The sequence below is a fragment of the Silene latifolia genome, chromosome 11 (genome assembly GCF_048544455.1).
Source record: "Silene latifolia isolate original U9 population chromosome 11, ASM4854445v1, whole genome shotgun sequence".
Lineage (NCBI taxonomy): Eukaryota > Viridiplantae > Streptophyta > Magnoliopsida > Caryophyllales > Caryophyllaceae > Silene > Silene latifolia.
In genome coordinates this window covers 147,035,175-147,107,263 of record NC_133536.1, presented here as the reverse complement: position 1 = coordinate 147,107,263, position 72,089 = coordinate 147,035,175, and the positions used below count along the sequence as shown (strand labels likewise).

Below are 72,089 nucleotides of genomic sequence, written 5' to 3'. Positions count from 1 at the left end.
TTCTAGTGCGGTCAACTGATAACACTAAACGAAACTAGAGAACATCAACTGGCATCCACAACTTGACCACACCAAAATTTTATCACAATTATGAAAATTCACAATCTACAATATAAATCTCCAGCAAAACTTATAAACAAAAAGATAAAAATGGAAGAACAATTATACTGTACCTACACCTTAATAGAATATTAGCAAATAAAATCTACCTGAAACAAATTAAAGATAACTGAGAGAGAGAGAGAGAGAGAGAGAGATTATACGATGATCCTTCATTGTAGATATCAATGGAAACGAGGAGATGTTCAACGGCAGATTTGAGATGCTTGAGAGTGACTGTTTTGTGTGCAGCGATGAATGGAGCTTCGGAAGAGGCGACATTCTTCAATAAAAAAAGTAGAACAAAATTAGGAATGCAACCCTAAACAACTAATTTGATCATAAAAATTGAGGAATAAGAAATATATTGGGGAAATTGAATTACCTAAATTGTAATCTGCCCAAAATAAGAAAAATTGATGATGAAATCAGGGAGAACGAAGAAGGAAGCAAAGTTGAAGTCTGATGTACATAATAATTTGTTCGAAATCACAGTAATGGCGGTGCTGGAAATGAAAGAGAATGAAGAAAGAAGCATGAAAGAGGGTGATGAAGAAGGAGGGAGAAAGTGTAAAACGTATAATGATGGAAAATTAGATTTAGATGGTGAGACGGGTTGGACAACTCTCAAAATAAGTTTAATCCCAGTCCGTTATTTGTCTAATATCTAAGGACTGTAAGAGATTCTCACAGTTCTCATTATATTAGTGGTTCTCATAGGATCCCGAATATATATATATATATATATATATATATATATATATATATATATATATATATATATATATATATATATATATATATATATATCGCAACCAACAATCCTACTTCACATGTTTCTAAAATGCCACATTATAAAACATTCATCATACAACTTCATTATCTAACCAACATGCATACATACACTATCATCATCATTCAGCTCAACACCTTTTATCCGCCACATGCAGTCATCCACCAATTCATACCATACATTACTATATAGATATACAGCACACAAGGTAAACACATAACGATCCCAACACGCACCCCATAGTGACCGGTTTAAAGTTGTAGGGCGAGATCGCGACTTTAGGACGTATCCCAAGTCTTTGCATTAGCTCCTAACAACTCCTACCCGGGTTCATTTTATTTTGACTCCCTAAGTTCATTAAGTTAATTTGTTACAGGTTCCAAAATCGTCGTTCTGATACCACTTTGTAACACCCCCATACTCCAAGTGCCTTACCAGGAACACTTAAGGCATGGAAGTGCTACCATCTCGGTTACCCGAGGCAATGATAATCAATTAGAAAACAACGAAACGTACTTTATTAAATAGTTTAACGTGATACAAGCCAACCAAAACTGGTAAAGTAAGAAGTACAACTGTTCTCAAAATGCTAAACCAACTAAACGAACGAAAGAGTGTTCGACACAGCGGAAGACTTCTAGAACAGCATCGTGATGACTCAACCCAGCTATCCCATGCGCATCAACTCATACCTGCTCAATAACTGCTCACCATCCCCGAATGGATCACCACGGTTTTTAAAACATTTAAACGGGGTTAGTACTGATTACACAAATACACAGCTGCAATGAAACAACAATACAAGCCAATCCAATCCACCAACTTCATCACATCACCACACACCTGACTACACACTAAAGTGTGTAGTGTGTAGTCTTGCCAGAATACTCATCGCAACAAGTATTCCACACCGCCAGTGGGGGACCGCAGCCGTTCCCGCCTAAGCCCCGCTCATCTCATCCGAGCGATAAACTCATGTTCCTTAATGTGCACATTCCTTCTGTGGCGGGTTCCACAGAAGACGAATCAAGGGCGTGAAGCCACTCCCGCAAGTGACTCCACTCAGCCAGGGACGCACCCCGAGAACCACAGACAGTTACGCAACAATCACCTATACAATCACAATCACCAAATGCCAATTCCTTTATGATAATCAATCAACAACAATAAAACAATCACCAACAATCAACAATGCCATGTAAACAATACTGAGTAGGGAAACCCTACCTGGAATAGCAATCACCACCGACCGTCTAGTAGCTAATCAGAACTTCTCCTCTACGAATCCTCTTTCTATAACATGTATACATACAATTACCATCTACTCATCATAATACCCCCAAAACCCCCAAAACTACCCAATTAGGGTTTAATCAAACTTATCAAAACATTATAAAAATTATACAATAAGCTTACCCTCGACACAACGATCACAACAGCGTAAAGAATAGAACAAACCGACAAACCAAGCCTTGGGATTTGCTAATAATGCGGCAAAAGCGAACAACGTAACTTCTAATCATCTCTCAAAAGGACTTTAGATGATAAAAGTGTTTAAGGAAAAGTGACGGAATCCTTTTATATTAATCCCGCATTATTAACAAAACCCGGCTAAAACACCCCGTAATACGCACTTACTCGATCGAGTAAGTCACTTACTCGATCGAGGGCGACTTACTCGATCGAGTGTCATACTTACTCGATCGAGTACCCTACAGGCAGCCTACTGTTTTGCGTAAAAAGCTACTTACTCGACCGAGTAAGTCCCACTTGATAGAGTACCCATAGAGATAGAAAACCGTAGTATTACAGAATACCTTCGCACCTTGTAAGGAAGGAAATTCTCAGAGAATACCATTAGGTTTGGGATACAAGCCCACGAAAGCAGTAGTCTTAGAAATGCTTACTTAGTTCCAAAGCCGTAAAGACAAAGGAATCCAGATGCGACCCTATCTCCCTACCCTAAATGGATACCTTGTCAGGAAGGGGGGTCATGAATACTTTCACGGGTTTCCCGAACCTTAGCACTATAGGGGAACACAACTAGTTGGAATCGAGGTCTTCCACGATTGCTACTTCATCCCTTCAGAAACGGTTCCTACCAACAAAACTCGTCAAACACCTTGTTTAGATGAACAGGCTATTAGCCTTCTGTTTGGAGAAGACCGATTCGTCAGAGCTGCGCAGGATGAGATCATTACCATGATACTTCAAGATGACCATTTTAACCCCATAACATTGATCACTGACACCAACTCAAATCAGCAGAAAGGATGGAGAAAGTAAATCAAATGGACCAACAACCAAGGAAAGCTCTTCAAAGTCACTACTGGAGAAGGACAGATGTTTAAAGGAGAACTTTAAGACGATGAATTCGAGTCAGAATCTTCCTCTGTCGTCACACCCCATCCCATTGTTTCTCCTAGCTTAGCATCACATAGTAACAGCAGCTTGGGAAATGTCCCGGCAGCTGTCCCTTTACCGCCACTGACTACTGAACAGATGGCTTCTTTGTTTCAGCTCTTTTCAAAATTTAATATGAATAAATCTGATTCTGCTTACTCCTTGTGTTTTTCTGAATGCAATTCTATTTACGATGATAATGAGGATGACCCCGACCCAGACTCAGTCAAATTACCTCCATATATAATCAAAGAGATACTGCAAGAGGGGGAAGGGGCACCAGTTATAGAAAACACCGAACCCATCAACATAGGGACCGAACTAGAACCCCAAGAACTTAGGATAGGGACGCCTTAGACCCAACTGAAAGGGCCAATTTCATCGACCTCCTACACGAGTTCAAAGACGTTTTCGCTTGGTCTTACAAGGACATGCCAGGAATCGATACGGATAGTGCAGAACATCGCATTCCAATCAAACCAGGTTTCAAACCAGTAAAACAGAAGCTCCGTCGGATGAGGACTGAGTGGGATTTTATGATCAAAGAAGAAGTCGATAAGCAATTCAAATCCGGGTTCATCAAAGTTTCCGAGTACTCAGACTGGGTGGCTAACATAGTCCCCGTACCCAAAAAGGATGGGCGAATTCGGGTTTGTGTTGATTTCAGAGACTTGAACAAAGCGAGTGCCAAGGACGACTTCCCTCTACCACACATCCACATACTGGTAGATAATACAGCAGATCATGCGTTGTTATCCTTCATGGACGGGTATGCAGGGTATAACCAGATCAAGATGGCCATACAAGATATGTATAAGACAGCCTTCGTCACTCAGTGGGGCACATATTGTTATACTGTTATGCCATTTGGGCTAATCAATGCTGGAGCTACATACCAACGCACTGCGACCACTCTACTATATGACATGATGCATAAAGAAGTGGAAGTATATGTAGATGATATGATTGTCAAATCCAAGGATAGAAAGGGGCACATCGATAACCTTCACAAGTTCTTCCTCAGATTGCACAAGTACAACGTGAGGCTCAATCCTCAAAAGTGTGCATTCGGAGTCACATCAGGGAAGCTTCTAGGATATGTAGTCAGCCAGAGAGGGATAGAAATTGATCCATCCAAGATCAAAGCTTTAATCGAAATGCCACAACCCCAAACAGAAAAGGAGGTTAGAGGATTTCTAGGCAAAGTACAGTATATAAGCCGATTCATATCAAAGCTTACTATGATCTGCGAACCTATTTTCAAAAAGCTAAAGAAAACAGATCATACCATATGGGACGACGACTGTCAAAAGGCGTTCGACAAGATTAAGGAGATATTGGTCAAACCACTAGTGCTAATGGCTCCCCAATGGGATCAACCTCTTGGTTTATATCTCACAGTCACCGAAACAGCCATGGGGGCTATGCTCACGCAGACCATTGGAAAAAAAAGAAAGAGCTATCTACTACCTTAGTAAGAAGTTCTTGGAGTACGAATGTAAGTATACATCTCTCGAAAAGACATGCCTCGCTCTTGTGTGGGCAACCAAGAAGCTACGCTACTACATGCTTAGCTACTCTGTCAAGGTGTATTCTAAAATGGATCCCGTCAAATACCTCTTCGAGAAACCCGTCCTCAACGGACGTTTGGCGAGATGGACCTTAATGCTCTCAGAATTTGACCTCAAGTACGTACCTTTGAAAGTCATCAAGGGGCGCGCTGTTGCTGAGTTATTCGCAGATAATCCTATCAAGGACACCCAAGAAATAGACACATGGTCATTTCTAGACGAGGACATCCTACAGACCAGTGTAGACTCTTGGGATCTTTATTTCGACGGGGCATCGAATTTAAGAGGATTTGGAATAGGATTGTTGCTCATTTTTCCTGAAGGCGACCATACACCACTGTCTGTCAAACTCGACTTCGAGGTGACTAATAATGAAGCAGAGTATGAAGCTTGATTCATTGGTCTACAAGCAGCAGTAGATTAGGCATCAAGAATCTTCGAGTTCACCGGGACTCATCCTTGATCATTAACCAAGTTACAGAATCTTGGAAAATCCGAAGTGAAAGTCTAGCACCTTATCAGGCTAGGATAGATCAAGTCGCCCAACTCTTCGATCAGGTCACTTATCTACATCTACCTCGTTAAGAGAATCAATTTGCAGATGCTCTTGCAAAACTTAGCTTGCATCTTTGATCAATATGCCAGACAACATGATTGAAATGCCTTTATGCATCGAACGACGGTCAGAACCGGCCTACGTACACCTCCTTACAGATGAAGAATAAAGCCTAGAGGAACCTTGGTTCCACGCCATTCTAAACTTCAAACTTAATGGTACATACCCACCAGATATGGACAAGAGGGGACAACGCGCCATACGTCTACTCGCCTCTCAATACCTCCTTATGCAAGGGGAATTATACCAAAGAACACCTCTTGGTGTTGTCTTACGTTGCCTTGATCATTCACAGGCACAAAAAGTAATGGAAAAAGTTCACGATGGAGAATGCAGCCCTCACATGAGTGGCCCCATGATGGCAAAGAAAATCACACGTCTAGAGTATTATTGGACAACAATGGAGTCGGATTGTATTAAATACGTCAGACATTGCCACAATTGCCAAATCTTCGGAAACGTGCAACATGTCCCTCCTTCAATGCTTTACACCATGACATCTCCTTGGCCATTTTCTGCTTAGGGAATAGACATCATTGGGAAAATCACTCCACGCTGGAACAGGAGGTCACTGTTTCATTTTGGTAGCTATCGACTATTTCACCAAATGGGTCGAAGCAGCATCTTACACTAGTCTTACAGCTAAGAACTTGGCAAAGTTCATACAAACCAATATCATCTGTCGATATGGTTGCCCACTTGAAATCATCAGTGACAATGGATCATATTTCCAGGCCGAGACTGAGCAATTACTAGCCAAATATAAGATCAAGCATCACCATTCCTCACTATATAGACCTCAAACTAATGGCACGGTAGAAGCAGCTAACAAGAATGTTGTCATGATCCTCAAGAAAATGATCGACAACTATCGAGATTGGCCCAGCAAAATACCCTTTGTGTTGTGGGGATATCACATATCAGTTAGGACGCCCACTGGGGCTACTCCTTTATATTTGACTTACGGCATGGAAGTTGTACAACCAATGGAGCTAGAGATCCCGTCTCTACGCATCCTATTAGAAAGTCAAATTCCAAAAGCTTATTAGAAGAGAGATAGGTATGATGAACTTGTCCTCTTGGATGAAAGAAGGTTGCGCGGATTACATAATGTGCAGACATATCAGGCGCGTATCAAGTGAACCTTTAATAAACGGGTTAAGCCCAGGAACATCAAAGTAGGAGATTTGGTGCTCAAATCAGTCAGAGCTCTCCTACCTGTCGATCCACGAGAGAAGTTTAAACCTAACTGGGCCGGACCTTTCTTAGTCAAGTCCATACTCTCAGGGGTGCGGTTAGGATTACAGACCTAGATGGGAATGAATTTGCTAACCCAACCAACCTAGACCAACTGAAGCGATACTACCCTTAGCATAGGACAAAAACACACCTCGTGCAACACTCATGTGCCGCTCTTGCGACACGAAATAAAAATGGCCCTTGGCCCGCTGAAATAAAGCTTATGTCATCTCGCTCTTGCATTTCGTCATCCTCATATCATCAAAATTAAATTGTACTTTCCTTAGGAGTAAGTAAAGCACATGCTTATTGTTTTCTAACGTTCATTACAAGCTCTTGCTTCGAATAATTATTCTTTTACATTTACTTGAACTACGCACAGAATTTGATTTCATTTTTTTAATGAATACGTAGGCAATCCTTCACGGGATACAACCCATTATTTTAAAAGGTAAATAGAAGGACATTTGCATTTGCATTTGAAATTCGACAAGGATAAGTAAAAGGAAAAATCATAACAGTTTCTTAACTGATAAATCTTTTATTCATTTTTTTTCCATAAATAGTAGTAATATGCCAAATGCATATAAAATAACAATGCTAAAAATAAATGATAGGCTAGGTTCTAAAAACCCGCCGTCTATTACACTTTAAATAATAATAATAAATAATACTATAAGAAATGACTAAGGCTATTCTTCCATCTTCCCTTTGCCTTTGTCACCCTTATCATACTTCTTGTCTCGACCACGAGCAGGACGCTCTTGCGTTATCTCCGACCTAATCACCAACGGTCGTTCCCGTGGTCTAGCCTTACCATTTCGATCTATCACCATCTTCTCGGCAGAGGCAGTTTTCGGTTTCTTCAAAGGACGCATGACTCGGAATCCGGCCTCTTCTTCCTCTTCAGTCAAGTACTTTTGGTTCTCCTTTGCTACTTCACGAATCTTATAGTCCACGGGCTCGTGCTTCCTCAGCTTCTCACGCTCTTCAGGAGTACCAGCCTTTCTCCATTGCAAATGTGAGTCAGACACCCATAAGGAGCCAACAGGAACTGGTATGAACCACATGTTCCTCTGGTTCCATCTATGTACCCACTCTCGGCAAGGCTCCAAAGTATGTGCAATGGCAGCTTGAGGAATAGTATCTAGCTTCGGAATTTTCTGCTTAAGGCCCACTTGCCTCATCAATCTTTCAGGAAAAATGCAAACCATGAATTCCAAGCCAGGGACACGAACTGACCGTGTCAGATCCAAAGATGAGACTCCAGTAACTGATATGATGTGCCACCATGGCACAATTCATCGGATTAAGGGGCCACCTTCACTCTTCAACTTATTTTCCGAGTAGTTGCATACCCGAGTGAAGTCCACCATGTAGAGCCTAGTTCTAAAAAACGAAAAAAAAAAACGAAAAAAAAAAACGAACGAAAAAAGAAGAAAAAGAGACGGTCGAATTCTTACCTGCAGAATGACGGGAGTACCCAGATATGGAAGCTCACGGTTGGCCTCTATATTATCCAAACCAAGGATGGTCTCCCCTAAGACTAGGCATGCTGGGCTCCTGCGCAGCTCCATTTGCTCTATTATGTTCAAAAAACGAGGATCACCCCTCATCTCCTTATCAACATGCCCTTGAAAGACATAGCAATGAAGTAGACAAAACCCGAAGGCCCTACGCCTCGCAGCATAGGAAATGGTAGGGTCCTCCCTATTTATAAATCGGTCAACAAAGTCAAACATACGGACACTTTTTGAAGTCACAAGGCGGTCCACCTCAGCCTTGGTCAGTCCAAGCAAATCCCTGAATTTATTTTTATACCGTTGAGAGCTAGAGGGTATAACCGGTACAATTTCAGGATCCCATCCTCCAATATCAGCTATTTTTTCAGGAAAAGGATAAATTTCGCCTCCCGGAAAATCGAATACGTAAAAATTTGGGTCCCAATACTCAAGACAAGCATCTAAAAATGGCTTCACTACTTTCACTAACTTGAGACTTATGATCGATCCTAAATTAAAAGCACCCATATCATGTTTCTCAACGTTTGTAAACTCATTCGTCCATTCCCTCAAATGGTTTTCAAAGGCATCCATAATTTTTGGAATTTTTTTTGAGAGGATATGTGAGTATTATGTAATAGACGGAAGAAAAGAAGCCGGAATTGTGTGAATAAAAGCTAAACCGAAGTCTCTATTTATACTATTCGCTATTTCCTAAATTCTGTCGAGGACTGACAATTTGGAGAAATGACGCAGCCTTTGTTGCGCCTCTTCGAAGAGTCGCAGCTCATGCTGCGCCTCTTCCCCAGGTCCTCTTTCCGTGTTTTCAGCCACGGATCTTTCCTATTTTGCTTTTAGCATGGTTTCCTATTCCTATAGTAACTCAATTTGGTAATTTCCACTAAATTACCAAGTTTTATGTTTCCTAATCCTTTTCGGGTTCGCTTTTCGAAGCAAAGTCGACGTTATCGCCAAAACGCGCACACTTACTCATTTTTTATTTATTTTTTTTTTGGGGGGGGGGGGGGGGGGGGGGAAGGAATAATTTCACTCCTCTTTACAATACATTTAACACTTATACATTTCTTTTAATTTTCTTTTTTAGGGGGTAGCCCTCCCTACCGTCCGGTCATTTTTGCTCATTTCTGGGCATTTTTGTCATTTTCGCTCATTTTCTTTTCTTTACTACGTTTCACACTTATACATTTCTTTTAATTTTCTTTTTTAGGGGGTAACCCTCCCTACCGTCCGGTCATTTTTGCTCATTTTCGGGCACCTTTTTTTACGTTTTTTCATTTTGCGCTAATTCAAGCCACCTATATGACTATGTGTTTTACTTTTAATTTCTATGTAAATTTCGGCAGCATGACGGCACAAACCGTCACTTGCCAAACCTGTTTTTAAGCTAACCTGCAGGAACAGCAAACACCCAGCAACAAAGTCACTCGGGCCATTATATACACAATCAAAATATGGTATGTACATCAAACCAGGGGCTCTCGCCCAAAATAAAGTCCGAAAGGTCCAAAATGTTTACAAAAGAACAAAATAAAACAACAACTATTTCTGGTGACCCCTCAGCTCAACTACGGTCACCTCAAGAGTAGCAACCTCGGCGTCCCTCGCCTCAAGCTCCCTCAACAAACGAGCCGTCTCCTCCCGGGATTGCGCCAGCTCGCTCTCCAGGTCACGCTCTCTCTGCATAAAATGGAGAAATGCCTCATTTCGATAAGATGAAGTAACATTTTGTTGCAACAAAATTCGAAATGTCAAAAAATAAATAAGAAAGGGAAAGAGAGGTTCATACCCGTCGTCCCCGGCCACCTAAGAGTGCTTCGATGGCCGTAGCTCGCAGACGGTTGGCCATCCTCCACAGCTCTATGTACCTAGATGGTGCCACCTGCATTCAAATGCGAAGAAGGTTCAGAAAAGAAGCAAATGCATTACTATGCAATAAAAATGATAAAAACAGCCAAAGCTGAGGGCTTACCCTCCTCATAAGATGCTGCCACTCCTCCAAGCCAGCGTCTGTCACCTGCTCGCTGAAGTCGCAGATCTCCGAGATCGTCGTCAAGCCCGCCGCGTCAGTGTACTCCAGTGTCTCTGGGTAAGCTGGGGGCTCGACGCCTGTCACATCGATCTCCTGCAAAGTTCGAATAGCACTTATTTGACGATCGTTCGTCATTTGTCAAAACCAATTCAAAAAAGAATAACAAGTTAAAAAATGCTTACCACAATTAGCCAGTACACCAACCTCTGATGGACGAACTCAGAGTACTCCTCGCCATAAAGAAGGAGGGTGTCACCACTCGCCTCGGCCGAGTCTACTCTCATGGCCGTCGACGGCCACACCAAGGTCTCCTCTCTACACGGCAGACCCGAGATCATGTCGTAGTCCTCCAAAGTGACCCTGACCTCTCCAAAAGGCATATGAAAAGTCGAGGTCGCGCGTGTCCCAGTACCGATCAAAGAAGGCTCGAATCAGGCAAAGGTTAGCCCAAATCTTCCTTTCCCTGATCGCCCTCCAAGCTCCTACCAAAGCCCCGAAGGCTCCCAGCTCGATGATGGCCTTCTCCTCCTCCGACAGCCTCCCGAAGGCATCCATCATCGTCGTTTAGCCGGAAAAGGACCTCAAGTTCCCGGCATCCTGCAATGATTCAAAGCAAAAGCTATCTTTAGCATAAGATAAATGAGAAATGAAACGGCAAATGAATAGGAGAAATAATAGGGAATAACAAGCTCAAAACTTACCAAACTCCTCGCCGTCCTGTAAGACAGGTGACTCTCTGCCGCCCAAATGAGATGTCTGCCATCCCTTTTCTCGGCCCACTCGGGTGCACCCACAAGCTGGCGACCACCTCGCCTCACGTTGGCCCTCTGCGGGACCTCCTCAACCTCCTCCTCCAACTCCTCCTCCTGTCTCTCTCTCTCCACAAGAGCACGAGAAGATTCAAAGTCTACGACCATGGGGTCTCTCCCCAACATAGAAGGCACATCACCTGCAAAGTCAAGACAAACAAGGCCATGTCAAGCCATGACAAGCTTTTTTTTGAGGCCGTTTCAATATTTTTCGAACGTTAAGAATGACTTTTCTCGCCATCTTTGGCCATTTCTTTCAAAAATCGACCACACATGTGGTAGGTTGAGGCAATTCAAGTCTATGTTCATGCCTAGTTGCGGGTTTGAGTCGGAATTTCGGCAGCATTTTGCTATAATAGTGATTATGCCCTAAACGTGTCCTGAAAGAGGAGTCGCAAATCAAAAATTCAACATAATAGCAAGTTTACCCATTACACAAGGGTTCCAAAACACCAAATTTCATCGAAAATGGACAATCCTAAGGTCATTTTCGAAGCAGTTTTCGAAACAGCAATAGACCGTCTCATTTTTTCGCCCAAATGCTCAATACTTGACGAAAATTCAAAAAGAATACATGGCTATGTTCCTAACATTGCCAATTACCCATTTCTAATGTCAATTTTGCAAGACAAATCGATTTGAGGCAAAAACCCCCAAATTTTCTACATATTGGGTATAAAAACCCTAATTTTTTCGATTAAATTCAAGCAAAAACACAAATTAAAGCAAGAATAAGACACATACCTCGATTAGTCATGGTTTATGGCACGAATTGATCAAGTTTTGATAGATTGTTGTTGAAATTTGAGAGAGTTTAACGAAGAAATGTGTTTTGTGTAAATGAAAACATAACACGGTTTAACGGGTTTTTACCCAGACAAGGACAAGCCCAAGAAAGGACGCAACACTAGCTGTGCCCCTTCCAAAAGCCACAGCTTTTGCTGCGCCTGTTCCCTAGCGAGTCCTCAGCTCAAAATTTGAAAGTTCGTTATAAGTTTGTTATTTGTGGGCCCAAGCCTTGTGCGCCTCTTCTCCGACATCTCATATCATATATTTAGCTCTCTTGGGCATTCTTTTTGTCCAGGCCTGCGTTTTTAACAGACTGCAAAACCGTCACAATATTTCTTATCTTCCCAGCAAGGATCCTTTGAACACAGTACACAAGCTCATTCCTTTTTATCATCTGGATTTTGCTTGCGACAACCGAGCAGATTTCCAGCAATGTTTAGAACACACCTTTATCAATACCTTTTATATGCCCAGCGAGATTTCATTATAGCGAATGTACTCCTCAAGAAGCGGAGTTTGTTTGGAAGCAGACACAAGCAGATTTCCCCCAGGAATGATTCAACCCAGACAGAGTCATCCATATATTTCCCTAGCAATATTTTGCAGTGTTGCTTATGACCATCAAGATGTTCCTAGTCGTCAATATATACCTCTCCAGTGATATTTTGCAGTGTTGTTGTTTACAATCAAGACTTTATATGTTCCCCAAGCGAGATTTCATTGCCATTCACAGCCCACGAATTTCTCAGAAGCAGAGTTCGCTTGAGACCGATGCAAGCAGATTCTCCAGCAGTTTCTCCCAGCGTCCTGCTGTCTTCAGACTTAGTCTTCAGAAATGTCAAGAAATTTTTTCAGACCTCAAGTTATCTTCAGACCAAAAGTTTCGCCGAAACGCTTTCAGTCCCGTTTCACCCAGGAGTCTCTCAGGTATGGTTTCTCCTTATGGCTGGCGAGCTTCCTTACGTAGTCTAATGAACTTTAAACGACCCTCCCCGATAGTCGACAAACTCTAAAATATTCCCGACGACAGGTCCTTGGTTCAGACCCCTTGAGCCGCCTTGCATCGTCGTAGTCGTCAGGTTGTAATCTTCAATTGATCTGATGGCTATACTTTGACTTTCGCCTTGTCCAAGCCTCAGTCAAAGTGGGGGCTCTTTAGATACCTCATTTACACCTTCCGCTAACCACCCAGTGATGATTGGGCCGCATGTTTGGTACGCGGAACGATTTATGACAGTCCATAAGTTTATCGTCAAGTGATAGCTCAAACACTCGAGTCTATCCCTTGGTCGTCATCTACGCACCGATACGGTCGTTTTGACAGTAATTAGAGTTCATTTGGAGTCCGGGTCAAAAACCGCTTCATTTTCTAAGAAACTGTTTAAAATGCCGAGTCGGAATGTTCTAGAATATTCCAGATATTTATTCCCAAATCAAATTTTATATCTTTTGGTAAAATATCTTCCGTATATCATATTTTACGGAATAAGGAAGTATAGATCTACCGCAATTCCATAACAGAAACGCAGAAATCTTTCTTCCGGAGGAAGAAACCTCTGGGGAAATGACGCAGCAGATGCTGCGCCTCTTGGAAAGACCGCAGTAGCTGATGTGCCTCTTCCCCGGCCCTGTTTGGCTGTTTATGGAATTCCGTGATTTATTTCCAAAGTTTGTGTCATTCCGAAACTCTTCACATTTTTCGGTATAAATAGAGACCTCCGGTCTCCATATTTTTCACGCGAGTGTCCGCCCTTCTCTTCTCCCTTTGCATTCTAGACCTTACTCTAAGCTTTCGACGCCTACGTGCTTGATCAATCGACCACTAAGCTCAGATCATTCTGAGTACCAGTCACGTTGCATGACCGACCAATTTGACCACTACACATCAATCAATTAATCTAAAATCCTCCAGCGAGGGCACTTTCTACATACATTCGAGTCGAGCAATCACTAATGTTTTTAACTTAGTAAATCTCGTTCTGTCAAACATCAATCAATTCTGACTACCATATTACGACTTATAATGATAATAACAATTGTTGCGTTGAACATAATATCTCAAAAATTTAACCGAGAAATTTAAATGCATGAAATTTTCAATTACTTCTTTTTTTTTAGACTAATTAGAAGCTAAATGTTACTCCACTCTTTTTTTTAATTCTTTCCCATTTTCTTATGAGGGTCAAAGAGTCAAAGTTGACAAACTTTAACTATAAATAACTCAAAAAATAAAATTTTGTTGCTAAATAAAAAGAACATATATATAAATAAAACAGATATATCCCTCTTAAGATCAAGATAGATAAGATATCATCCCATTTGGAATATATAGACAAATATTTTGCGTTTACCTCTGTGTGCTACGTTTATCTTATTAACTTAAAACGGATACTTATATTGCGCATATTCGATTGATGTTTGGAAGTATATATGAATAACATACATATGTTATCTTCTTTATTTCAATGTGAATTTTAATCTATATTTTTATTTTTTGCAATTCTAACTTATATATATATATATATATATATATATATATATATATATATATTTAGTAGTATAAATGATTATGTAGGGAACAATCAATCTAATCTAACGTAGACTCTAGTCTCTTTGTATTGATGTCATCTCGTGAATCATATATCCAATGTGCTTGTTAGCTTGTAATTCAAGCTTGCACCATTGATTTTAAACAAAACCTCTTAGATACATACCTTCTTAAATTTAATTCATTCACAAAGCGAAAGTCGAAGTGTGCAATGTTAACCAAAATACTCATCTCATCCTCTTATATCATTTTCATCATATTCAATACGTTGAACCTTGTGATAAATCTATACTCTTCCAACTAAGAATAAGATCTTTCTATTTCTATTTCACTTTTTTCTCTATTTTTAAATTTCTATAACTACGTTAGGCCGCTCCAATATAAGTACTCCATAAAACTAAAAGGGGGCGTTTGGTTCAATAGTATGGAATGGAATGGATTAGAATATGAATCCATAATGGTATGGGGTTCTAAATCCATTCCCTCATAAACTTGTTTGGTTCATCTTAAAATTGTAGAAGGGAGGAATGGAGTTTGATACCAAGGGGGAAGTTGGGTATGAGATTCTAGGGGGTTGGAATGGAGTTAGAATCCATTGGGTATCTAACTCCATTCCAAAAGACTCCAACCAAACATTGGAATGGAGCAAATCCATTCCAATCCATTCCAAGAGAACCAACCAAACACCTCCTTAGTTTGGACAGGTTTGAATGGGTATGCGAGGACCTGATAACATTGAACCTACCCGTATAATCGTTCCGTATCTAACTCGACATCTGAATTGAGTACCCAAACTTGGAGAGATATGATTATATGAACCAAGTACAGGTGCTGGATATTTAAAATTTAGAATTATGCTATTTTGTTAACACAATAATGACTTTGTGTGTCTATATCCTTGACTAACTATCGCATGGGTGTTCAATGATACCCACATAAAAAATATAATGGAAGCAAGTTTTCAACTAATAAAAAACCCATATTCTAGGGAAAAAAAACTAACAAAACCCTAATTAATGGAGAATGGTGGGTGCTTTATATGTAAAAACTCCACCTAGCTAAGAAATATTCCGTATAAATTTCATATATCATTATCATATATATAGATGGAGGGAGATGTTAGATGGTAGAATACAATATAGGTAGCTGAGGTATTCTAGTTCAATTAGACTACAAAGGTGTGCAAAAACATATTTAATGTATTTTATTTTTGGTTAAAGTCATTAAAATATACTAACAATAATTAAATATTTAAAAGTTCTTTTTTATGTAACCAATAAAATGGCCTGAAAAGTTTATTTTATAACTTCAATAATCCACAAAATTTGAACCAATCATATCATTAACTTAAATAATTAATTATCTTTTAATTTATACACAATTTATTCAACAAAAGTAATAACCAATGAAATCGCTTCAAAAGTTCCTCTTTTAAGTATATACTAGATTTAATGTCCGTGCGATGCAAGGGCCATTTGTAATATCTTTAAATTTATGAATCGACAATAACCGCAATACTTATAAACTTAAGAAAATTCAGATTTAGAATATAAGTTGTTGATAATATTATATGAATCTTTACAAACAAAGTACTTCCTCGGGTCGGTCATTTGTTTACCTATTTTATTTTAGACAATTTCACTAAAGAGGGGTGGGTGTATTCGTCGTAAGTATAAAACGGAATAAATAGTATGAATAAAACGAAAGCAGGATGCATAGGCAAAAGAGAAAAGATTTCTCTTAAACGCTCAAGTGTGTGGTATGATATTGATCCGTTTCGATATAAATATCCGTTTTAAGGTGTCTAATTCATTTATTTACCTTTCTATATTGTGAAGGTGTTTGATGAGTAATTTGTAATCCATTAACTTAACTATAATCACAAAGTGTTGCCATGAAGCGTAAATATGAAAGGCAGTTAAGAAAAGTTAGTCTCTAATACGAAAAAAACTCTATCAACACAGTTAAACTCAGTGTAATTGCTCGAAATCAATTAAGCAAAGCTAACAAAGTCGGACTGATATTATTATCGTATTACTTTCTCGATTATTATTGTGTACGAAAAACCCATTAATGGATTAGCAACAAAAATACTTCAATTGCACACAATACATAAAAATCAAGCATAAAGGTTAGTAACAATTTGATACGGAGTATAACAAATCAATTATATCATATCTATACAATACTATTAAAAGGGGAACTTAAAATGCCACGTAGTAAATGTCACCTTACACTATAAAAAAGCCACGTCACTTACTACACATGACATGGCAAATTTTAATATGACATGGCGAGTTAATGTGATATAAATCATCAACTTATTATTATATGACGTTAATTTAAATATATTTTTTTTCCAAAATTTATATATCCCTTTCAAATTTACATCAAAATTTCATAATTTATAATTAAAATTTACACCAAAGTTTACATCATTATTTCTAATTTTAAAAGTAAAAAAGAAAAAAAAAAGAAATATTAAATGCAAATAGCATAACAATTATTAAACTTTGGACTTTTAAGTTTGTAGATAAATTAAACAACAATTAAAATCAAAATTCATATTAAATTTTAAATTTCGACGTTTATTGTTAGAATATTTTAAGCAACAAATAAATATCACATAATTCTAATTTACTCCGTTTATTAAAAAATAAATAGTTTGTAAATATTAAGAGTAAATAATAACATATTTAACATTACACAAGGTGGCTTTTGTCAACAAAAAAATAAAAAATAAAATAAAAATTAAAGCAAACCTTTAACATTTCATTTCTCCTTGCTCCATATTTATGTTTATATTAAATTTGCTAATAATGAAAAAGAATGCTCAAAAGTCCTAAAACCTTACTACATAATTATTATATATATTAAATTTGATGATAATAATAAAAAGACACCCAAAAGTCATAACATGCATCCTCAATTGGATATAAATGTTCGATGTAAGACAACATTTGTGAGCCAAATTTCACGCCAATATTTTTTTGCCCTCATCGCCAACAAAATCGTAGTTGTATATGTAAATAGTCTTTTTTAAATCTTATCATTATATCAACATCAAGGTAAGTGTATTAAGGTAAGGTAAATGTATTAAGGTTTTAAATTAATAATTTAATAATTTATTTTTAAGTTCCATTGGTTATGAAATGCTCATCACTTTTTAAAACTTTCTTATGTAGGTAAATCTATTAAGGTTTGGTAAATGTATTAAGGTTTTAAATTAGTAATTCATTTATTTGTTTTTAAGTTCAATTGGTTGCTCATCACTTTTTAAAACTTTCTTATGTAGGAACTATCAAGATTTGTGGTATTGTGCCATTCGAAGGTAAATAAATATACTTACATCTTTATGACTCAATGCCCTTTTTCTATCATTATTTAAATAAAAAGTTAAATTAATAACGATAAGATTAATATCACGTAAATCAAATTTCACCATTTTATTTCTTATTAATTACTCGGTGGATTTTGTCCTTTTTTTTCCCTAGAGATGGTTCATTGGAGAAAAAATATTATATGGAGAAAGAAAATATTAGAATTGCTTAAACAACTACTCCCTTCATTCCACTCAATACTATATTATAAACTAACTACAAGATTGACTATAAGTTTTTGACGGAAGACAACATTTGTGAGACAACATTTAAGTAAATATTTTTGTACCGCTATCGCGAAAAGAATTGTATATGTCACTAATTTTTTTTTTATCATTGTATCAGCACCAAGGTAAATGTATTAAGGTTTTAAATTAAGAATTCATTTATTTATTTTATTTTCCATTGGTTATGAAGTACATCACATTTTTAAACCTCGCATATTTGTTGTTTATTTCTTATTTAGGGATATTGAGATTTGTGGTGGTGTGCTATTCAAAGGTAAATATACTTGCATCTTTAGACTCAATGTCATCTTTCTTCCATTATTTAAGAGAAACTTAAATTAATAACAAAAATTAATGACTAAGTGATTTTTTTTTATGTAGGGATGGTTTATTGAAGAAAGAAGACTAAGAAGAGAAATATTAGAATTACTTAAACAAATACTCTATTCATTCGACTCAATACTATATTATAAACTAACTATAAGATTGACAACATGAATGTAAATGACTAATTGTTTTTAGGTTCATAAAAAAAATTAGTATTTCAAAAACTTTCAAATGTATGCTTTATTTTGATATGTGTGGTTTTTTTAATCATCATTTTTCCTTAGAAAAATAACACTCATAGAATGAAATTGAATTTGCGAGGATCTCAATCTTATTGACATGGATAATAGGTAGCATAAATAATGGAGTGAAAAGCCCAAAACTTATCATTTAAGAAAGGAGTTAGATGTTAAATTAGTGGGGTGAATTAATTATCAATTATTAATAACTATAAAGATGAGAGGAATCTAAAAAGTTTATTTACATCTACATTATTCTTTTGTACACGTTAAATTTAATTTTGATTTTCTTTAATTATACACATGAGACACATGCCTATTCAAAATGGCTTTTGATAGAAAACATGATTGAGTGGAATGCTTAGTTTACCTATTTTGAAGTATACGGTTGAATCCCGAAGGTGGAAAATTTGGAGAAATGTCAAAGCACATTTTTGCTTAATATTGTTTAATGGATGAAGTATAGGGACTTAATGATCCAATTATTACGAGTTGCTCCTTTCAAATTCTTAGTTCTGCAATTTATTATAGTACTAACTACAATATTATGGGTGCTGTGAAATGTTAGTTTTTGTCACAACAATTCTAATCGTGTGTTTTATATTAATTTCGGATTTGTTGATAAAATTTTAAAATCTAATTAGTGAGGGTGTTGCATGTTTGACAATCTTTGTTTGATAATATTATGGTTTCATGTAATGTGATTATGCGAATACCTGTATTATTAATTGATTTTAATCAGCTTCCATTGAGTTACTTCAGTTTTCGATTATGCGAATACCTGTATTATTAATTGATTTTAATTAGCTTCCATTTGCGCATATTTGACCTATCACAAATCACGTAAAAGGATTTGAGTAACACCACTTACCATTTAAAACCCTCATAAAAGAACATCAAATAATGGCATGGTTTTGATAAAAGTATTTACTATATAACACTTTAGTTTCTGATTTTACATAAAACTATTGTACAAAAAAACTAACTTGTCTTGATTTTATAGAAGTCTTAAAACATGAAACCATATTGTAGAATGTTATGATTTGATTCACTAAAAATATCATGTAAAAAACAAAAGATCCCGTGAATTTCACGGGTCACAAAACTAATTTTTTATTTAAAATATGTCCATTTGTCATGAGTTTCTAAGTTGTGGATTGTATTTTATGGTTTAATTTATTTATTTGATTATATTGAGTATTATTGTTGATTATTGTTGTTATTATTGTTGTTGTTGTGTCCAATAAAATATATTTTAATTTGTTATGTTGTTGGTTTTATGAATCGTCTGCTTTATATTTGAATTCATGTTTTTCAGTTGGTTTAATTTAAGTGACTTACATGTGACAATGTTTTGATTCGTTTGTCAAGTTTTTGCCAGGTTGATGTTTTATCTTTTGGTCAATGTATTTTTTATATATAACTTTAAAGCATCATGAAACGTATATGAATGCAGATAAGGCAAACCATCACGTGAGTAATCTGAAGAAGGGAGAAATACAAAAGGCATGAAACTAAGATAAAATTAAAGGTAAAAAAACGTAAGGTAGAAATTGATAAGTAATGGATGATTGTTGATCTCAAAATAGAAGTCTTATAATATTTCTTTTAATTTGTTATTAAACGTATATTGTGGTGTAATTTTACTATTATACTTTCCTGATCAACCTATTTGAATTTGTATTTTTGTATTCACGAGTATAATCATCTCTAACATATATTTTTCTTTTTCATTTTATATGAACTATTACCAAGGCATGTAATAAAAGGAAGCGAAAGTGAACCTTCGGGTAAATATTAAATAGTATGATTTCTAAATTCTACTTCGTATGTTTTTATGTTTATGTGTTTTTTTTGTCAAAACAGGAATAATACATAAAACTTACTCTCATAATTTCCTAAAAAAAAAAAATAAACTACTCTCATAATTAATGGTAAATAAATAAGTACAAATAATTGAATGGAAAATCTTTAAAATTTCGCAATTTAATTTTTGAACCATCATAACAATAATTAATCATTTTAATTATGTCATTTCCTCTTCCAATTTAAGTTTTCTCCAACTCCCACCCTTTGATTGTTTTTCTATAAAATATACTTTACTTTTTAAAGTGGTTTATGCTTTTTTAACCATTATAAGATGATCGTTGATCTCAAAATGGAGATCTTATAATATTTCTTTAAATCTGTTATTAAGCGTATATTGTTGTGTAATGTTACTATTATGCTTTCCCGATCAAACTATTTGAATTTGTATTTTTGTATTCATGAGTATAATCATCTCTAACATATATTTTTCTTTTTCATTTCATATGACCTATTATCAAGGCATGTACTAAAATGAAGCGCACTAAAAGAAAGCGAAAGTGAACCTTCAGATAAATATTAAATAATATGGTTTCTAAATTCTAATCCGTATATTTTTAAGTTTATGTGTTTTTTTTTTCAAAATCGGAATAGATTATTTTATAGTCTTTAATATATTTATTTTTATATAGGATCGTGGACATAATAAGTATAACAAGAGATAGATCAAATTCTTGAAATAGTAATAAGGAACTTAAAAAATTTTATGAACCTTTTGGAATTCGAATTTAGGGAATGTAGTTTTTTAGATTATTGAGCAATTGAAATGAAAATTTAATTCGTAATACATGGAGTAGATACCGACCATACCGTTGAATCGTATCTAATATTTTTTTATCAATATAATAAATATTTTTCGGATGTAAATAATATTTGAAGCATGCACATGGTGATAAGACTTCAAAGATATTTCTATGGGAGGGTTGATGGAGAGGTCTGGAAATAATTTGGAGATGACTTTATCGAGGTATTGAGTTTACAACCTTATAAGGCGTCATTGAAGATTTTTCCATACGGAATTTATTATATACGGATGGTTTCAACTTTTAATATTTAAAAAACTCACTTGATTATATTGCGGAGTAAAATACAAGTATATATAATGACTCGTCTTTGTCATTGTTCCGTTGTCAAGCTTCTCAAAATTGGTAGCGGTATTGTCACTTGCAGGATTCGATTTAAAAAAATAAACTAAAGTTGTCAAAGAAATAAGGTATTAACTAACTAATTTCTATGTATTTTAAGACTGTATATTTTTAAATGGATCAACAATTAATATAATTGGTCGAACAAATATTAACAATACGATAAAAATATCAAAACTAAAAGAGATAAACCCGTGAATTTCACGGGTCACAAACCTAGTTTATACTTGAAAAGGTAGCTTTTACATCTTTTTTAGATAGCTCATTAGTGATTATAGTAATTGGTATTCTATCTGATAGGATCAAGTGTTTGTTTTCACGTAACGTGTTAAGGTTTCAAAATCCCAGCTCAGGTAAGACTTGAATTTGGGTCAATTTTCAGTTTACACGCAAAATATGGTTGTATATTCTCTAAACAAATATCCTATTATAGGATTTGGCTCATAAGATAATTCCAAAACCCCAATTGAGGTAGAGCTCTGTTAGTAATTTCACAAGTTTAGTATACATAAACTTACTTTAGTACTTTTACACATGTTTAAACTCATTAATAAATTTGATAGATATGAAGACATACGTATTAGTATGCTCGAAAGTTGGCTTTGTAGCCTTTTTAACTTGATGTTTATGACATCTTGTACTTACGTACGTAAAATAACCAATATAACATTGTATTTACGTTTCAAAAATTTAAAAGTAATACACCTCTTATTGCTTATTATCAAATATAGTATCTTAAATAATTAGGCGGAGAATATAGCTACTATAAACCGAGATGGAGTGAGCGATACATTCATTCGTCCAAATGACTTAGATGAAAACCTAAGTGAACCAAAAAATATTAGGGAGTATAACTAAAAAATATTAGGGAGTATATTTTAGCCATATCTCACATACTATCGCATATGACAATGAAGATTACTTCTCGTCATTCGCAATCATAGCCTTCAGGCTTTAACATTGGTCAATAATCTACTATCGTGATCATAAATCCAAGCTGATGAGCTTAAGTTTTATACGATGATCATAGCCCAATAAATTTAATGATTTCGATGTCAACGTCTCCTATAAAAAGTAGAATTAATATCGTAAGCGAAAAATAATCCAAACCACAAATCTCTAATCTCTAAGATAATACTAAATCATAAAAGAAAAAATATAAAATTAAAATACTTGGAGATTATAATATATATATATATATATATATATATATATATATATATATATATATATATATATATATATATATATATATATATATATATATATATATATATATATATATATATATATATATATATATTATCTAGTACTCTATCAAATTAAAACAAACAACACAATAAAACTAATCACAATAATTCATTCATGAGATGTCATGTAAATTAGCTGAATAGGATCATATGCATGTTTGAATAACAAATATTTATATTCTAGATACTTTGTTTAAGCAGAGGCATGCTATATGATCAAATATTCTAGAAAATATGCTTTATAAATTTTAAATAGCATACCCCATACGTGAATAACTCAATTTTTAATTATGATGGAATTTGAAGATAACAAAAAATCTAAAATTGTACTCGTATAACATATTTTCACCCTAATTAAAATGCCTGAGCATGTTAATCAACCATGGCATCATGGATTAGCCATATTCTTCTAATCTGACATTAAAAACACAAAAAAAAAATTAATTAGATTTATTAACACAGTATCAACAATTAATCATATGAAGAACAAAATAGATAACATAACCTAGCAAAAGAGCAGAACGAACAAAAATAAAATATGCTTGGGTAGAAGTACGTAGGACTCTATTTATAGTGAATTGATATATTGTAGGTATTATTTTAGTTTGTATACTTCTCAAACTCTACCGTAGCTCCTTATTTATTAATATTTTATTAAACTTTAGATTAAGATTTACCCTATGTATTTCGTAAAAGTTGGGGACTCTGTAATCGCTCGAAAAAAGCTTCCTTTAATAATATAGATAGATATTGATTGATTGATATTGATTGATTGATTAATAGGAGTATTTAATAAAAGTTTTATGTTATACGATGAACACTAATTCGTCTTATTATTCCTTTCATCCTATCCATATATACAAAACAAGAATATTATCATGAGCGGCAATATTGAAGTCGTATTTCATCTACTCATTGTTTGATATAGTCGACAAAACAAACTGTGCAATTGGGCCAAATTGATAAGCATAAAGATAACACCATTGACGACGTAATCCACACGAATCTTACATTATTTCTTTCAAAATAAAGAATGAATTATACGGAGTATCATCCAATCCAATTTCCCCTTTCTTTTTTACTATTAAATTAAATAAATTAAATGCCTACGTTCTCGCATCTCTAATCTTACTATTTCGTTACATTTATCGCTTATTTTCTTTGTTCTTCCTTTTGCTTTACAACAATCGTCAAATTTCCAATAACATGGTTTTCAATGTCAAATTTGAAGAGGTAAGTGACAAAATATTAACCAAACGTCTATTATTCTTTCATAAAAATTATATAATTTGTTTTCGTTTAATACTTTTGTTTATATAATAATACAGGAATATATAATTAGTGATAAAGGATTAAAGCTTTTTACGTGTCGATGGTTGCCGGAAAATCAAGAACAAAAAGCCTTAGTCTTCTTATGTCATGGCTATGCCATGGAGAGTAGTATTTCCATGAAAGGTATAATCATTTTTCTTATGAGAATTCATAATTTTTGCCACGTTTATATTAGGTTTAATTACGATTAATGGTGTGGTTTAATTAAGGTACCGCGAATCGACTAGCAAATGCGGGATATGGAGTATATGGGATTGATTATGTTGGGCATGGAAAATCAGAAGGACTTCATGGATATATTCCAAAATTTGATGACCTTATTCGAGATTGCGCTGATCATTTTGCCAAAGTTTGTGGTAACTTACTTATTCATGGATACTCGAATATATTATGTTCCAACATATTTTTATTTAGTGTCGTTCAATGTCGCTCATTTACTCGCTCTCTCAAATTCAAGTGCCTTGGTTTCAACTTTCAAGGGTTATTTAGTGAGATGAATTATGAATATATTGTTGCGCACTTGAATTTTAATTGATGGAATATAATTTTATTTGGTATATATTAGTATTAATTATAGAAGTTCTTATGAGAACGAATATGTTAAAGTTTTTGCGCACTTGAATTTTGAATGCTGTAATGACATCCATATCAATCATAAGATCCTAGAAATTCGTTAGAGAAGTAGTCCAAGTGGACCAAATCAACTATATTAACACGCCATTTCTTTGATTTATTACATTTAAAGTGTAATTATTAATAATGCTCATTTCTCTATATAAATAACGTGCATTTACACGGGATTAATACAAAATTTAAAACTCTATAAATACCGTGTATTCAATGCACGGGATCTATATTATTCCTTACTAAAACAATTGGTCTACGACTCTACGTAATTAGAATTTTCCATTCTAAACGAAAAGTATTTGTAAGAATGAGGAGGGTTAGGGATGAGTTACTATTCAAATAAGGTAATTTAAAAACAATTGAAATTTTTTAACTAAAATTATTATTCTTTTCACTATTTATCCGGAACCCATTCCCGCCAACCCTATAATTTTTATCTAGATAAATTAGCGTTTGTTTCCAACAATTTCATGCATTTGTTCAACTTAAACTACTTTTTAAAAAGTGTTGAGTTTATGGATTCAAGTACCTAAGAGGGGGAGGGGGTGAATTAGGTACTATTTTTAAAAAATTTATAACTTCAACTTTATTGAATTAAAGAGAGTTACGAGGACAAAAGAGATGAGAAGATACTTTGAATAATATTGAAAGATTGAACAAGTATCACGATGAATGTTTGCTGAAGTATGAAAGCAACAATCGTTCTGACTGTATCTATTTGTCTCAGTTTGTGGAATATGACTGCAGACCAAATGCGACAGTATGATGAACTGTTACTTCTAGGTAAAGCAAAGCAAAACAAACAAACAAAGTAAATTGCAGCGGAAATAAAGTAAAGAACAATGAACACGAGATTTTTGAATTGGTTCGGCAAATACTCAAGTGCCTACGTCCAATCTACCTTTTTATTGCTTTTCTTTTAGTGATCTACTCCGACAACTAAAAGACCCTTACAATAAAAGACACCAACCTACTCCGGTTGTAAAGCTAGTACAAGAACTACTCCGTTCTTATGACAAGCTAACTCGCAACCTACTCCGGTTGCCAACTCACAACCTACTCCGGTTGTCAAGAGTTAAAGACTACTCCGTCCTAAACTCTACTAACACACTTAGAATGTTATAGGATCAAGTTTCCACTAACACATTCTTAACAAAGAATAGAGGTGGACAACTTTTACAAGATCAACAATTCATAAGCAAGAGAGTTTAGTATAGAAAAGCAACAGTAGCCACGACTGTAACAACTTGAAGACACTTGAAGACTTTTAAAGGATTTTGCAAATAAACACGATTTTAAGCTTTAAAATTAATTTGCAAAGATGGAAGAATTAATTCAGAAAAGTCTTGAGGATTTATGAAGGTGAGGCACGGTTTATATAGAGGAGGTGAGTGAAGGGGTTGCTAGGGTTTTGAAGGGTCAAAGACCTCACATGTGAAGGGCAATAGCAACCACCCAAAACTTGCACCAAAGAGGGCTCTTTTGCAAAGGTAAGAATGGGGAAAGATGGTTTGAAAAATAACTTTAAAAGCTCATGCAAATTCAGAAAACAAAGGGAGAAAAGACAAGTCACATGATGACAAGTTAACACTAAAATGGCAAAAAGCATTCTTTGTTTTCTTAAAGAGCCAAAGGGTTGAATTTGCATAAAGAGGAAACATTTTGAAAATAATAATTCAAACCACTCTTTATTGAAGACCATCTCCTTATTAAAAATCTGATTTTTATCTTTGAAAAATAAGAGTCACGTGAAAGGCTTTTGAAAGATAAAAAGAGACTTCAAGTTTTACGAGTTGTGGCAATAATCCAAGCAGCTGTTTGCGTGTGAAAGCAACAGTCGTCTGGACTGTTTCTATTACTCTAATATACTCTACTTTCTTGCTTGTACATTAGATGACACTTGACTTAATACAAAGGGATTAATAACAACTTCAACACTTCTTAATCCATGCTTGATATGATCAATAAACCTGAAAAGGTAACTAAGATGACACAAATCAAATGGGCATGTTATCATCAACACAAGGAACCCAACAAATTCCCCCTTTGATGATGACAAGCCCCAAACGAATGTATAAGCAATGTAAACACCTTAATTCAAGATTTTAAGCAAGCAAGATCAAATGATAGAGAAGGGACAATATTACCTTACCTAAGGCAAAAGTTATAATCAAATTACCCTGACAATTTTACATTGCCCCAAAACAAGAATCAAGCTAAGAAGGTTAGACAAGCCATTAGTTTAATCAATAAGCAAAGAGATTCAAAGCATGAGTTTACCTTTTCCCCCTCTTGACATCATCAAACGGATAGGGATGTCAAAAGCATTAGAGTGCAGATAATTCACAAGAAAACACAAAAAGACACATGTAATTGTAACAAGGTAACAAGGTCAACATAAACAGAGATTAAACATAAGTTAATCAAAGTTCAACATGGCTAAAGATAGTTTAAAATACACCACCAAATGTCAAAATAACAAGCAAAGAAAATATTGTTTTAGAAAGGCACAACCGGTGGGACAAAATGAAAGGGCACGGGTAAAAGGTTAATAGGCCGAGAGGGAAGGGAAAGGCTAAGGGGAGGAGGCTTGTTCACCATCCGAGCCACTACCCAAAGGATCATCATCCACATGAGCATCATCACCAACTTCTTTTGTTGACACAAGGGTGGAAATGATATCCACCTCACCACGGATGAGGTCCATAGTAGAAGCAAGGGCCGAGATTGCCAAGTCCTTTTGACGAGCATCTTCCTTAAGCCACGCACCCAACTCAGCCACGGCATTAAGCACTTCCCGCATACCACCCGTATTCACTTGACTCGATGACCCAACCTCCGGATCCTTCTTAATTTTCACCGAAATTAATTCATCATTTTCAATTTTGATAAGCATCTTCCCCATTTGCCCATCACTCATAACATCACACATATCCAACGAACCCAAGCTAGTATTCACTAACACCCCTTGTGCCTTGAGCACAACCGATAACCACATTCCATAGGGTAAGTGAATCATGCTAGAAGAAGGTCGACGAAGCTTGGTCGAAATGAGTTGAAAGCGTTTAAACATTAACCCGACTAGGTTCACCTTCTTATGGGTAGCAATGTGATAAATAAGGTATTGTTGGGCTATGGTGAGTTTTCCCATATCACCCGAGGGATAAATAGACCTACAAAGCATGTTGAAAATGATTCGAAGAGGAGGTGGGATTTGGGTATTGCTAATTGGACCAGGAGAGACAGCTTTGGGACACACGGTTTGAGCAACACTAAGAGGTGAGGCATAAGGTAAAGCAACCCAAGTTTCGGAGGGAAGTTTGTCATAACCTCCGACTGGAATATCAAGGGCGGTAGCGAAATCAGATTGAGACAGTTTAAGAGGCTTACCATTCACCTTAGCCGTAAGAGATTCACCAGATTTATCAACCCGTACCGTTGCAAAGAACTGAATCACCTCGCTCACAAACACCGGCTCACGCATTTCCAATAATTTTTCCCAACCTTGAGCTAAGACCATATCACGGACTGAGTGAAAAGCAGGCGGCTCGAACCATGTTTGGTTGTAAACCCGAGAAGAGTGAATTGCTTTGATGTTCATCAACCTCTCACAATTTTTATAAATGGAAGTAGGGAGGTCAATACTCTCAAGATGATCCCAAACAATGGCCAAGTCCCATTTCGAGGTTAGAGAGACCGGATCAGAGGGAGAAAGGTATACAAGCTTTTTCTTCAAAGGTTTCGATTTTTTCTGGGGAGGTTCACTAGGATTTTCAATTGGAGTATCAACAATGGGGTTATCGACATTACTCTGCTCGATATTTTCTGAAATTGGGGGTAATTGGGATGAAGAGGCTTTTTCTTTTCTTTTGAGGTTCTTTTTCACGGAGTCGGGTCGGACTCAGGACTTAGTCGGATTCTCATTTAAATCAAACTCGGTTTCTTCTTCAACATCTTCAACAACTACCGTAACCGGTTCAGAGGAAGAACTCGGAGCAGTGGAGCTTTTCTTCCGACCACCACGTGTGCGCCGTCCTACCATTGTGGAGATGGGAATGTCGTCGGATGATGGAGGGTCAGTGGGGTTTGGTGATGGTTGTGGGTTTGGTGGATCTGGGTTTGTTGAAGGAGTCGTGTTTGAGGTTTGAGGTGGGAATGCGTAGGAGATTTTGGTTGGGGTCATTGTTGGAGTTGTTGATGTCGGTGGGTGTGATGTGACAGGTGGTGAGGTCAAGTTTGTTGGTTTGATGGGTATGTGGGTATTGAAAGATGTCTTGACCATGTTGGGTTAATAGGTAGGTGAGATGAGGGAGTTTAGTGGATTTGGAGATGAATGGTTTAGTGGATTGGGATGTTTGGACGGGTAGGCGTGGAAGGTGAGTTGAGATAGTAAATGGCCCATTAAATGTGGTAAGTGAGGTGGTTGGCCCAACTAAGCATATTTAATCACTCGAAATGAAAACGCAAGGTAGCATATAATAAACGTAAATTTAGATATGAGGTTGAGTGATTACCGACTCACAAACACGGTGTCAATTTTTGGTCTAAACATGATGTCAATGCACTTAGAACACTTAATAACATATATCCAATTTTAATTAAATCAATTAAGGAATTTTGTAAAACTCACACTAAAATCACAAGCTATTAATTAACCCAATTTCTAGTCTAAATTTCTCAAAATGTTCTCTTGCAAGTGGCTTAGTAAAACTATCGGCAATTTGATTTTCGGTCTTGCAAAAGATAAGTTTAATATGTCCTTTTTCCACATGATCACGAATAAAATAGTGACGAATATCAATATGTTTGGTTTTAGAGTGTTGAATAGGATTTTTGGAAATATTTATTGCACTCGTATTATCACACATTAAAGGAATGGAGTCAAAAATAATACCAAAATCCAAGAGTTGTTGTTTTACCCAAAGGAGTTGAGAACAACAATGTGCCGCACTAACGTACTCACTTTCGGCCGTAGAAAGAGCTACCGTGTTTGGTTTCTTTGAGGCCCAAGAAGTCAAGCAAGGACCCAAGAACGTTGCAATTCCGGAGGTACTCTTTCTATCTACAGTGCACCCCGCATAGTCCGCGTCCGAAAAGCCTATAAGATCAAAAGGACAATGTAAAGGGTACCATAGGTAAAGATTTTGTGTTCCAATCAAATACCGAAGAATTCGTTTAACGGCTTTGAAATGTGATTCTTTCGGATTTGCTTGGAACCTAGCACATAAACAAACGCTAAAGAGAATGTCGGGACGACTTGCGGTCAAGTAAAGAAGTGAGCCTATCATACCTCTATACACCTTATCACTAACATTCTTACCGAGTTCATCTTTGTCCAATTTGGACCCGGCTACCATAGGTGTATCATGAGGCTTACCATTAGTCATCCCAAATTTCTTAAGCATTTCCTTAATATACTTTTGTTGATGGATCATGATTCCATCTTTCGATTACTTAATTTGGAGCCCAAGGAAGAATCCTAGCTCACCCATCATGCTCATTTCAAACTCCGATTTCATTAGTTCCGAAAAATATAAGTAAAGGAGTTCATTTGTTGCACCAAATATAATGTCATCAACATATACTTGTACAACCAACAGTTCACTTTGGATGTTGCTTTAAGAACAATGTTTTGTCAACGGAGCCTCTTTTAAAACCATTTTCAATAAGAAATTTAGACAATCTATCATACCAACATCTTGGTGCTTGTTTTAAACCATAAAGAGCTTTGTCTAATTTGAAAACATGGTTAGGCAAGTCATTGTTCTCAAAACCCGGTGGTTGCTCTACAAAGACATCTTCTTCCAAATATCCATTTAAGAAAGCGGTTTTGACATCCATTTGGAAGAGTTTAATGCCTTTGTGAGCCGCAAAAGCTATAAGTAATCGTATGGCCTCAAGTCTAGCTACCGGTGCATAGGTTTTATCGTAATCAATACCCTCTTGTTGGTTATAACCTTGCACCACTAGTCTAGCCTTGTTCCTTACAATTTCTCCCGAGTCATCAAGCTTGTTGCGAAAGACCCACCTAGTACCAATGACGGTGCGATTAGGCGGTCTAGGGACTAAGTGCCATACCTCGTTTCTTTTGAATTGATTGAGCTCTTCTTGCATAGCAAGCAACCAATCTGCATCGATCAAGGCGATCGTTATATTTGAAGGTTCAATTTGAGATAGGAAGGCATTGTGGGCACAATACTCATTGAGATGAGCGAGATTGTTGACGGACGATCTTGTTCGAATTCCCGAGTTGAGATCACTTGTGAGATTAGTGAGTGGATGAGAGCTTTGATGTTTCCACTTCTTTGGAACAATGGTTTCTTGTTCCCCTCAACAAAGATCGATCCACTGTGATGTTGTTTTATTGGCCTGGAAGGTTCTTCATCCTCACCTTGTCTTGGGTTACTTGATTACGGAGGTGGATGCAACGATCGTTGGGTCCGTTGCTTCCAGAGAAGAATCAGAGGTGTTACGTGTTCCCCCGAGTTCCGATCTCCTTTGAAGGTGACGGTCTACGTATCATGTTGCAATTCGGTCTTTGGGAGCTTCTTCATCCGTGAACACGAAGTCTTTTCGAACGAGACCAATCTCAAACTCATCATCCTCATCCTCATCCTCATCATCCATGTTTTGTACCTGTCCAAGCACACTAGATTCATCAAAAATGACATGGATGCTTTCTTCAATTAACAAGGTTCGTTTATTGTAAACCTTATAGGCCTTGCTATGATCGGAGTACCCAATAAATACTCCTTCATCACTACGTGGATCGAACTTACCCAAATTGTTTTTACCATTGTTATGAACAAAACATTTGCTTCCAAAACATCTAAAATATGAAATGTTGGGTTTTCTTCCACGTAGCGACTCATAGGGAGTTTTATTCAATATACTCCTTATCATGACACGATTATGAATGTAGCAAGCGGTATTTACCGCTTCGGCCCAAAAGTTCTTAGGCAACTTACTAGATAATAACATTGTTCTAGCCATTCCTTCAAGGGTTCTATTCATCCTTTCAACCACACCATTTTGTTGTGGGGTTCTAGGAGCCGAGAAGTTATGGTCTACACCATTGTCATCACAATAAGCACCAAATGATGAGTTTTCGAATTCGGTTCCATGATCGGTTCTCATTGAAACAAGTTTTAAACCAAGTTTATTTTGAATCTTTCTTAACCAAATTAGAAACTCATCAAATGTCTCATCCTTAGAGCTTAGGAAGAGTGCCCAAACGAACCTAGAGTAATCATCAACAATGACACACACATAACGACTACCACCTCTACTTCTAGTTATCATTGGTCCACATAAGTCGATATGTAAAAGTTGCAAAGGTTGAGATGTACTCATAATTCTTTTGGATTTAAAGGAACTTTTAACATGTTTACCTCTAGCACATTCATCACATACTTTATCAAAATCAAATTTTATATTAGGAATGCCTTCAACTAAGTCAAGTCTTTTAAGGGTATTAAGAGTTTTTGTACTAATATGACCAAACCTTTTATGCCATAACCAAGGATCATTGTTCATTACACTCATGCAAGACATGGTGTGACCGGATAGAGAGTTCAAATTAGTTAAGTAAACATCTTTGACACGTCTTCCTTTGAGTATTAGTTCATTAGTAGTGGCATCAAAAATTCGACACATATTGGCACGAAATTCAACAACATTACCCTTATCACAAAGTTGAGAAATGCTAAGGAGATTATGTTTCAAACCTTTGACAAGCCGCACATTGTCGACACAAAGTAAGGATGACTTACCAACTTTTCCAATACCAATTACTTCACCTTTCTTGTTGTCACCAAACCTTACCGTGCCACCATCATATGCTTTAAGTGAGAGGAATTGGCTTCTATCACCCGTCATGTGACGAGAGCATCCACTATCCAAGTACCAATTGCGGCCGCCTCTCACCAAGCCCTACACAAGATTAGTTTTTGAGTTTAGGAACCCAAATGAATTTGGGTCCCTTTTTGTGATCAACATAACTTGTGGTGTCTTTCTTAATGTTCATTTCTTTTAATGTTTTGGTGTTCTTATCAATGTCATCAAATCGTTTTGTACATCCATTAAAAACATGACCATTGTCACCACAATAATTGCAAATGATGTATTCGGGAAGACCTACATACTTCCTTCCTCTAAAATCGTTTTTAGGCTTACGGATGCAAATCGGTCGACTGTTCCATTTGAACCCCAAACCAGCAGATTTATCACATTTCTCGGTTTGATTCGTGAGGAAGTTTAACACGGTTTGACTTCCTTCCCATTTTTCAGTGATGTTCTTACACTACTACAGATACAGGCTATAACAACGGTCAAAAACCGTTGTTATATAAAAAAGCGGACGTTGTTAAAGCGTCCGTTGTAGAAGGTTTTAACAACGGTTGGTTTACTTAAGGAAACCGTTGTTAAAACTATTAACCACGGTTTTATGTATAAAAACCCGTTGTGGAAAGTGTGACTCAATTTTGGGGGGAAAGTTATAACAACGGGTTGTAATATACAAAACCGTTGTTATAACTAAAGACAACGGGTTGTTTTAAAATAACCGTTGTTGTTTGTTATTAAAAAAAAAAAAAAAAAAAAAAAAAAAAAAAATTAAATATTAATAGATGCATGCATAATTACTACTGTTAGAATTCCAATGCATGCATTATTCGACATTCACTTTGTACATATGAACGGATAATATGGAATGAGAAGGGTTAGTAATAGGATTTGAAGCAACATTATTGAGAGAGATGATGATGATTATGGCACAACTTCCTAACATATATATTAATTAAAAAGCAATTAACTCAACCCACACATTGCTTAGTATAAATACATTGCATATCTCAACTAACATTTCCATTATCTCATATATTCATCTCCAAACTCTAATCGTTAAAACAAACTCTACTTAATCTTTCAAATCAAACTCAAAAAACTCTAAGAAAATGAATGATTTCATCCTAAAGACTCTTACCATGATCGAGAACAACAACAACTTCATCCGCCGGTTCCTCCATATTGAGGAAAGTTTCAGGAGCTACCTTGCGAAAGCTCGATCCGCACTGAAGCACGCCAAAGAAGATGGCTTTGGAGCGGAGCGAGAGCGATTGCGGCTATATGACGATATAGCAATCTGCTGAACGGAACCTCCAAATAGCCAAGGAGGAGAGGATGGATACGATAGAGCACAATAAGATCCTCCATGAAAATATAAGAATTGCATTTTTACATATGTAATTTTTTTTTTAATTTATGTATTTATAAATATATATATATATATATTAATTATGTTTATCTTACTTCTTCATCTTGCTTCTTCATTGTTTTAGTAACTAATTATGCGAACAATACTTAAACAAATAACATAATGGTCGATAAAAACACATATATGCAAAAGAAATAAATAGAAAAAGAAAATAATGACGATGACAAGTGTGGCGAGATTTACGATAAATACGTAACGTAATAGACGATGAAATCACAATGACGGCGAGAAGATAAAGCGACGATGAGAAAGAGAGAAATAGAGAAAGAGAGAAAGAGAGTGTGTATGTGTTTTGTGTTTGTTTGTCTGTTGTGTTTGTGTTTGTGTATTAAGGGTTGTGTTTTGTGGTACGCAGCAGACTTACATTTGTGTGGTTTATAGTATGGAAGGTATTGACAACGGTTATTAAACAACAACCGTTGTGAAATATGTTTTAACAACGGTTGTAAAAAACACCCGTTGTCAAATATGTTTTAACAACGGGTTTCAAAAGTAACCGTTGTGATTACTTTTCACTAACTTTGCGCCAATTTTGCGCCAAATTATTAACAACGGTTCCGCATGTGTGACCCGTTGTTAAAAATAATAACAACGGTTTTTATAACTATACCCGTTGTAATTGATTTTAGTAAAATTCGCGCCATACATTCTACAACGTCTATTGTGATTTTCGTGAATAATCGTTGTTAAAGGGGCGTTGTAGTTGCCTAAATTTGTAGTAGTGTTAGCATTAACAAGTTCATTGGTCAAGTCATTGACACGTGAGAGAAGATGCAAATTCTTTTCCTTTTCTCTTTTAAGTTCATCATTGTTAACACTTTCTATGGACAATCTTTTCTCAACAATGAAGTCATGGGTGTGATTGTTGAGTTTAGACACGAGATATATGATTCTTTCTTTGGACTCTTCATATTTAGATGTCATCTCGTCAAGTCTTTTGCTTAGATCAACGACTTCATCGGATCTATGGTGAGGAGAAGACCTAGAAGTGCTACATTCGGGCATACCTTTTTGAAAGAAAGTAAGCCTATCATGGAGATCTTCTATTTCATTCTTGAGACAAACAACCTCACTCTTAAGACACTCATTTTCATTTTCCAACCATTCACTCTTTCTTTTAAACTTGTCTAAATCGTGGTCAGAAGCAACAGTCTTAGACACTGTTTCTCTTAAGTCTACAACTTCAACTACAAGGTCATAGATCTCATTTTCAAGAGCATCTTTGTCCTTCAAAATATCATCACGTTCCTTGGTTAGAGAGGAAACTTGCATCACCAAAGTAGTGTTGACATTTTCAAGGTCAGATACATCCGTGGGGGTCAACCTAAGACGCTCAAGTTCTTTAGTCAAATGTTTGTTTAACTTGTTGACTCTTTTAACTTCATTATATGCCTCGGATATGTGACAGTGTGTGATCTGTTGCTTTTAGTTCATTTTTGATTAAAGTTCTCTTGAGCAATTTCCTCAATCTCATTTTGCATTATATCAAGCTTATTAGTTTGAGACCGACACTTATCAAAAAGTTGGTCAAGAAGCTTACATACTTTCTCTTTGGAGTAAGTTCTAGCCTTGGCCTTTAGATGATTTACCTCGTTGTCGGAATCGGAGTCGGAATCGTCGGGGTTAGCCATGAGGCATCTTAAGTGTTCAAGTTTTGAGGTTTTTGAGACTTTTTCTTTACCATGATTTGCAAGACACATTTTAGCCTCAAGTTCCTCCTCGATGAGTTCCTCATCTTCCTCGGAGTCGGACATTCCCCATATAGCACTCATGACTCTATGTTTATAGTCCTTTTTAACCTTTTCTCTTCTTTCCTTAAATTTGATTCTTCCCACTTGGGACATTCTTTAATTTGATGAGTTTTATCACCACATTTAAAGCATCCCACGGTGGAGGTAGGTCGTTTCTTAGGAAAGCATTTTTTCGAGTAATTATTAGTGAACCTTTTGTTACCTTGTCCATTGACCAACCCGGCTAAGTTCCTTGTGAACATAGCAAACTCGTCTTCCTCCTCATCTTCTTCATCACTTGGAGAAGATGTGAGGGCGAGACTCTTTCCCTTTGATGACTCACTAGAATGCTTATCGAGGTTAAACTCGTGAGCCATTAGTGATCCCATTAGTTCATGAAGAGATAGGGTTGACAAGTCTTTAGCTTCCTCTATGGCGGTGACTTTAGGTTGCCATTTAGGGGTTAGACTACGAAGGATTTTTCGAATGATGTCCTCGGACTCGAAATTCCTTCCTAGACTTTTAAGCTCATTAATAATACAAGAAAAACGTGAAGAGAAACTATTTAAAGACTCGTCCTTTGACATTCTAAACATCTCATATTGTTGCATGAGAAGGTCAATACGGTGTTTTCTTACTTGGGACGTCCCTTCATATGCAAGTACAAGGGAATCCCAAATAGATTTTCTTAGTAGGACACCGGAGATTCGACTAACTTCCCCCTCACCAACACAACGTTGAAGAATCAACATTGCTTTGGAATTCTTTTCGGCAAGCTTGAAGTCGTTCTCATTGTAATTTCTTTCCTCTTTTGTCTTGGTGAAACCGTTAAGAATATCGGTTTCCTCAATGGCAAGAGGTCCATTTTGGATGATGTTCCAACATTGATAATCGATACTTTTGATGTAATGTTCCATTTTGAGTTTCCACCATCCAAAATTCGAACCGGTAAAGACCGGGATCTTGGAGTGTTTCTCGGAATCCATTACCCACGAATCAAACTCTAAGGCGGTTAGCCTCGATCAAGAGCACGGGGCTCTGATACCAATTGTTGAGTTTATGGATTCAAGTACCTAAGAGGGGGAGGGGGTGAATTAGGTACTATTTTTAAAAAATTTATAACTTCAACTTTATTGAATTAAAGAGAGTTACGAGGACAAAAGAGATGAGAAGATACTTTGAATAATATTGAAAGATTGAACAAGTATCACGATGAATGTTTGCTGAAGTATGAAAGCAACAATCGTTCTGACTGTATCTATTTGTCTCAGTTTGTGGAATATGACTGCAGACCAAATGCGACAGTATGATGAACTGTTACTTCTAGGTAAAGCAAAGCAAAACAAACAAACAAAGTAAATTGCAGCGGAAATAAAGTAAAGAACAATGAACACGAGATTTTTGAATTGGTTCGGCAAATACTCAAGTGCCTACGTCCAATCTACCTTTTTATTGCTTTTCTTTTAGTGATCTACTCCGACAACTAAAAGACCCTTACAATAAAAGACACCAACCTACTCCGGTTGTAAAGCTAGTACAAGAACTACTCCGTTCTTATGACAAGCTAACTCGCAACCTACTCCGGTTGCCAACTCACAACCTACTCCGGTTGTCAAGAGTTAAAGACTACTCCGTCCTAAACTCTACTAACACACTTAGAATGTTATAGGATCAAGTTTCCACTAACACATTCTTAACAAAGAATAGAGGTGGACAACTTTTACAAGATCAACAATTCATAAGCAAGAGAGTTTAGTATAGAAAAGCAACAAGAGAGTACGATCGTAACAACTTGAAGACACTTGAAGACTTTTAAAGGATTTTGCAAATAAACACGATTTTAAGCTTTAAAATTAATTTGCAAAGATGGAAGAATTAATTCAGAAAAGTCTTGAGGATTTATGAAGGTGAGGCACGGTTTATATAGAGGAGGTGAGTGAAGGGGTTGCTAGGGTTTTGAAGGGTCAAAGACCTCACATGTGAAGGGCAATAGCAACCACCCAAAACTTGCACCAAAGAGGGCTCTTTTGCAAAGGTAAGAATGGGGAAAGATGGTTTGAAAAATAACTTTAAAAGCTCATGCAAATTCAGAAAACAAAGGGAGAAAAGACAAGTCACATGATGACAAGTTAACACTAAAATGGCAAAAAGCATTCTTTGTTTTCTTAAAGAGCCAAAGGGTTGAATTTGCATAAAGAGGAAACATTTTGAAAATAATAATTCAAACCACTCTTTATTGAAGACCATCTCCTTATTAAAAATCTGATTTTTATCTTTGAAAAATAAGAGTCACGTGAAAGGCTTTTGAAAGATAAAAAGGGACTTCAAGTTTTACGAGTTGTGGCAATAATCCAAGCAGCTGTTTGCGTGTGAAAGCAACAGTCGTCTGGACTGTTTCTATTACTCTAATATACTCTACTTTCTTGCTTGTACATTAGATGACACTTGACTTAATACAAAGGGATTAATAACAACTTCAACACTTCTTAATCCATGCTTGATATGATCAATAAACCTGAAAAGGTAACTAAGATGACACAAATCAAATGGGCATGTTATCATCAACATAAGGAACCCAACAAAAAGTTTTTCCCTTTTTATTTCATGCAAAAATTAGTTTACCTAATTAGGATTTGGAAATGCTAAACATGCAAGCCGCTACTTCAAACCAAAAATAACGAATGAATGAGAAGAGCGAGTTTTTGTTATATAATTGGTAAGAGCAATTCTCATTTGTGACGGGTACTATTCCGTCACAAACACTATTCACATTTGCGACGGGCCAAATGTCACCATTTTATGAGAAAACTAGTTTTAAACCCGTGCAAATTGCACGGGGTCGTTGTTTAAAATTTTGTTATCATTAAGAACGTAAAAAAATATTCTAAACTCTGTATTCGTTATATGTTTAGGATTTTATAGTCATATTGTTATTTTTTTTTGCAATCAGAGAGTTTGTACATTGTGAACATAACGGTATTTTAAATAATATAACCCGTGTAATTATTTTTATACTTATTATTTCAAATACAGCAATATAAAATATAAAATATAAAATATTGTGTAAAAAAAATATCAAATAATACAAATTTTAGATAAATAGTTTCGCACGTTATGAAATGAAATTTCATTAAGCACGTACACCATCGTGAACGCATAATAAAACCATATCATAAATATTTACTCATCCCTTTTTTTTTCAACTCATAGAGGTATACATTTTGAACTTGTGTACAATAATCCGTCGATAAACATTATCACAATAATAATAATAATTATTATTATTACTTGTAGTTGGGTTTAGCCATGTAGCCGGTGTACACCCGTTAAAATTTGACTTGACCCGTAAACCTGTCCTAATCGGAACACGTTTGTTCAGATCAAAAACTCGTAAAATTTCGACCCGTGACTTAATTGTTCCCACCCTAAAATGACCCGTTATTTGAAAGTAGAATCCCGAGTCATTTGACATGTCAAACCCTATAAGTATGATGTCTAGTATAACTTTTTTGCATAAATTGACCACATATTTGAACAACTCATCTAAAATGTGACCTAGGAAGATGTAAAATGTTACAAATTCTTTTTTAAGACGATTATATCAATTTTATAATTAAAACTGGTTAAATAATATTATTCATTCGATAGATAAAGACAAAAGAATAATATTTTGGAAATAACAAAACATTATTCAATCTATATCTCAATAATTTAATATTTAATCCGTTTTAATTATAAAACAAATACCGTGATAAGATGAACTTTTTGACATGATTTTGGTCTACCAATTAACCCATTTAAATAACACTATGCATATAAGTGAATGACTTATGACTTATATAATGAAACAATACCATATAACACAAATACTACGAAGTACATAGAAGTGAAAACCTACACTCACATAGTCACCGCCTAACCTCATACAGTATTACCCAATTTGTGTGAAATGTGTTCATTCTAAATAAATCGTTTACCCAGTTCATTCATCAATTTTGTTATTGTTTCACTATTACTTGAGTGATATACAACTCAGATTCTTCTCTTTCTTTCTCTTGATCATTTCTCTTCAGCCGCTCGCTCTCACCCACTCAAATTATATGAAATCACTCTCACACAATACCACTTACTATTTGCCTTCATAAATGAAGGTTATATTATAAGGATTGAAAAAAAAAGGTAACATATGGATATTTTTACAAACGATTTATGGCTTTTGTAGACGATAATCTAACATTTTATATTAATATGCATATTTTCAATTAACACTTTTTTTTCACCGAGTTTTCTTTTTCTCTTTGAATTCGTTTTATTTTTTTCCTTTTTCCGTGATAATTTCTTTGATTAATTTTTTTGGTATTTTTCATTTCATGCAAATTTAAGATATTTAATTATTTCAATTTTTTCTTTTGAGGTCTCTTTATAACGATATTGAGAGACCGTCTCTCGAAAGTTTTTGTGTTATTAAAAATGCCATCCATGATCCATGAAATTTTTTCAAGTTTTTTTTATTTTTATTTTTGTTGTTGCCATTTTTCTCTTGTCTCAGTTTTCTGGGTTTTTTATGACACTAATTTTTCAAGATTTTTGTTTTTATCGATTATGTAATTTAATTAGAAACATTTATGTGATATCAATTGTATATCCCGACATTAAATTATGTAATCATTAATTTATACTTTTATTTATTGTTCTATATTGTATTGGCAAAGGTTATTTACTAATCAAAATAATCCTTACGAAATTTTTGTTCGAGTTGAGTTAAGTTTTGGACAGCACAAAATTAAATTTTATTATTTTTGATTTTAATCAATATTTATGGAATCTGTATATCACAAAATTGCTTTAAGCAAATCATCATATGCAAGGGAATTAAAATGATGCATAGAACGTGGGTCACCAGAAAAGTGGAACTTTGAAAATTTGACTTTTAACCACAGAGTGACACGTAGGCTCTGTGGTTGTTCGTTTAATAGATAGGATTATTCATACAAATTATAATGACAGATTTTTCTTCTTGGACGAACATAAATATTGGAGTACTATTTTGTTGATATTAAAAATAAATATCGAAATTGTTTTCCTACAGTTTTTAATCTAAAGAGCCAACTGTAAATTACATTAGTTTTAAACCCGTGCAAAAAATGCACGGGTCGTAATTAATAACATGCGTTATCAATTTATCATTGTATATAAGAGCACTTAAATGAGTATGATTATCCTTAACTTTGTTTATTGACATCGCAAAACAAACAGCGATGAGAATATATTCAAGCCAAATATAAGTTTTTTTTTTGGCCAGCAGTAAAGATAAAAGCAAAATATAAGTATATATTTTTAAATGAATTTTAAATTCATGATCAATTAAATTGGTTAAAAGTATCTAGTGAATATAACATGATTTTAATACATTTAAGCTGATATAAAGAACAAAGAAAAATCTTATATGGAGGGCCGACGGAAGTGAAAATAACTATATAAAATCTCGACATGTTAAAATAAATAAAATGTACATCTATAAATTTTACTCCTATAATATTTAGATCAACAATCCTGATGTGTCTAAATTGTAATTGGGTCGACATTTTCAGTTATGCACATATGACTAAAATATGAGTTCAAAACTATTATTCCCTCCGGCCGAATCATTTGTAATCTGTTTTTATTTTAAGTATATTATTCATTCGTTATCTATTTCTATATCAGGTAAATAACTTTTCACAAAATGACAAATATGCCCTTACACAAATCATAGAATAGTATGACATCATAGTGTAAAACGGTCTATTTTTATTAGAATTTTTTTTATTTTATGCTAATAAATAATTTGTATTTTTAGACAATAAAATCGTCTTATCGGCAAAACCGCTTCACAAAAACTACCATATCCCATATTATTCACTACTATCGTATGCTCTATTATTCACTACAAACTACCATAAAACGGTAAGTCTATATTACCTACCTATAAATTCTGATTTTGACATATAAACGGATAAACCTACCAAAACTTAAAAGCTAAACAAATTATACATAACCAAAAATATGTTTTAAGTTTCCTCAAAAAAAATATGTTTTAAGTAATTAACCATACCCAGCCACCTTCTCACTCATTTTACCCCCTCGTCCCATTTCATGTGGCTCTCTACCCCTATCTTAAAGTTCCGCTGCACTCCTCATCAGTCACCTCTTATATTTTGAAGCTCATTTAAATCAATCTTTGTTCATCGTCATCTTTCTCCTTTTGTGATCCTACCCATTCTCAGGTATCACCTTCACACTTTTCACCTCTTATTCTGATTTCTACCGGGTCTCCACCCTAACAGAAAAAATAAAGATAAATTTTCCTCTAATTTTCTGCCTATCGACAATTTACATCAATATACATACTCTTTAATCTTTAATGCCTTTTAGATTCAAATTTAATAAATTTAATGTCAATATTGGAGTTAATTGAGAGTATAAGTAGAAGAAATTCATGTAAGTATGATCCAAAAATTATACTCTGGGTTCTTTTATTCGCTTGGTCCATTTCAAAGTACATATTTTTTTTCGATTTTTAAAATTTTGTCAATATGTTTTTTCCAAGATTTTTTCAGATCTAATATGCTTCTTATTTGACTATTTCTTATTTATTATATATTAATATATTCATTAAAGTGTTTTTTTTATGTTTCTTTTAGAGGATTATTCGTAAATAATTTTTTTTTTGCTTTTTTCTCCGAAAATCTCCACTTCTACATTAATTGTTACTCGTATTTTTTTCATTTTAAAAGATTTATCAATATTTTTTTTCAAAAACCTTCAAATATACAGTTTTTAAAAGATTCAGTAGTATAATTATAATTATTATGGTGATTTAATTTTTTTAAATAGGTCGATGTATTCCCAATGATTAGATTTATTTCCGCAAAACAATTATACACATAATATTTTTAGATAACTGGTATTTTTTATTAAGATATTATTTTTTAAGGAATTTATATTTATTTACTATACTCCGTACTTTTTTTTAAACATCATTTTCTTTAAACATGAAACTATTTTTTTTATGTAACGGTTGACTTGTTGAAATTAAAAGTCAAGATGATTATTTAAAGTGGGTTGGAGAGTGATAACTGGTTTACATTTATTATCACTAATTATTGAATTTGAGTAATTAAGAATTGACAATTGAATAAGAATAGAGTAGAAATTTATTAGAGAGGAGAGAGGATAATTAAATGAGAGGTAAAACATGGTGGGACCCATACAAAATCAATTTTATGAATTTTATCGACCAATCAGAAGCCTTTAAAGAACCTAGCTTTTATACTAGGTAGATGTGACCATTTTTTTATAAGTGACATTTTATGAACAGTACTTGAGTGGTTACATTTTATCAAAAAGTGGTTACATTTGCCGTCGCAAATTGTGACCGTCACAAGGGAGAATTGCTGAATTGGTAAAGTCACTACTTAAAGTTGTGGCTTCATCCTATATTTTGTTCACAAATACAACCACCTTAACTGGATAAATATATATATATATATATATATATACATAAAAGAGAGTTTTTTCGAGCGATTCTAGAGCGTCCACATCATCAAAAATTAATTTAGGAAAGTTTCATAAATAATATTTTCCACATAAAAAATAAAGTGGAGAATCTTTTAATTATTATAATATCTATATTTCCTATTTTATATTCATGAGAAGTTTCTAATTTTTATATAAAAACTTTGACATTTCATCTGGCAATAAAATGTCGTTATAAAAATTATGAAAATAATATAATTAGATTCGTGGCAAAAAATGCTTTCATTAGAGTATAGATTTCATATGATTTGCACATACGAGTATTAAAAATGGTGTACTTCTTTTAATATGCTATATGTCCCACATTGAAAAACAATATTAGTGTGGTGATTATAATACGTATAAATTATATAATTGTCCCACATCGAAAGATTAACATAAGGTGGTGATCCTATGATTATAAATAGAAGTCATCATTGGAACCTATATACCAACCAAAAACCTTTTGAGTCTCTTAAGTATTGTTTTGGAGAGCTCTTAAGAGTTTATATCATTATCTTCACAGTATGATATATACATATTTTTTCTATATTATGTATTATATTCAAGTGATGTTTATAATCTTTATATAAAAACTTATACATCTCATTTGCCAAAAAAATATTATAAAAAAAACGTGTGAATATTAATAAATAGTACTCCCTCCATTCAAGACCAAATACAACATTTTCATTTACACACTTGCCAAGACACAAATTACAACGTAAATATCTTTAAATTTACATTATAAAAAATTTAAAATTTGATATTCTCATTGTACTTTATAGGTGAATCAAATAAGATCCCACATGACCATATTTTGTCTTACATATTGCAAGGAATCGTAAAGATTCTATTCGTTCATGAATAGTGTAAAAAAAGGAATGTTGTATTTGGTCTTGAATCGAGGGAGTATAGTATTTGCTCATTATTATTAACCTGAGTTAGATGTCGAATTATGTACGAAAAAGATGGTGTATTTCTAAGTATGTTATTTGTCCCACATTGAAAAATATGTTGGTGTGGTGAATATATTACGTATAAATAATAGAATTGTCACACATCGAAAGTTTAGCATAAGGTGGGTGATCATATGATTATAAATAGAAGGTATCCTTAGAACCTAAATACCAACCCAAAACCTTCTGAGTCTCTTAGACATTGTCTTGGAGAACTCTTAAGAGTTATATCATTAACTCCACGATATGATATATATATATATTTTTTATATGTCCAAGTGATGTTTATAATTTTTATATAAAAACTTATACATCTCATTTAGCAACTAAGTAACATAATTTGTTTTTTTTTTTTGAAAAATTATATAATTAGATTCGTGGTAAATAAATGCTAGCATTAGAATATAGTATCATATTATTTGCACATATTTTAATTACGATAAGAAGTTAAAAAAATGTATTATACGAATATTAATAAATAGTACTCCTATAATATTTGCTTATTATTATTATTAAACTGGGTTAGATGTCGAATTAGGTGTGAAAAAGATGGTGTATTTCTAAGTATATTGTTTGTCCCACATTGAAAAATAATGTAGGTGTGGTAAATATACTACATATAAATAGTTGAATTGTCCCACATTAGAATATTATCATGAGGTGAGGTATCACATGATTATAAATATAAGTCATAACTTAGGGGTATCAACCCAAAATCTTTTGAATCGCTTAAAAATTATCTTAGAGAGTTATTATAAGAGTTTGTATTAACGGCAAACCTTAGTTACAACAATACCATACAAATATTAATCACGTAGATATTTATAAAAGCGATTATATATTACTATATTAGTGATATTATAATGTTTATTTTAAGACAATCGATAGTATAATAACTTTATTTAAGACAAAGTCATAATTAAAAAATAAAATGGGTGCTAAATATACATAAATTTGTTTGTGTCATATAATGATAATCTCTGCACTAAAATAGAAAATTTATGAATTATAATACAATTAAGTGTTGCATAAAAAGATCTTGAATCCCCAAACAAATCAATAATGAGCTTTTTTACTTTGATAAATAGTAGATCTTTTTAACTTTCAAATATAGGTAATTATTATGCCTCATTACATTTGAGTAACTAAAATACATCATAATTTTTAACCATTAATCAAAATTACACCAGAAAAAAGAAATATTTTGCATTTGTTTATACATTCTATTGTCCCTCAATTACATCTTAAAAGTCGTGTTAGGAAAAAAAATGTAGTTTAAATCATATCATTTGTACATATTTTAATTATGACAAAAAATGGAAAAAACGTACAAATATAAATAGATAGTATAATATTTTCTCATTATTAAATCGGGTTGGATATCGAAATAGGTGCAAAAAAGATGGTGTACTTTTTCGTGTGTTATTTGTCCCACATTGAAAAATAATGTAGGTGTAGTAAATATACTACATATAAATAGTTGAATTGTCCCACATTAGAAAATTCAGATAAGGTGGGGTGATCTTAAAAATTAATTTAGGGAAGAATTATAAATAATATTTTTTGATGTAAAAAATAAAGTGGAGAATCTTTTTTCTAATTTTTATATAAAAAATTTTACATTTCATTTGGCAAAAAAATATCATTAAGAAAATTATGAAAATAACATAATTTGATTCGTGGTAAAAATGATATCATTAGCGTATAGATTTCATATAATTTGTACATATATAAAATTGTATACTTCTTAGTATGTTATATGTCCCACATTGAAAAATAATGTAGGATTATATAAAAATAATAGAATTGTCCCACATCGAAAGATTAACATAAGATGTAGTGGTCTTATGATTATAAATATGAGGCATCCTTGGAACTTAGGTATCAACCTAACATCTTTTGCGTCTCTTAAATAAGATGTTTTGACTTTTGATCATATCTAAATAAATGATTAGAGATAAGATGTAAATATTAAGACCTTATAACCAATTTTTTTTAACTAAGTTAATTACCCCGTTGCAACGCACGGGCATCCAAACTAGTATATACCAATCGTTGGTTGGCGCAGTGGTAGCATGGGGCTGCGCTTGGTAGGGAAGTCTGCGGATCGATCCCCCACAACTGCGATTGGGAGGGGTTTAAATACCGTAATCCTTGGACACGCCCCGAAATCCGGATTAGTCGGCCCAATGTGGTTCGGATTACCGGATGATTTAGACAAAAAAAAAAAACAAAAAAAAACTGGATAAATATATTTGGAACAACTGAAGAGGTGTAGTGCTTCTTCAAGTAGCGGTTTTACTTCAACTCTCCCAAAAACATCCAACATCAATAGCGTAGAATCGTATAAGCATAAAATAGAAATAGTTTGAAATAAACGCTAGTCAATTATATTATACTCCCTCCACTTTCCTATTTTCACCCATTTTCCCTTTTTGGCAAATTATCTATTTTCACCCCATTTCTCTTCTTTTCTTATTTGGACTACTTTTTTCATTCTTTAATAATTTTTTTCACCCCACTTACATCTCTTTTATTACTTTTTCATTCTTTAATCATTCTTTTTACCCCACTTACAACTCTTTTATTACTTTTTCATTCTTTAATAATTTTTCTTAATATACGTGTAAAAAGAAATGGGGTGAACAAAAAAAAAGTGAAGGGAGTATATTTTATAATAAAAGAAAAAGTAAAGAAATCATCAACCCTCGCCTCCTTAATCCTACTACTAGAAGGTGAAGTGATATCTTTTCTTATTATTTTTCAGATAGTAGCAAAAGATTGAATTTTGTAAGTGTCTCCTAAATAACTTACAATATTTCTAATTCATATTAACTGATGTGGAGTTCTACATAGAATATTCCGTAGAATTACATTCCAAGCATTTAGTGGATGTTTGATTGGGATATTTAGGAGCAGTAGAGATCACCTGTTCCATTTTTATGTCTCATCTTATGTTCCATTTTCTTAAAATCTTGACACATCACACTTGAAATAATAAAAATGGTAATATCCCCTATTTACTAAATGAATAGGTGAACTTCCATTTTTCCCGCCTAAAAATTATTTCCTAAATTGGGCTAAGTATTTATAGCATATATTATAGTATGATGAGTTATAAATGGGCATAATTTTTACATGTAAATATTTACAAGATTCACTATATTACATTCCCTACAAATTTATCTTCAGTCTTTTTGTGATATGGAAATTCCCTTTTTTTCTTTAAATAATTTTACGATAAAAATTTATTGACTTTTTTTTAGGGAAAAAAATTTATTGACATTTTATGATAAGTAGTTCGGCTAAAAAATATGTCCACTGGCTCAATTTAAAATCTTTAACGGGGTCTAAATAAATTACATCATTATCTATAACGGGGTCTAAACAAATTACCTCATTATAATTTGGACCACAGAAACAAACTCGGAGATGATACGGTTACATTCAGTCTATAGAATCTTCTATACACCACTAATAAAATTTTGACATGTGGAAAAATTTAATATTACTAATAGAGGCGACATGTGGAAGAACACAAATAGGATTATACATCCAGTTGTACCATAAGCATGGTACAACCAAGGTATAAGAATTCGAGCTTATATGTATTCTTTCTAAGTTAATTTAAAGTTTATGTTTTTAATGTGTAAATGGATGAGTTCAATACTTTCTAATAAAGCTCATATTTTTTAACATAAAGCTCGGATACTTTATCACAAAGCTCAGATTCTACACCGTACAACATATACAACTGGTTGTATAGTCCATGAATTGGTGGAAGAATCCGTCTTCTACTACAAGAATAAAAACTCTCTAAATTTTTCCTGCCCAAGTGAAATGTTTAATGATTGGTCCTTGCTCCTCACATTATATCATATTAATACCGCCCAAGTGAAATGCTTTATGATTGGTCATCACCCCTCAAATTATATCATATTAATTCTATACCATAAATAAGAGATACTACTACTAATTTTTAATTTGTAAACACACATTTATGAGATATTTTAATTTTGTTATACATGTGGTACTACATCAATAATACGTAATACGTAATAGTGAAGTAATTTATGTAATTAGGTACAGCTAAACGTCAATCTTATCTGGTATGAAAACCATCAAATTTTCTCTATTATATCGCTTAAGCATGTTACCAAGCTATAATATTTAACGTCTTTGTAAATTATTATTTAAAATATCGCGCATTTGCGCGGGATCTACACTAGTTATACATCAAAGTGCTAATGTGTCATTAGAAGAGGTAATGGGACACAAGATGGGACATAAAATGGGACAGAGGATCTGCTCTGATTTAGGAGAGGTTAAGGAATGAAAGTAAATAATTTTATGTATTGGTGTTTATTTGATATTTCAATCATTCATTTTCTTTATCCTTTGCTTATCCCAAATCCTTCAGACTCTTTAACACCCCCCCCCCCCCCCCAAGGGTATTCTTATCCCTTATAACGAGGATGTCAACGGACCGAGTTCGGATCGGGTGAAAATTCATCCGCATCCATCCATCACATTAAAAACTTCATCAAACCCATCTATTATCTACGAAACTTATCATCGTCCATCACCAGTCCATCCATCATTGCGGATGAAATAGGTGGATCAGGGGATAAATGGGTGATTAAATTATGTTTATAAGCTTAAAAAAGTATTGAATTTTATTTCACCCAATAATATGCAAGGTAAATTAGTATTAGACTACGTGCTCTAAAAATCTTGTAACTTAATGTTTTCTCGAATAATATATAATGTAAGTAGATTGTTATTGACTATCTTAAATTTTATATAAATATGTATTTTTTTTTTCCAAGAAACGAAGAATATCGGGTGGAGGATGGATGACGGGTTGGATTTAGCTTCATCCATTATCCATTTATTTCATCTATCATCCATTTATTTCGGGTTTTCGTCCGTCCATTTAATTCGAGTGAATGAATATTTAGCGAGTGCGGTTGAGATTGACATCCCTACTTCTAACTGACTCTCCACCACCACTCAACATCATTCCCACATCCCAGTCTACGACCACCATTGGTTCACCACTACCACCATCACCATATTCTTCTACGTCGTCGGCCAATGACCTTTCTTCACCTCCTCATCGCCGCCCCCACCACCTATTACTAACACATGCTACCACTGAAATCCTCTTTCTCACCAAAATCCCCTTTCCCACCCTAACCTCTTTCAAAGAATCTTTCAACTACCGAAATCCCATTTCCCACCCATAAAACATCAGATCTGATGTTATTAGGAGTGGGGAAGGAGATTTTGATGGTTAAAAGAGCATTTTTTAGGGTTAGACTTGGTGGTTCGAATTAAGAAAGACTAAATGGAGTACTAGACGGTTTGGTAATTGCGGTGGATACCAATTAAGTGAGTAGTGTCGTGGGTCTCAACGTCGGTTGAGAGGGGGGGAGTAGGCGATGGTCTTGGCTTTTTGTGTGGTTGTTAATGATGGTAAAAAATGAAGAGAATGGTGATTAGGGTTTGTCATATTCTCTTTTGATGCAGAAACCAAACACCAAGTTAAATTATGGGAAACCATTCATTTTCCCTTATTTCCCTTTCTCGAATTCATTTTCTTACCCTTAGATTAATCAAATGCCTCCTTAGTATAATAACTTCTTAATTTTATTAAAATCTCAAATTTATTATCTTTGTTTACCTTCATCAAAGTAAAATAATAATGTTAATATGACAAGTACTCCCTTCAATTCACATTGTTCCTCCCATTTACTTCATACATTATGGTCTCTTAGGCGGTACTTGGACCATTGTTTTATCCATTTATATATTATTTTTTTGAATGAATATATTTTTTTCCTGAAAAGAGTTATTTATAGCAAAGCTAACTATGTAAATACGGAGTATCATACTCCCTTCATCCCACTTTTATTGTCCCCAACATCATTTTTGGATGATTTAAGAAAAAATGTTGAAATACCAAGGCTACTAGAGCTGGCAAGTCTGACCGACCAGAGTGACTCGACCCGAACCCGAGCAAACCCGGCCCGATAGAACCTGAGAATATTGCATCCTGAAACCGACCCGACCCAACCCAACCCCATGACGACCCGTAACCCGACATGACCCGATGATCAATGACTCAAACCCGACCCAGACCCGACCCGTTATTGATCCGACCCTATATTAATCCGATTAAATTGATGATCCGACAGTTATTACGCATAATATTGATCCAAATGATAGTGATTTAGTGTTGAGATTGATACATTTGACTTAATAATGAACTAACTAAACAAATAATGCTTAAAAACTAAATTTAGTGGTCAAAAATTCAATTAATTTGATATAGTAACCGGTCCCGATAATGATAAGACCCAAACCCGACCCGACCCCATACATCATTTGACCCGATCCGATAACGACCCGAATCGATCCGACTAGAAAGGGTTGGCTAACCCGATGTAACCCAAACCCGACATGACCAAACCGACCCAAACCCGACCCGACTGATCCAATTTCCAACTCTAAATGCTACCTTTTGAATTAAAGGGAATGAACACAGTATCATTGGATGAAATTGGTTGTAGCTAAATTATTTCAGTTTATAGACTATACATCTGAGGTAGTACCTCTTATTATTTATTTTCTGAGTTTTATTTTAAAGTTTTTGACTTCTGCTTTAGTATAAAGTTTTTGAGCACATTACCTAAAATATTACACTTAAAAAATATAATATTGCTCAAAAACTATATTTATAAATGGTAATATGCTCAGAAAAAATGTGTATATGCTCAAAAACTACAAGGTCTGAGGTACTACATCAAATGCGTAATCCTTTTTCTCAAATTATTGTTGGAAATAGGGGCTTGTTTTGCCTTTGTAGTTTTTCCAATTTGTCCCACATTGGTAGAATGAAGTTGTTGTCATGTGTTTATATATGACCACACTACTTACCATATCACTAGTGGGTCATGGGAGGCTTTTGTGGAAGCTTTGCGAGGTGCTTAATTCAGCTCGCACACGCGCGCGCGCGTGCGTGCCGTCGAGCCCGAGCCCGCCCGGATCCGGATTCGTGATTCGGGATTCGGGATTTGGCAATCGCCTGCGGCGGGCTGTGCCTATCTTTTTGGGCCAGAGCTGCGTGTTTTGTTTGGATGAAGTGACCTGGTACATTCATAGAGAAGTGTCCAGGTACACAGTCAATCTTCTATAATTAAGAGCTGTTAATACTCTTAATTGCGTAATTAAGGGCGCTCTTAATTGCACCTTTGACTGTGCTGCCGTTTTGGCTCTTCAGCTCCTCTCGTTTTCCTATAAAAGGAGCTGTCTTTCTCACTTCAGAAACACACAACTCACTGCTCTTCTTCTCTTCTCTTTCTCTCTATAATTTCTGGGTAAAGATAAATTCTGTCGTTCCAATGCTCTCAGTCTCGAGTGGGCGTGCTCGAGTGCGAGTGTAAATCCTTGGGGAACTACCGGTCATCTGCTGATCGCCACCACGGTCGTACCGGAAATATAGTTTTCAAGGCAGTGGCTCTCTTACCACGTCACTACAAAATCGGTTATCTCTAATCTTTCTCATTGTTACTGCAATTTACGACTAACAATTATTTAGGGATGATATTGAAGATTTAAAACTTTCCCGTGCAAAATTTAGAAAGGTGACAATAATATAGGATAAATTTAGGGAAAAGCGGACAATAAAAATGGGATGGAGGGAGTATTATAAAATATTATATTTTATACTTTATTAATGGTCGAAATTTCAAAAAGTTAACCTTCAAAAAAATTAACATAATATTTATAATATGTTAGATTTAGTTGTCAAGATAGCTGTTTTCATATAGTATTTTTTAAATATTTATTTCCTTTTTATTGTATAAAAATATCAATTAAAATCAATATGAATTGACTATTAAAATATAAATAAATGCTTTATGAATTATGTAGTAGATATATGAGTTAGCAATGTACCTTTTTATCGTCCCCAGAACTTCCATACAACATATTCACGCGTGAATTTCTTCAACAAAGATTGTTCCATTTTCTAGCCATTTTAATTTTGGAAAATGCTATATACAACCCGATGGGTTGTATTTAAGCATTTAATACCCTTCTAAATTTAGTATTAATTTAGAAGTTAGAGAATAAATTACACATGAATCAAGGCAATTAATGCATACGTTAAGTGTTTATCATAACCCTTTTATTTTTTATCTGTATTTGATCTATTTATTATTTAAGGTGAATATGTCCGTTTTAAATAAAAATTTGTGTTAACTACTTGGTTATTTATCCTCTGTCCCACTTTTGTGTCTCATTGTGTGTGTCACACCACTTGCATTTCGACACATCACTTGTGCCAAAATAAAATATTACAATATATATATATATATATATATATATATATATATATATATATATATATATATATAGAGAGAGAGAGAGAGAGAGAGAGAGAGAGAGAGAGACGGGATCTCGTGAGTTTGGTTCTTACGGTGAGTTGTGAGTTTGAAAAATCTGGACCATTGGATAATACAAATACACGGCTGATATTCAACGCTTAAACAAACCAAAAATCACGTTTCCTGAAACTTTCTCTCCCTCCCTAAACCCAACTCTCTGTCAGAAAAAATCCCAAAAAAAACTCCACATCTCAGCTATGGTTTCCTCAACCAAAGACAAAGCCAGTAATTGATTGAAATCTTCGCCTTCATCCACCTCCTTGTACCTTCCTGACAATCACAAAAATAAGTTAGGAATTAACTTTTAATTCAACGATGAAAACGACAATCACACTCGAAGTCGATCTGTCCGACAACGACGGCGAAGCAGGCGACATCACCGACAGACAGTTCGAGCTCGAACTGTTCGACAACAATGGTGATTCTCTCTTTAGTTAAAAAGAGAGAATTGTGGAAGTTGGTGATGATTTGGGGGAATTGATCGGAAACTAGGGTTTGTTGATTGAGGTGAAGATTGATGAATTTAGGGAAATTGATTAGGGAATTCCATGATTTTAATCAAATTTCTGGTCCGTCACTTGGTGCAGTGTTTATGGAAGACAGAGGAAGTTAGACGAAGTGGTTAAGATTTTTGAGGGTGTTGGGTATTGAAAAAAGCAGGGCAAATCTAGCCGAAACTTGCTTTTCGTCAAGATGAAAACAGGGAAAAAAATGTCCTTTAGATCAGTTCATTAGTTCATCAGAAACTAGAAATTTCATACCCTTCCCACCGTTGCAAAATGAGGGACGACCATTGTTCTTCCATTGAAGTAGTTCACATTGATAACCACAACCTGCCGTGACAGTGACGATTCAGTACAACATCTTTCGTGCAGGTTTATCCAAGTCCGATGCTGCTAGTATAGATCTGGTCCGTCACTTGGTGAATGCTTTTATGTTGCCAAGTCTTGGTTTATATCTTTCTGATTTGAGGGTGTTGGGTATTGAAAAAAGCAGTCAGATGATTTGCTAAATTAAAATATAGTGCCACCCTTTTACGACTGCCTTGCTTTCTAAGCTCGACTGTTGATCCCGAGATGGCTGTGTTTTACTCTCTGGATGCACTTTCTAGTAGCTCATACATTCACAACATAATTTACGAGTTGACTTGAGCATTACTGGTTCCGTGTTTAGGCATATGGTTCATGCATCTTCAAGGACTTTGGGGGAACATGCATGGACTGCATTTGCCACTGTGAGATAGATGTTGTCTTCCCCTAGCAGATTGGTGAATCGGGATGCATGTAACTTCTCTATCACCGCTGGCCCTGGGTTTGCAAGACCTAGCTGCATAAGCGAAAATCAGAGTGTCAACATTACTTGATACTCCAATGACCGTATACTATTATGGACATTCATTAATGCATGGGCCTCGATCTGTGAGATTTTGTGTATATTTATATGAAGCCGTCTCATAGCTTGAGCATTTCTAGTTAAATGAGGTTGGAGCAACTATTGTGGGGAAATAATGACTTCTTTATTAAAAAATTAGCATAATGAGAAAATTAGATAAACATGAGAATAACACCACAATAACAGTACAATAACATTAGAGTACCACCACAATAACATAAGAATAACACTACAATAACACCAAAATAACACTACAATAACATCACAATAACACAGAAAAAAAAAGTAAAAAAAAAAATCAAAGAGACACCGGAATAACATCACAATAACAGCAGAATAACAGTAGAATAACAGAACAATAACACGTGGTAAAAAAAAAGAAAAAAAAAATCAAAGTCTTAAAAAAAATCAAAGTGGCACCGGAATAACATCACAATAACACCAAAATAACAGCACAAATAACATGCGGTAAAAATAAGAGTAAAAAATCAAAGTAGTAAAAAAAAATTAAAGTAGTAAAAATATCAAAGTGACACCGGAATAACATCACAATAACAGCAGAATAATAGTAGAATAACAGCGCAATAACACGTGGTAAAAAAAAAAATCAAAATCGTAAAAAAATTCACAGTAACAGCAGAATAACATCACAATAACAGCGGAATAACAATAACAGCACAATAACATGTGTTAAAAAACAAAAAGAGAAAAAAAATCAAAGTCGTAAAAAAAAATCAAAGTAACAGCAGAATAACATCACAATAACAGTGGAATAACAATAACAGCACAATAACATGTGGTAATAAAAAAAAGAGAAAAAAATCAAAGTCGTAAAAAAAATCCAGGTAAAAAAAAGCACAATAATAGCATAATAACACGAGGTAAAAAAAATAAGAGTAAAAAAAAATTCAAGTAAAAAAAATCCGGTACAAAAAGAAAACGAAAAAAAGGTAACATAATGAGTAAATTAAAGAAAAATATAAGAGAAAACAAAAATCAAAGTGGTAAAAAAAAAAGCATAATAACACGAGGTAAAAAAAAAGAGAAAAAAAAAATAAAGTAAAAAAAAAAGTAACATTAGAAAAAAGAGAAAATAAGTAAATGACAATGGTTTTATATGACATGTAAGATTTGATCTTGGCCACTCATCTCTAATATAATCTAGTGGCTGAGATTCCCCCAACTCACAACTCACCATAAGAACCAAAATCACCAAGTCCATATATATATATATATATATATATATATATATATATATATATATATATATATAGAATTGAGATCAAATGAGTCCTCCTTATTAAGGTGAGTCCTTGAGTCCTCATCTAAGCCTTTGGATCTAAAAATTGGATGGCTAAGATTAGAGCAAAATAGAGGGCTGAGATATAAAAGCTAACAAACCCTAAACTCTCATTATCATTCACATTTCACTGCCTCACATTCTCACTTCTCTCTCTTCCTCTCATCTTCTCTCTCCCTCCGATTTTCATCCACCGACTCCGACTACCGCCACCAACGCTACCCCTCACGCACACAACCCCACCACTACTGCCACTCACACATTCGACACCAACGATACCGAACACCGACAAACCGCCTGCCATGCCGCCTCTCTGCTCTCCTCTTCCGCCTTTATCGTGCCGCCACTCTTTTTTTTTTGTTTTTTTTTTTCAGATCTGAAACATAAGTTTGTTGGTTGTGGTGGGTCATGTGTGCGGCTGGTTGTCGTTAGTAGCGGCTGGTATTGGTGGTTCCGCCGCCTCTTTCCCTTCTCCTTTCTCTTTTTTTTTTTGTTCAGATCTCAATGGTGGTTAGTAGCGGCTGTTTGGTGTCGGTGGTGTCGTCTTTTGTTTTCTTTTTTTCCGAGTTGCTTTTTTTAGGTTGTAGGTGGTGGTGGTGGCCGTGGCTATGGTTAGTAGGGTGGTTGTCGTTTTATTTTTTATTAAAGGAATCGTGTTTGGGGTGTGTGGTTGGTCGTATTGGGGTGTTGGTGGCGGTTCTGACTGCCGTCTCTTTTGCTTCTCGGTTTTTTTTTTTTTTTTTTTTTTTCTGATTACGGCCGTGGTTGTGGTGCGTGGTTGGTGGGTCATGTGAGGGTGTTGGTGGCGGTTGTGGCAGCCCCTTCTCCTTTCTCCGTTTTTTTTTCTTTTTCAACGTGCTTTGGTGAGTTGTGGAGGTGTTGGTGGCGGTTTGACTGCCGCCTCTCTCCCTTCTCTCTCTCTTTTTTTTTTCCTCAGATTGGAGGTCAGTCATGTGGCGGTGGTGGTTGGTTTCAGTTTGGTGGTACGTGGTGGCGGTTGTTGCAGAGGGAGGTCATGCTGGTGGTCAGAGGCGGTGGTGGGGTGTCGTGGTGGTCTTGGGGTAATGATGTTGGGATATGGATTAAAGTTTCAAAGATATGGACTAAAGTTTTACTGATATTGACTAAAGTTTCATTCGTAACTTCGAGAAATAACAAATTTTTACATCATTATATAAATACACACTAAACCATTAAAGTTTCACTCATCACCATTAAAGTTTCACACTTTTAACATTAAAGTTTCATTCGTAAATCACTTAAAATTAAATAAATATTAATTAAAGTTTCACTCGTCAAATGGCCTAAAAAAATTAAAGTTTCATTCGTCACCATTAAAGTTCCACTCGTTTAACATTAAAGTTTCATTCATAAATCAATGAAATTAAATAAATTTTAGTCACAATTACATTATTACATAAATTCAATTTTTATTTATTAAAATGGCCTAAAAAAATTAAAGTTTCACTTTTAAGCATTAAAGTTGAACTCGTATACTATTAAAGTTACATTCAAAAATCAATTAAATTAAATTAATATTAATCACAATCACATCATTTCATAAATTCAAATTTTTATATTAAAAATGGCCTAAAAAAATTAAAGTTTCACTTTTAAGCATTAAAGTTTCACTCGTAAAACATTAAAGTTATATTTAAAAATACAAAAATTTAATTTTTTATTTATAAAATGACTTTAAAAAACTAAAGTTTCAATCGTAAAGAATTAAATTTGCTCTCACAGATTAAAGCTCCACTTATAAAACATTAAAGTTTCATTTCAAAAATTGATTAGAAGTCTCAAATCTCAACCATCAATCTTAGAAGATCTAATGGCTAAGATAAAGACTTAGGGAGTCAAATATATAGGTGGACTCATTTGAACTCCACTCTGTATATATATATATATATATATATAGAGAGAGAGAGAGAGAGAGAGAGAGATAAGATCTAATGAGTCCAACATGGGCCATTGAGTCCATAAGTCCCTCTAAGGGCCATTGGATGGACTCAATGGATGATTGAGATGAATTTGATTAAAGGCCATTAAAAAGAAAAGGAAAAAAAATGTGGATGGTTGGATTGAGATGGGTGGTTGAGATTGAAAATTACCAAAAAAAATTACCACTAATCAAATTTCTATACACTAATTAATTTTTCTTTCTCTCTCTAGCCCCTAATTAATCAGTTTTGAGTTTTAGATTTCAGAAGTGTAAATGTCATGTTGTATGAGTTTTACAAGTGTAAATGTGACGGAAATTTTGAATTTATATAATTTTAACATTTTACAAGTGTGAATGTGATGTTTTACGAGTGTAAATGTAACATTTTAAGAGTGTAAATTTAATTTTTTGTGACGGAAATTTTGAATTTATATAATTTTAACATTTTACAAGTGTAAATGTGATGTTTTAGGAGTGTAAATGTAACATTTTAAGAGTGTAAATTTAATTTTTTGTGATGGAAATTTTGAATTTATATAATTTTAACATTTTACAAGTGTAAATGTGATGTTTTACGAGTGTAAATGTAACATTTTAAGAGTGTAAATTTGTTTTTTTGTGACGGAAATTTTGAATTTATATAATTTTAACATTCTACAAGTGTAAATGTGATGTTTTACGAGTGTAAATGTAACATTTTAAGAGTGTAAATTTGCTTTTTTGTGATGGAAATTTTGAATTTATATAATTTTAACATTTTACAAGTGTAAATGTGATGTTTTACGAGTGTAAATGTAACATTTTTAGAGTGTAAATTTGATTTTTTGTGACGGAAATTTTGAATTTACATAATTTTAACATTTTACAAGTGTAAATGTGATGTTTTACGAGTGTAAATGTGACATTTTAAGAGTGTAACTTTGATTTTTTGTGACGGAAATTTTGAATTTATATAATTTTAACATTTTACAAGTGTAAATGTGATGTTTTACGAGTGTAAATGTAACATTTTTAGAGTGTAAATTTGATTTTTTTGTGACGGAAATTTTGAATTTACATAATTTTAACATTTTTACAAGTGTAAATGTGATGTTTTACGAGTGTAAATGTGACATTTTAAGAGTGTATTTGAAGATTTAAGAGTGTAAATTTGGTCCTTTGAGTGTGACTTTGGTCCTTTATAAGTGTAACTTTGGTCCTTTTACTATTAAAATTTAGTCCAACTCCCAACAAACACCACCAACGCCGTCCTCCACCACCAAATCATATCCACGAAAATATGAGTCCAAATATATATAAATTAAACGAGTGTAAATGTTCAGATATATGAGTGTAAATGTAAAGAAATATGAGTGTAAATGTTAAGAAATATGAGTGCAAATGTACACAAACACAAGTGTAAATGTTAAGATTTATGAGTGTAAATGTAAAGAAATATGAGTGTAAATGTTAAGAAATATGAGTGTAAATGTACACAAACACAAGTGTAAATGTTAAGATTTATGAGTGTAAATGTAAAGAAATATGAGTGTAAATGTTAAGAAATATGAGTGTAAATGTACACAAATACAAGTGTAAATGTTAAGATTTACGAGTGTAAATGTAAAGAAATATGAGTGTAAATGTTAAGAAATATGAGTGTCAATGTAAAAAATTGTGAGTATAAATCTGAGAAATGCGTGTAAATGTAAAGAAATATGAGTGTAAATGTAAAGAAATACAAGTGTAAATGTAAAAAAATACGAGTATAAATCTGGAACAATAACAATAACACCAACAATTAACAAAAACAGATCTTAAAAAGACTAAATATCTATTTTATAGATCTAAAAATAAAAGTAGATTTAAACTACTATATATTTATTAGATCTACGAATGTAGATTTAATAAAATACGAGTGTAAATTTGAAAGATGAATGTAACTTTAATAAATTGTGTTTTTTTTTTAGATTTACACGTTAAACAACAAACAACAATTTTTAAAAAAAAAAAACAAAGAAAGAAATATAAATACAAAACGAGCAAACAAACGACAAACACAATAAATCTCTATAAACACTAAACGCAATGGTCAGAGCAAACAAACACAAACACTAAACTCTATAAATCTGCACACAAAAATAAAGAGATGAGAAGGGGGTGGGCGGCACTATGCGGCGTGGTGGTGCGTGGTGGTGCGTGGTGAGAGCGGCGTGGTGGTGCATGGTCAGTGCGGCCCAGATCTGCAAAAAAGAGTGGAGATATGGTGGTGTCGGGTTGTGACTTGCGAGAATGGCGAGTAGGGGTGGTCGGTTGGTGAAAGGCAGGGAGGTGGTTGGGCTGCTAGTTGGTGGTCGTGAAGTTGTGGTGGTTGTCGGCAGTAGAAGGGTGGTGGCGGCAGTAGTGCGAGTTGGTGGTGGCGGCAGTTGTGGGGTGGTTGTGGTGGATCTGGAAAGAGAGGTGGCGGTGGGTGGTGACGGTGATGTTGAGGTGGCGAGTGTGTGGGTGGTGTGTTGTGGTGGTGGTCGGTGATGACTGAGAGGATTGAATGAGGGGGAACTTATTTTTTTTGATTTTTTTTAAATTATTTGGTTTTTGATTTTTATTGGATTTTTGAGAGGAATTGAATTTTTTTGATTTTTAGAGAGATGAGATGAATGATAATTGTGTGAGATGAGAGAGAAGTGAGTGGAAAATAAATGTTATATAGTAAAATTAGTGGTTGATTAGTGAGGTAGTGAGGGAAAGTGATTAAATTAGCTTCAATCCCCTCCATTTAGCATTAATCCCTCCCTTTTCCCCTTGAATCTCAACCCTCCATCCTATCTTTTCAATGGCTCTTAAGAGGACTTATGGACTCAATGAATTTGGGTGGACTCACTTGATCCTTTCTCTCTCTATATATATATATATATATATATTAACTTGTTGATATGTTAGAAGCTAAGTGGTGTGTCACACACAATGAGACACTAAATGGGACAGAGGATCATCACTACCTTTTAAGAGACTATCTTGCTTCTTATATCATTTACTTGTACATATGTTGTTATTTATGTGTTTTCTTTAATTGTTCCGATGTTTTTATGAGAATAACACATGAAATTCGGGTAATAATATATTTCCAAGTTCAAAAACAAGTATATATTATAAAGTCTCAAAATAAAACACTAGGTTCAAAATACAAATTTGTATTGTATGTATTACATTTTCTATAATAAGTGAGAAGTATTTATAACGTAAAAAACTGTACCAGAAAGACAGGAAAATAAGGGTCATAAGAGATTTATGCTAGGCGAATCAATGGGAGGAGCAGTTGTCCTACTTTTGCATAGAAAGATGCCCGAATTTTGGAATGGCGTCGTGTTGGTGGCACCAATGTGTAAGGTGTGTCCCTTGCTCAAACCCCCTGCATATTTTCCAGTTTCTTCCACATTTTTGTTTCTTGAGGCTGCATATTTCATTTGCCTTTATGAGGTTATTTCTCTGCTCTTTAATGTTGTGTACGAAACTTTTCTTGACAAATATTTCTATCCGTGGGAAAAAACTTCAGTTTTATGTAGTAAATAAAATATTAAACATGAATTCAATATTGCCCTTGTCATAACATGCTCAAATAATGTTGTATCCACATTCCACAACATAATTTTGGCTTCAAATATTGACATAAAATACTTCCTCCCTACAACACAATTTTTTTTTTTTTTTAATGTGAGGGTATTTCTATCAATAACAACTACTCTCTCCGGATACCTATTTTTTTCCCATTTTTATAAAATACTCCTCACATATATTAGAGAAATGAATAGAAAACAATTATCCGAAGGGAGTATTTCATTACTCTAGTTCTGGTACTCCTTAATTGACCAAAGGTAAAGTTGTACCAAATATGTAAAAACAATTGGTCTCCCTTGTGACGGGTTACCATTTGTGACGGATATTTTGTGAGATAAAATGGTAACAAAATGGGTTAGTGGAGAAAGGGGACCACATGAATAGTGTTGCAGAAAGAGAAAAAGTGGGTACATTGTGAGGTAAAATAGTATCCGTCTTCAGCTTGTGACGAATATGTCTTCAATGAGAATTTGTGATGTAAAAAAGTGATTCAAATTTGTACCCCCAATAGGGCTACGTGGGAGATAACAGCGTTTTCAAATATTAACATGAAATACTTCCTACCTACAACACAATATTGTTTATTGCTTTTTTTCTTTTTTTTTTTTTTTTTAATGTGAGAGAATTTCCATCAATAACAACTACTCCCTCCAATTCACAATAAACCTCCCTATTTCCTTTTTCGGTTATTCACAATAACCTCTCTATTTCTTTTTTTGGTAAGTGTTTATGTGATCCAAATTTAATTGTATGGTGGGGTAGTGTATTTGTGTGGTCCGAATTTAATTATATGATGGGTAGTGTGTTTCCTTAATTTTTGTGCTAAAATAAAATAGGAGGTTTATTGTGAATTAGAGGGAGTATTTCATTGCTCAAGTTCTGGTACTCCTTAATTGGCCAAAGGTAAAGTTGTACCAATTCTTAGAAAAAGTGATTGGAATTTGCACCCCCAGTAGGGCAGGCTGGGAGATAACAAATGTTTAATTCAAACCCAAGTTTAACAAAGAAATTGATATATGATGATAAGCTCAAAACTATAAAGTTGTCTTTGAAGTAAGTTTTTGCAAAATACTCCGCAGTTAAAAGAGCTAAAGTGATAGTTTGTAGGAGTCAGAGTGGAACATTGTACGCCAATGTAGGTGACACGAGTAAGGTAGCAGCCAATGAGTGTATATTGAAAATTAGTTTCACGAGACTTGTTGCACAATTCGAAATATATGCCTAACGATGTGACTAAATTCAATGGCTTGAAGCCTTGAAAGCATAAGGTGCGCAAGAACTCACGTAATAAAACTTGCGACCGGGATGTATGAGAAGATTCAGCGAGTTTAAAGGAGTCAGCTAAGGGTAAAGGTGTAACACCCCGACCCAAACCTAGGGTCGGGAGGGGTCACTAACGGTAGCTTACCAGGCTATGTACATGACTCACATATCAACACGCGTCCTTTACAGCGCATTTTATCCTCACTCATGCGCATCCCGGGAACCTTTCCAGGAGGTCACCCATCCTAAGACTACTCTCAGCTAAACAAGCTAAACACGCTTAACTGTGGAGTTCTTTCCCATGGATAAATAGAAAAGAAAGTGCACTTTATTGATATGAGTAGTAATTTCAATCCCCTTAAGCACTAGTCAGTTTTTAAGCCTATTAATGGACCTCTTCAAGGAATAGCCCACCCGAATAACGTCTTCGATTCAGTAGAGTATTACAAAAGGTTTAGTGGGAGTACATGTCCTATGGAGAAATAAATAGTGTAACCCGACAAGGATGGTTGATGTTGGGATCAAATTGGGATGGTCAAGAATCGAAGTTGGATAATACTCCCTCGCATCCAAACCAAAGGTAACACTTGCTTTTTGGCACTATTTATGGTCGTAGGGAATCTTTGATATTACTCTTAATCTATAATACAAAATATATTCATGTGAGATCTTGTTTGATTTACCGTTATAAATGCTATAAGAATATCAAATTTTTATAATTTTTAATAATGTGTAACTAAAGATATTCACGTTGCAAAATGTGCATCGGCAAGTGTGATAAAGTAACTGTTACCTTTGATTTAGACAGAAGGAAGTTGCAATTAGCTTGAGCAAAGTTGTACAAGGTTAATGAGGTTTATTTCAGTCACCATTTTGGAGTAAAATGCATGTTGTTAATGTATTACTGGAATTACATAAACCAAGCTATTACAATCAAGCTCCCACAATAACCCAAATTAGTATTCTAGTGATTTAAATAACACGGCTTTATACGAAGAAATGAACTCTTTAATATTTGAAAATAACTCAATTTGTTTAGAGTGCAAACCGTTGTCCAGCTCTTCAAAATTATATATATTGTTAAAGTTGGTAAAAGCTAACTCAGCTCGAGCTGCTTAAACTCGACTCGATAGAAACCAAAATTTGGATTAACCAAAACCGACTCGGCCCGACCATAAGCTAAACTAATAACTAATAACATCCTTATTTGTTATATCCCGAACCCGACCTTAACCAACCCGACTAAACATTATATGACCCGATCCTCGTTAACCCGAACCATAACCGACTTGAGTTACCGGAGAACCACCTTTACGTGTTGCGCCGTCAGGAATATTCCACATTAGGTAGTATCTCACGCTTCGCAAGGTTTATTTCTATATTTTATTATTATAAATGATGAAAAATAATTTAATTAATATATGACATTTAATATTTACTTATAATTAGAAATAGATTAATGTGAACCTTATAAAAAAACACAAACAGTGAAGCGGAAAATGCGATATTTTGATAACTTTAATAATAAAAACCGCGAAGTGACTAAATCATAAAACCAAAACATAATGTTAGAAAGTTTTTATACAAAATACAACATTTATGAACACAAGGGATCCCGATCTCTTATTAAAATACAAACATTATGCTAAACATCAGACTAAACTACGTGTAGGGTCAAACGTTGCAAGTATAACACTCGCTAGCTAAATCGTCAAAACCACATGTAGGCACCGTGTTCAACCTGTTCATTCATTAAAAATAAATGTCACAATAGTCAATGGATAGTAACTCGAAGTTTTCTTAGTTATATTATATCAGAATACAATCAATAAGAACATGTTAGCATGTATATCAACAAGTATATATCATGTGAGAATATTAAGTAAAGAATACGCGATAAAAGATGTAACAGAATACTATTTGAGTTAGAAAAAGGCGGGTTTTACTATAAATTATATGAAGTTTTTCAAATATATTGCATATTATTTTAAGAGTCTGAATCTTAAATCCAATGTTAGCATAAGTGCTCCTTAGGAGGTGGTATAGTTGGTGCATCTGCACCCCTTATTTTTACAAAAAATAATCCATACAATTATGTGTAATAAAGAAGCAAATTAACTATATTGGTATCATGTTGTTGATAATATTTCATAGGTTAAATGTCATAGCCTTCATCTATTAAAAATATATATTTCATGATATTGTATCATTTTGTTGTGTACTTTTTGCCCTATAACAAAAAAAAATTTATAACTCAATTATTAGTTATTAGAATTCTTTATGCACCTCTATCCACCGTAGAAAAGTCTCTATGTGATAATTTGTTACTTGAATGAATTATACTCCGTATGTCCCTATAACCCGGTAAATTAATTTTATTTGAGGATATAATGTTTAATGTTATTAGAATGAGCTCACCGTAATTTGAGGTTGAACAACATTTGGTAGATTGCTGAAGAACTAAAACCAAATGAACTAGTGATCAAAGTTTTAGAAAAACTTGCCAATGTGTTACCCACGTGGAAGATAGTTCCTGGCCAGGACATAGTTGATGTTGCTGTAAGAGATCCTGCTAAGAAAGAAGAGGTTCATTTCACTTTCTTTCCTTTTTAATTAGAAATACTGTTTTTCTTTATTACTTTTCACTCCGTATATTATTTGCTCAAAGATCCTTGGAAGCAATATTAATGTAGTTTAATGTCGAGTAAAAAAATATTGCCGGTATACAGTTCATTCCTCACAACTCTGTATGTAACATAAGTACAATACATTATATAAGAGGTTTGATATCAGAGGTACTAAACTTATTATTTTTGTTGTAATTGTAGTATTAGACTCTAACCTTATTTTAATATAATAACAGGTTAGATCTAATCCATACTGGTACACTGATCGTCCTCGTTTGAGGACTGCCAGTGAGCTCCTTAATGCTTCTATGGGTCTCGAGGATAGATTAAATGAGGTATGACGATATTTTAAAATTCCTTACCAATAGTTTGGATTGCTGATGAGATATGTTGACACAATATAGCAAAGAATAATCAAATTGTATTACAATATGAGTTGTATGTCACAAAATCAATTCATTTTCCAAATGTCTTACTTTATAATTTTATAGATGTTTCAAATGATGAATAAATCAGGTGACAGTACCTTTCATAATAGTTCATGGAGGAGATGACAAAGTGACAGATCCAAGTATAAGCAAGATGTTATATGACACTGCTTTGAGCACTGATAAGACATTCAAGTTGTATCCAGGAATGTGGCATGCTTTAACATATGGAGAGTTGCCTGAAAACATTAACATTGTGTTTAAAGACATAATTGAATGGTTAGATGAAAGATCACCAAGAAATTCCATGATTTTGGAACAAGAGAGAAAATCAAAAGAAGATATTGATGCTAATATTCAAAAACGTGTTTCCTTACAATGCCAATCAGAAAGTGGGTGATATATTCTTATTATTGTCATTTTTTTTATATTTAATTTCACATTTTTATATCAAATACAAAAATGTGATGAGATAGAAAGTTATCAAAGTGTAAAAGAAAAAATCAGAAAAAATTTACTTGTTTAAAGGTTACTTCATGGTGGAACAAACATTGTATAGATTGAAGAGAGACTACCCCTCCCCCAAATCTTAGCGTTATTGGAATAAGCATTATAGTTGTATATGTAATCATGATTTTGTTTTGGTTGGATATTGAATTTTTGCGATGGTGAAATGTTAGTTTATGTTAAAATATATCTTTGTATAGTCTATACATATTGTTATTTGGTATATTTGTTACTAAATTGTAACCCTTAGATAAGATATTACTAGAAAATAGCCAGAATATCTCATTTTTCTTGTGTACATATACATTGATTATACCTTGACAAGCATTACAATCTTTTATGTTAGAATATACTTTTAATATTCTGTATATATTGTTATTTGGTATCATTGTACTACTAAATTGTAAATCTCAATTAGGTAGGATTTTACTGGAAAATAGCGCAGAATATCTGGTTCGAAGGTTTAAAACTCGTCGTCAAAAGTTACCCAACCAAAACAATATTTATAACTTCACCAACTACTCTTAGTAAAGAGGCAAGTAAAGGTCGGATCCCAAGGGACGGGTATTGATGTAGGATTTTCAATAGTAAATGGTCGTGTCTTAGGGTGTCACAATTTGGGGTTGAGATAGGAGATCAATTAAAACTAATTAACAATAAAAACAAAGCAAGGTAAATAAAATGAAGGTGTAAGCAATTGATTAAAAGCACTAGGGTATCATGGGTTCATAGGCGATTCATGGGAGTTGATCATACAAACATGTTCTCAAATTATAAGCAAGCAATTATTGTTGTGATGGGATCGAGTTAGTGTATATCTTACAATCCCTAAGAAGGTTTAGGTCCCGGAGCCGAATCGATTAGATTGTACAATACCTACAAGTTGACTTAATCCTTCCTATTCAACATTATGCATGGTCTAATGAGGCTCGAGTTAGTTTATGTCTGACAAGCCTCATTGAAAAGATAAGTGATGGGTAAAAAATGCAAGGATTCATAGGCTCGCATTTCATCAAACATAACATGTGCATAAGTTGGAATCACAACAAGCAAACAAATAAATTATGTGAACATATTAGATTAAGCATGAATCATTCCCCATATTGGTTACCCCTAATTATCCATTAACCCTAGCTAAAGAAACTACTTACTCATTATCAAGTTTAACATGCTAACAAGGTTGTCAGTCACATTAACAAGACAAAACATGATGAATGAATGAATATGATTAACAATAATTAAAGCAAGGATTAAGAGAATTATACCTATGGAGATTCCAAAATAATAATGCAAAGAATAATAGAAGTACTTGATGATTGATGGAAGGTTGTCAATCTCCCAATAAACCCAAATGATCTTCTAATTGCCCAAAATAAATGATGAACAATAGAAAAATTAAGGAAAGATTAAGTATTGAGATTTGTATTAAGACTAGATTAAGAGTTGATTACAAGATTAGGGAATGATTACTAATTGATTATAACTTGATTGTTAATCTAAGTAGTACAAATGGGTATTTATACTAAAGATTAGGTACAAAAATTAGGGTTACTAAGGGCTTAAATGACTATTAAGTCCTTAAGAAAAGTTGAGGAAATGCTCCTCTCCAAGGAGATGAGCATCTCCGTTTTGCTAGTCTTGGCACGGGACAAGCGTCTTCAGCATAGGCACGGGTTCCCTGTAGTAAGATCCGAGCGGATTGTTAGGGGAGACGCTCAGATCATCCTGCTTTAGGACGAGCGTCTTCAGCACGGGACGCTCAGATGGTGGTGGAGGGATACGCTCGGATCGTCTGTGATCCGCTTGGATCCTGGGTCAGACAGCTTCTTTTCTCTTCGTTCCTCAACAATCCGCTGGGATCTTGTTGACGATGCAAGGATCCTTTCGTTATTGCCCAATCTACTTCATTATCTACATAGGCCATCTAGTATTTTCTTCTCCTTGATGCTTGGTCATTAGTTGTGATCCATTTAGCTCCAATTTGCCATGAAAATGCAAGGTTTGCACTCCTCTCCTACCAAGGAAACAAAACCTCAAAGAATATGCAAAGTGGGAAACTAAAGATAGTAAATGACCCAATTGTGCACTAAAAAACATGGGAACGAGGTAGATTCAGGGACTAAATGTGCTCAAATATGAGTCACATCAAACATCCCCAAACCGAACCTTTGCTCAATCCGAGTAAAGAAGTGACAAAAGCTAGGACCCTTATTTAAACTAACCTACTAATATAGCCGATGTGAGACAATTAGCGGGTCTCACTCCGCCCCTTCAACTCACAACAAGACAACCATGAGGTAGGATGCCTTCTTGCAAGGCAAGGTGGGTCTTGCCAAAATGGCGACACATCCAATCATTAAAGCACATAAAACAAGTAATGGATGCATCTACAAAAATGAATAGCCACTTTCCTCATCTAAGTGGCGGAAATTATCTATAAGGGAAACAATCTAAGGGTACACATTCCATTATATATACAATTTATTCAAGTTACTAAGCCTAGGAGGATACTAATAAATCACCTCCAAGTTGTGTCAAGTTAGGGTACCTTTGTCCTCAATTGCTAAATGCTTTCGTCAAGAGTAGTCTCCCTATGGTGTTAGAAACACTGGAGGATCGTGGAATTCCCTTCTTGCCTAAACAAGAAGAAGGGTCGTCCCCTCTCTACCATGCACAAAAGTGGATTCGATGGATAAAGGGATCGATAGAATTTGAGTTTCATATGGGAGTTTGCTTTTGTTGTTGTTTTTCCCCCCAATTTGTGGCATTTGACATTTTGAGAACACTTTCTTTTTGACATTTCTTTTGATATTTGGCATTTCAATACTTGAGAATTTCAACTTTTTTTTGCATTTTCTTTTTTGAACATTTTCAAAGTCACCCCAATTAGTAACGAGGGTGCCTTATATTTGAAGCATAGGAGTTTTCATTTTTGTTACTCCTCTTTTCTTTTGATGCAATTGCAAAATTTTTCTTTTCTTTTCATTTCAATTCTTGAACTCAAATTTGAACAATTTTTGTGCCCATTCCCTTTTTTATGACAAAGTGTGGTAGAATATGGAAGATGGTTGCATGGTTTCAAGGGTCACCTTGGAATAAACGGTAGCTAAGGAGTTATCACACCACAAGGTACTCTTGACTAGGCCTTAATCCATGGGTAAAAGGATACTAGCATGACACATCCTACGGTGGTTTACAAATATTCTAACAAGCAAAGTCTCAAGAAGAAAAAGTATCTACAATGGCCTATATACACTTGTCAAGTTTCCCAAATAGATGCTTTCACAAAATTTTTCCTAAATGCAACTATATGCCATGATTCAACTAACATTTATACAACCTAATGCATATGCTTCTACCAACTAGTATGCCATATAATCTAAATGCAATCCCATAATCACATTGTTTATATGTAACATAAAGAGGAAAAAAGAGATTGGAAGATCATATCATGCGGTCTTCAATATCCTCATGTCTCGGATGTGGCGTAGTCGATCAATGTGAAAAAGGATAAACAAACAAGTATATACAATATATATAATTCTAAACTATAAGGGAAATGAACATGTTTTTGGGTTTTTGCATTTTTCAAATTTTTATAGTTTTTATGTTTATGAAATAAAAAAACATTTTTTTTTGTATTTTTCAAAATTTTTCAATTTTTATCATTTTTGTTTTATAAAAGTCATGTTAGAATTTCCCATCCCCACACTAGTATGTGCATTGTTCTCAATGGCTAATACGATAGGAAATTATGCAAACTATATGAAAATGCATGATTTCTATACTAAATGCAAACTATATGATATATGAACAAAAGTGAATGCAAACTAAGCTATGCTATATGATGCATGAATTTTTGTTTGGTTGGAGAGCATAATTTAAATTAATTCCCAATGTTTATGCTTGAATTTCCCCAAACCAAATGAGATTGAGGGAGTTCATGCATAAAAATGCTACATACAACTAATTTTTTTGTCATTTTGAATTTTTCATGTGGGAACAATAAAAGACACCTCAATGAGACCGAGGTGGGAGTCCTCTATATGGTGCTAGGACTCAATACTCATGATCAAGATTGAATTAAAAAAGTTATAAAGACAAATCTAAAAGGAGGGGTAGGAAACTCACAATGGGTAGTGGTATCCTCCAAAAGCTTGTCTAATCCCTCAATCATCGCTCATGGCGACATCGCTTCCATCATCATCCTCATCATGAACTTCTTCACTAGCATCGTCATCATCATCTACCTCCATAGACCCGGAGGCTTCACCATCATCACTTGAGCTTTCTTCTTCTTCTTCTTCTTCTTCTTCTTCTTCTTCTTCTTCTTCTTCTTCTTCTTCTTCTTCTTCTTCTTCTTCTTCTTCCTCACTTCCCTCTTCTTCTTCTTCTTCTTCTTCTTCTTCTTCTTCTTCTTCTTCTTCTTCTTCTTCTTCTTCTTCTTCTTCTTCTTCTTCTTCTTCACCACCACTCTTAACAACAACCTCCTTATCACCCATGCTAGCATCCCTAGGAGCATTAGGAAAGAAGACTTTCCTATCCGCCCAACTAGGCAAAGGACATGATGGGTCAAGGATTCCTTGCCCAGCTAGGTGTAAGAGGAGCGGATATTGAGGTCTATATGGATTAACTCGGTCTTCATAGGCTTGCTTGTGCATGTGTTGCATCAATAGAGTCAAGTAATCGTTACCTACCGCAACATCTTCAGGTTGGAATTCTTGGTAGGTAAACGGGTAGGGTGGAGTGACAATATAGGAGGATGAGGATTCGGCAATGTCCTCCCTTTGTTGTTTTATAATCAATTCGGCTTCCTCGGAGAGTGGAAGAAGATAGTTTGTCCTACGGACATTGAGTCGGCATATTTTGCTTGGTAAAATGAAGGATTTGACATCTTTGGTAAGCCACTCAAATTTGTTGTCAAGATTGTCGTTCTTGACCCAAAGGAAATTTGTGAACCATAGTGGCTAGATAAATGAGGTGGCCTCCCTTAACCGGCTTATAAGTTGCCAACCATGTTACCAATCCCCCATTTACTATAAAAGCCGCACCTTCCTTGCCATGGTCGATATTAAGCCACCTTTCGATTAAAAGTTGAAGAATATTGTATCCACTACTACAAATCCAGGCAACTACAACGCCCCTTTAACAACGCTTATTCACGAAAATCACCATAAGACGTTGTAGAACGGATGGCGCGAATTTTACTAAAATTAATTACAACGGTTATGGTTCCATAACCGTTGTTATAGATTTTAACAACGGGTCAAACATGCACAACCGTTGTTAATAATTTGGCGCAAAATTGGCGCAAAGTTAATGAAAAGTAATTACAACGGTTATTTATAAACCCGTTGTTACTACTTTTTAACAGCGGTTTACTATGGACCTGTTGTTAATATATTCTGTAATGACAACGGGTTTTTGTTTAACAACCGTTGTCAATACTTTCCATACTATAAACCACACAAACACAGATAAGCTACAGCCACAACACACAAACCTAACACAAAAACAAACATACACAAACACAAACACAAACACAAACACAAACACAAACACAAACACAAACACAAACACAAACACAAACACAAACACACACTTTCTCATCGTCTCTTTCTCTCTTTCTCATCGTCGCTTTATCATCTCGCCGTCACTGTTAGTTTCATCGTCTCTTACTTTCTCTAATTATCAGGTAAATATGCATGATTTAATTTAGGTTTTGTCATCTCAGTCATTATTTTCTTTCTCAAATTATTTCATTTGCATGTGTTTTTATCAATCATTATGTTCTTTCTCTAAGTATTATTCGCTTAATTAGTTTTGTCACTGTTGTTTTTCTGCGTTTATTAGCTTGTAAAACAAATTAAATAAAATAAAACAAAGAAGAAGCAAGATGATAGAGAGGAATGCATGATAAACTTAATTAATTAATTAATTAATTAATATATATATATATATATATATATATATATATATATATATATATATATATATATATATATATATATATATATATATATATATATATATATATATATATATATATATATATATATATATAAATACATAAATTAAAAAACGAATTACATTGATAAAAATGCAATTCTTAGATATGCATAGAGAGTCTTATTCTCTTCTATGATATCCATCGTCTCCTCCTTAGCTATTTGGAGGTTTCGTTCAGCAGTTGCTATATCGTCATATAGCTGCAACAACTGCTGCTCTGTCAAGCCATTTTTTTTTGGCGT

The 72,089-nt window shown here is 34.4% G+C and overlaps 1 protein-coding gene and 1 long non-coding RNA gene across 2 annotated transcripts; one reads left to right on the top strand and one right to left on the bottom strand.

The window, feature by feature from the left end:
- Positions 1–23,797: 23,797 nt before the first annotated feature.
- On the top strand, positions 23,798–66,023 carry LOC141611948 (caffeoylshikimate esterase-like). Its single transcript, XM_074430612.1, has 7 exons — positions 23,798–24,086; positions 24,182–24,308; positions 24,395–24,541; positions 60,655–60,785; positions 64,725–64,862; positions 65,140–65,238; positions 65,420–66,023. Exons 1-7 carry the CDS (start codon positions 24,060–24,062, stop codon positions 65,729–65,731), a joined length of 981 nt encoding a protein of 326 aa, XP_074286713.1. The 5' UTR covers positions 23,798–24,059; the 3' UTR covers positions 65,732–66,023.
- Positions 63,829–65,907, bottom strand: LOC141611949 (uncharacterized). Its single transcript, XR_012528924.1, has 4 exons — positions 65,850–65,907; positions 65,430–65,570; positions 64,781–64,845; positions 63,829–64,017 (listed from the first exon to the last, which is right to left on the bottom strand). It is a non-coding gene; the product is annotated as an uncharacterized LOC141611949 (long non-coding RNA).
- Positions 66,024–72,089: the final 6,066 nt, after the last annotated feature.

Coding starts and splice junctions, on each gene's coding strand:
- LOC141611948 (XM_074430612.1), top strand. CDS start 24,060: ATGGTTTTCAATGTCAAATTTGAAGAG. Junction 64,863..65,139: donor ATCCTGCTAAGAAAGAAGAG/GTTCATTTCACT, acceptor ATATAATAACAG/GTTAGATCTAATCCATACTG. Junction 65,239..65,419: donor TCGAGGATAGATTAAATGAG/GTATGACGATAT, acceptor TGAATAAATCAG/GTGACAGTACCTTTCATAAT.